Here is a 72,089-nt window from a genome sequence, read left to right on the forward strand (position 1 = left end):
AGTTACCAGGAATGGCTCGACATGGTCAAAGAAAGAAAATAGGGTAAGAACAAACCTAGGTCCAGAAAACGAAATCAACAGAAAACCTAAGTTTAGGACAAACTTGGACCAGGAATGGCAAAGGCAAAACACTAGCATCTGGGAAAAGACGTTATTAGATAGGGAGGCAGAGAGTATAGGTAGGATCAAAGCCAGAAAGTCCACAACTTTCTATATCAATAGCTTTGAGATGGCCAAATATGAAGGCTGGGGCTACAATGAGATCTTTATTTAATTAGTGGCCCAGGCTGATCCAAAGATACAGAGGTAGCTATACAAATTATACCTCACCATAGGTTCTTCCATAAAGAAAGGGAGTCTATTATAAGCCTGTAGAACTTCTCATGTAATATGACTACAGAAAGGGAAGAAGCAAAGACAAACTCCTCTAACCCAATGTCTTCACCCAAATGAAGACTTCCCAGAATGGATATGGTACCTATGGGCATAACTTCAAAGAGACAAATCATCTGGGGAAACATTATTTTAAAGAAAGTTGTAAAGTTTCTGTACTGCAGGACTTATCAGGGCTTTTAATAGTTGTTTAATAATAATTGTGGGCAATAACAATGCTCTTTGAATTTTGAAAAGTAGTTCACAATGGATTCCAAGCAGAGTATGTGGTATTTCCTACAGGTACTTCAATAAGGAATATATATTTTTTGGAATATTTTTATGGACTAGTGTTCCACAGCATATAATTTGTATACATTGCTCTAGCTAACCCGCTACATTGATTTAGGTAACTGTTCTGTATACAGCAAATGAAGTAACACTATTTTTGTTCCTTTTAACAAATTTTGTCATTACCTTCACCAGGCTGTAGGTCATTTAACCCTTTGTGTCATTGTTTCACTGTGAAATGCAGGTAGTTTCACAGTGACAGCAAAAGCAGGGCAGTGAGTGAATCGTGTCTTAAACAGAAAGCAGATGTACTTATCTACTTAGAGTTATTCTAGAGTATTTCTGTTTCCTGTTCACATTTATACCCAGGGAAGATTTCACTGGTCCAATGATAGAAACATGGTTAGAATGTGATAGAGATTCTTTTGACTTTATAGAATCAAAGAGGCTTTCTACTCATTAAAGTTCTCACAATAGCATTCTTTCTTAAGCCTGTTTTCAAATTTAGGATCCGGTGTGAATGAAGTTTGCTGACAGTCTATCATTTAGAGGTAGTTAAGCTGCATTACTGGATGTCAAGTTCAGTCTTCTCTTTGCTTCCATTTTGATTCTCCTCCTACAAAATTATTGCTTTGAATACAGGGAGCTGGCCTTTTCCTTCTTTCTTGTCCCAGTGCAGGAAGATGGAATTAATCCTGTTACATGAAATTACAACTATAAGTTCAAAGATCTTAATTCAAAATGTCCCTGTCTTGATTATGGGATAGTCTCTCAGTGGTTTCTTGTTGCATTTTTTTTTCATTTGTAAAATGGTACTAATGCCTCTTACCTACAATATGGACAAAATGAAAATAAATGAGCAAAATGTGTGCTTTAATTTAAAATTGCCTTTAACTATTCTGCCAAACCAATGGAAGCTTCGGATTGATGTTTTACCCAGGCCAATCATCAGTAAAAATAACAGGATGCTGTATAACGTGGTATGTAAGTGGAGCGGACCCAGGAGTCTGATTGACTGGGTCCATGCTGTGCCCTCGTGAGATTTTACACATGCCATTAACCTCTCTGTGCCTCAGTTTTCTTATTTATAAAATGAGGTTGTCATCATAATTCTTAACTCTCAAGGTTATCGTAAGGTGTAAAGATAATCTAGGTAATTATTGTTGCATGGATTAGTAATACTCATTAAGCACACTTAAGCACTCAATAATATTAGCGATTACCATTATCATTTTTCTTGATAAATTTCACCTATCTATTTGTTCTACTAGAAGTTTGTGAAATCAAAACATGTAGAAATAGGTAAGTAGCCCCTAGAGCATGAAAACATTTGTGCTGTTGTTAATACTAAACGGAGAACACAGATGTACAAGTGAAACACGGTGTCTGCTCTAACCTGAGTTTCTATTGACTCAATAAGTGAATTCATTAATTCAGCCTCTAATTTTGAATTCTATGTGAGCCTGTAGAATTTCATGTGACTATGCCCCACCATTTTTTTCTTTTCTTTTTTTCCATGATGGGCAACCAATCAGGACAAATGTAGTAGGTGTCAGAAATAATTCACCTAAATGCATGTAATCTATTTAGACAAATGTATGAGAAACATATCTCTTCTTTTTTTTCCACATGGAAGGACCATCATCAAGTCCTACTTCTTTCCAGCTGGAAGGGCTCACAAACTGCTAGCTTTGCAGGCTCAGCTTGACATCTCCACTTCCAGGCCAGCTAGTAGTCACTGAACATAAATGTAATGAGAGGAAAAGGTGGAGCACAGAGGAAGGGGCCTGTGTGCACAGTGAGAAGGAAGAGACAGGCAGAGGGAAGCAAAGAGAATAATGAGCCTTAATTCCTTTGGCATTGAAGTACCTGCTAAAGGCACAGGGCATGTGCAGCTGATGGCTCCCCTTCCAGAGGCAGGATGTGTCATTTCCCCTGCCCTGAATCCAAGCAGTCTCCAGCTACCCAATAAACTAGAAAGTCCCACCTGTACCTCTAGGACCCTGCAGGATTCTGCATATCGTGGGAGGTCAGAAGGCAAGATTTCATTCTGAAGCAGTCAACCGGGAAAGTTAAACATCTCTGATCATGTAAAAGGGGGAATTGATGTGCTTACTGCCTACCGCCTGAGCTGGTGTGCCTCAAGTGAACTACATGCGGAAGAAGAGACAAAGCCTTCGGTACATATAGAATTATAGACATAAAGATACAGAGACAGACATAAATATATTATCCATCTATCCATCTATCTCTATCTATCTATCTATCTATCTATCTATCTATCTATCTATCTATCTATCTATCATCTACCTATCTTAGTTTGCCTGTTGCCTGTTCATCCATCCATCCATCCATCCGTCCGTCCGTCCGTCCGTCCGTCCATCATTTCTCTTCCTCTTTCTTTGCACCACTGTGAAGCAAAGATCTTTTTAGTCTCAGGTTTAGCCAGCTCATCACAACCAGCTAGCTTGGCCTGCCCATCCACCCTGGACTCTCACTTCCTTTCCAGACAGCTTTGGATCTTTAAGAATGAGTGTGTTTTCTAGGCCTTGCTTTTCGCCTGTTCAGTGAGTGCCGGTGGAAGGGCTGGCATGACAACCCCTTGAGGCTGAGTCTTGTTGATTAGGGGATGGATTCTGAGCAAGCAGCTGTACTTGCACGCCCCGCTCAGTGACCCTTGCCAGTCTCCCTCACCCACGACCTGGAGGAACTGTCTCCTGGGGAAGCAAGGTCAGGCTCGGTGTCCATCAGGCTGTGCTTCTACGAGCTGTGTGATGGAGCATTTTCTGATGTTGACACCCATGCAGGGCGAGCTGGATGGAGGCTGATTTCTGGTTTCACATTGAGCTGTCATCCAAAAGGCCTGCTGCTTATCCTGCCTTCACAATCCTTCCAAGGCCCTGCTGACATTGTCAGCCTGCTTCTCTGGCCGCTGCCATAACTTAGAAACCGGGGGCACTTTTGTTCAGGCTAACGTCTGGAACATTTTCTGAACCAAAATATAGGTATATGAGTATTTCTTTTCTAATGTATAATTTTCCCGAAGTTTTCCTGTTGTAACATGCATTTCTTTCACTGCCCCTTGTACTCATTTTGAAGTTAAAATAAAACATAATAATTAAATGGACTGGAACACTTTAAATGATTTGATTGGCAGGCAAAATGACTGTGTTTAAGAAGCAACTGGGAAAACTTTACTTTCTCTTTATATTGTACTCATCCAGCTCAGTTTTGCAGGCTCAGTCATGTGGGTTTCTATAGTGGCAGATAGTCCAAATAATTCCACTCTAAGGCAAATAACATCATAAGACATGGTCATACCACTGACATTTGAAGCTAAAATGCAAGAGTTGGTGGTCTTTTGAGTACCTAGGTATTTTCCAAATATTGATTATTTTATGAGAATCTTTTGCCACAAATATATACTTTTTAACGTAGTGCTTTCTGAATTGATTTATCTAGTCAGAAGTTGTGCAAATATCAAATCCCCAAGTTATCTTGATGGGGCCAAAATAATACCATATTTGAAACTAGGATTATCCTTAAAAATCCATGCAATATAATGACTTTTAACAGCAAAGTATTAATATGAAAATAATGTCGGCCAGGTGCAGTGGCTCACACCTGTAATCCCAGCACTTTGGGAGGCCGAGGCGGGTGGATCACGAGGCCAGGAGTTCAAGACCAGCCTGGCCAACATAGCAAAACCCCGTCTTTACTAAAAATACAAAAATTAGCCAGGTGCAGTGGCATGTGCCTGTAGTCCTGGCTACCTGACAGGCTGAGGCAGGAGAATTGCTCAAACTTGGGAGGTGGAGGTTGCAGTGAGCCGAGATCATACCATTGCACTCCAGCTTGGGTGACAGGGAGACTCCATCTCAAAAAAAGAAGAAGAAAAAAAAGTCATACTAGTTTTTTGAGTGCAGAGTATATGTGGATTATTTAGTAGATCATTATCTTTATCAGGTAGAAAAATGCCATGTTTATAGGCTGAGTTCAGATCTAGTTGGGTCAGCTAAGAAAGGAAATCTAATAGCCATCTTTCCTTAGTTCCTTAAGTCTCTTCTCAGTCCCTGAGATCAATTACACCCTTGCCTTCATTCTGCCCCTGGCCAAATGATCAGGGATATTGGGCCTTTTCTGCCCAATTGTACCAGTGTCATCCTTCTTCAAGCTTCCCCTAAACTAGCCTAACCACCTTGCAGCAGGAAAGTCCTGGACTCCCCACCCCCAGGGTTTTTAATGAATCCCTGGGCTGTAAATCCCACAAAATAATTGTGATCTTTTATCCCTCTTTTTCCTGTCCTTTATTAGCTCCAGATCCAATCAGAACCTCTTTCAACCATTATTCAGACCTCTACAAGACAATATCCCTCTCACAATTGCTTGTCAATTACCCATTAAAATATGATGTTGACACCCATGCAGGGCGAGCTGGTTGGAGGCTGGTATAGATACACAAAGACTTTACATGCGTAGTCTGCTTACCACAAAAGCCTTACTGCAGAGATGGGGACTGGGATGTGTGTATGGTTTGACCCTCCCTGAAAAATGCCCCAGCCTGTTACTCATTGCAGGGATTAACATTTTGTGTGGTGTGAATCAGTTACATTGGTTTACTTACTAAAAGGTCTTTGACTTAAATAGCCATGTGTAAATATACTTTTTCACATGCACCTGAAACGTACAATTTCATGAGATAGATGATGCTGTTATAACTATCACCTTTTTCCAGATGATAAAACTGAAGCAGAGAGAATTAGTGACTTTTCCAAGATTATGTTGAAAGTGACTGCCTGAGTCAAAGCTAGAGTCCAAGAACAATTTATGCTTTCATTATGACTTTTGAAAAATTATAATCTAAAAGAGCAAAGTGGCTCAGCAATATCTCAATGCTATCTTTGCTACTTACTTTGGTAAGTAGAAGGCATACAAAAAGCAAATAATTCTTTGCTTCCCGGGTGTAGTAGCAAAACTGAACAATTGTAAATCCATTGCTGTACTGTAAATTCATAGTCTCATTTAGACCTCTCATTATAAGTAAAAGGAGTATTTCCCTCTAATTTGTGAATGCGGTAAGTTCAGAGAGGTTAAGAAGTCACCAAAGGTCACACAGCAAGCAAGTTGTGGATGAAGCTGGAATTTGCAGTTAGCCTATCTTTTGCTCTACTCTATTTATATTACTATGGAATATAAATACACAAAACTCTAAGTGTAGTTCAACAGGCTATGGGATGGACTAACCTCATCCATTAATTCTGCCCCAATATTAATTATGACACGTCTTTATCACTGATAGGCTGCCCCAAGGTGTAAAAAGAGACATTCATCACAAGGCACACTGGATGAAAAAGTAGATGTTCAAGCCTACTGAATAACACCCTTCTGAATAACACATCCAATATTAAGCTGTACAAATCAGAAAATATCATAGATTTGTTCTTTATATTCCACTTGTTTTATATATATATATATTGCAGTGGCAGGATCTCGCTTACTGCAAGCTCCACCTCAGAGGTTCACGCCATTCTCCTGCTTCAGCCTCCCGAGTAGCTGGGAGTACAGGCTCCCGCCACCACACCTGGTGAATTTTTTGTATTTTTAGTAGAGATGGGGTATCACCGTGTTAGCCAGGATGGTCTCTATCTCCTGACCTCGTGATCCGCCCACCTTGGCCTCCCAAAGTGCTGGGATTACGGGCGTTAGCCACCACTCCTGGCCCCATTTGTTATATTTTTAACATTTCTGCTCCTTTAAAATGTATTTATATGTTATTAATATAAAATTCAAAATGTCAAAACTGCCACCCATTCTGTCCTCAAGTTACTCAGTTTTCCTTTCTCGAGGGAACCAGTGCCACCGGGTTATTGTGTATTATTCCAGAGATATTATATGCATATGCAAGCAACAATATGTAAATATAGTGTGTCATTGCCCTGGTGCTTGCTTGGAGATCACTCCATAACAATGCATGAATGAGCTGCTGCATTCATTTTAGCAGCTGCTTTGTATTACACTGTTTCCTTCTACCTTGACTTATTGAACCAGATCTCTTTTGATAGGCATTTGTTTCAAGTAATTTGCTATATCATAATAGGTGGCAGTGAACATTCTTATACATACTTCTTTGCACACACGTCAGTGTGCATGATAAATTTCCAAAAGTGAAATTGCTGGGTTATAGACCATGTATTTTAAAATTGTAAATAGACGTTGCTAAAACTATCTACTCCCATCCTCAACATGAAGTGATGGTAAATGTTTTGACTTTGATCATCTAAAAGATGGAAAATGGTATTGTGATTTTAATTTTTATTTGTTTTAATATGAGGGACAGAAAATATTTTTAAAATGTGATGTATTCAAATATAAAATGTTGTTTTATATTTCTTTTTTCTGTTAATTCTGATTATATCCTTTATACATTTTTCTACAGCCTTGATGGCCGTTTTCTTATTGGTTTGTAGGAATATTTTCTGTATTAATGAAATCATTGCTTTGCCAAATACATCTCAAATACTTTTTCCGGTTTGTAGTTTGGCTTTCCTTTTGCTGTTTTGGTTGTGTAATCTTTAGATACATATCACTAATCCTCAGAAATTATGTTTTATTATTCTCATGTATGGGTGGGGAAACTGTAGATCAGAAAGGGTGAAAGTCTTTCTCAATATTGCCCAGGTAGCAAATGAGGGAAGAAGAGCACCGATCTGACTCAGAAGCCAACGTTCTTTCCATCATACCATATCGCCTCTCTAGAGGACAGTCTCCTCTTCACTATATCATGAGGCTGAGCAAATCCTCCAGGTCCGTATGTACTTAACTGGTGTGAATTGTGTGGTTTAGCAGCCCTCACTGATTAAATGAGTGGCACATTTCCATTTCATTTGCAGGACAGTGGCACATGTAAGTGCAGAGCCCCAGTATGTGTTCCCTTGGCCACTCTTCCACACGAGTTCCCATTTCCAGCTTTTGCACTGCTGGATTGTTTTCCCCTGTCCCCATCATCCTTGTCCCCGCTCTAAGTTCTTTTCCTCTGGAAATCTTCGCTAACTGCACCAAAAGAAACAAGTCTTTGTTCTTCCCCCACTATGGCACTAGTTCTACTATGCCTGGGGTGATGCCATTCTATCCCAACTAGCCTCCAGAGGTAGAGACTGTGTCATGGCCATCACTGTATCCCCATCACTTGGACCAAAGCCTGTCAGATGCTGGACACTCATTCCATCCTTGGAAAATGAATGAGTAGATGAATATATCACATGAAGACTAAGAGCTGGGTTTCAATCCAGCTCCCTCATTTACCAGGAAGGTGATCATGGTGTGTCCGGACTTGGTTTCTTCTTGTGGGTTCGTGGTCTCACTGACTTCAGGAATGAAGCCATGGACCTTCACGGTGAGTACTACAGCTCTTAGAGGTGGTGTGGACCCAAAGAGTGAGCAGCAGCAAGATTTATTGTGGAGAGTGAAAGAACAAAGCTTCCACAGCATGGTAAGGCAACTGACCAGCTTTTATTCCCTAATTTGTCCCCACCCATGTCCTGCTGATTGTCCATTTTACAGGGTGCTGATTGGTCCATTTTGCAGAGTGGTGATTGGTGCATTTTACAAACCTCTAGCTAGCCACAGAGCGCTGATTGGTGCATTTCACAATCCTAGCTACAGAGTGCTGATTGGTGCATTTTACAATCCTCTTGTAAGACAGAAAACTTCTCCAAGTCCCCACCCACCCCAGAAGTCCAGCTGGCTTCCCTTTCAATGGACCAAGTTACTTAAGTTGGCTAAACTTCACACTCTTCATTGGCAACATGATTTTTTTTGTTGTTGTTGTTTTGAGTTGGAGTCTCCCTGTCTTGCCCAGGTTAGAGTGCAGTGTGATCCCCGCTCACTGCAAACCCCGCCTTCTGGGTTCAAGCAATTCTCCCGCCTCAGCCTCCTGAGTAGCTGAGACTACAGGTGCATGCCACCATGCCTGCTACTTTTTGTATTTTTAGTAGAGATGGGGTTTAACCGTGTTGGCCAGGATGGTCTCGAACTCCTGACCTCATGATCCGCCTGCCTTGGCCTCCCAAATTCCCAAATTGCTGGGATTACAGGCGTGAGCCACCACGCTCGGCCAGCAACATGATTTTTAAAAATACACTACTTGCTTCATAGGCTGAACGTAGGGAATATATTAGACAATCTTTGCTAAATATCTGTGATTATACTGAGTTGAATGATTATTTTCTTAGCCTGAAAGATCTCAAGAATGAGAGTCAGAAGACCAAAGTTCTAAAGCTTTGCCCCAAATTGGCTTTAGGAATTCACTTCTCAGGACCTTCTTTGCAACGTGGAGACTGTTCAACTTGCTGGGGAAAATTCTCAAGTCAGTGAATTAGCTGCAGTGTGGCTTGACATACACTGAGCTCCGTCTGCTCTGTTTCACTGGTCGGTGGTTTCTAAATGACTGGAACACATAGTAGCCTGATACATAGTCCAAGTTCACTACATCGTAATAATATAAAATGATTTAAATATATAAGAATATATGTATGTATTATTGCTAACCCAATAAATTATTAAAACAATACTTTTAAAATAATATATATTATATCCTATTTATATCTATGATCTCCTAATACGCATGATGATACTATAATGTAGAGAGAATCTGCTTGTTAAATATGCAGATTTCCAGGCTCTCTTTGGGTTGTCATGATTTTGCTGATGTAGGGTATAGGCTCAGAAGTCTACGTTTTAAATCAGCACTCCACCTGCTTTTCTGGCTTAGTGCAGTTTGAGAACCACTGCTTTGGTTAGAGTGTTTCTCTATGCTTTTGATGCATGGATAATCTCCCCCCATCCCCATATTTTGGAAATCTAGAGAGAACATGATGCTTTTGACTATACAGGGCTTTCTGCATTCCTAGAAAACAGCTAGCAGGAAATTGCAACATTTTACGTGATCTATTGCCTCTGCAGACCTGGCATGAAAGGTGCACTTTATGGGATGGGGTGGGCAAACGTGGGAGAGTTCCTCTTCATCCGATCTGAACCGTCAGGACATGTCAAACGAAGCTAATATAAATGTCAGCGTGCAGCTTTTGGTTGTGAAATCTGAGTTCGTTGTAATGCAGTTCATTTTCCTTCTTCCAGCTCTGTGGATGCTATCAGCTGATGTGTCTGACAAGCATTTCCTATGCCAAAATAAAAGCCATCTCAGCAGTTCTCCTGAGTGAGTCTCCCTGCGTGTGTATGCACGTGTGCCTGTGAAACTCACGTCACATTCTCTTTATGGCTGCAATGAGCTAGTCTCCATGGGCCTCCCAAAACACCAAGCTGGAAGCCCCGGAGCTGTCTCCAGGAGCCATCACACCAGTTCATAATGACCACTAGAGTATGGAGTTATATAGACATCCAGGGGAGGAATTAATTATGGGGAACGTGAAGTCCCTCTAGGAATAGACTGAAGATTTAACACCTCCCAGGTGAATTCTGTGCCATTAGAGTGAGGAGGCAGCTCTGTTGGCTCAAGGTAACACAGAGCCTGTTCTACATAACAATGGCCCACAAGGTGCACCTGATTAAACTAGCTCTGCTCTGGGGATGCCCTTGTCAGCCATGGGTTACCTTTCACTGGAGAGGTGCCAGATTGCCAGGCAGGTCAACCGTTAGCTGAGTTTTTAAAATTCTCACTTGTTTCATTATTTCTTTTTTCTATGTTATGCTTTTCATATTACCTTGGTGGTTTCCCAGAAAAAAATAAACCTCTGAGCCCATCTCAACGGCAAATTACAATGATTCCCCATGCTTTTCACAGGACTCAGCATGTACACTTAACTTGGCTTGTCAAATTCCCATCTAAATATTTTCAAACAGTGACAACTAGGAGTGACTGAGGAGAACATCCTTTGAATCTGCCATATTGCTGTTATTTCTAACGCAGCTGCTTTCATCCAAACGGAAGGTTGATCCATTCTGTGGGAAGTTAGGGCAATTCCCCAAGGCTTCCTTGCAGTTCAGATCAACCTATTAATGTGCTTAATGATTCTAAGTCAGAAATGGTGTCATTGAAATATTTATTCTTATTCTGTGTCTTCTCACACCGATAGACACATGTAAATGACAGATTAGCAGAGGAAAAAAGGGAAAAGGAAGGAAGGGAGGGAGGGAGGGAGGAAGGAGAAGGGAAAGGAGGGAGGGAGGGAGGGAGGAAGGGAGGGAGGAAGGGAAGGATGAAGGAAGGAAGGGAGGGAGGAAGGAAAGGAGGGAGGGAAGAAGGAAGGAAGGGAGGGAAGAACACAGGCAGGCAAAAATGACATAAATCCTACAGTATGTAAATTTCAGTAGGGTTATTTATGAGACTTGCAAATGCTAAAAATTTACTTGAGTTGTTATCTGTTAATAAAACTAATAGAAATAATAACTTTAAAAAAGCCTCTTGTTGCCAACATGGCTAAATTAAAAGTCCTTGAAGCAAAACCTGGATAAGTTTGACAACAAACTTAACACCTTGTATGATTTTTGTGAAGGCAAAGGTAGTTCTCTATTTGAGAATTGTTGAGGAATTAATCACATATGGGGATGAACACACACATGCACACACAGACACATTTCCCTCCTTGCCTGACGTTTATTTCCTGCCTCCCTCCTACCAAAATGATCCTTCAGCACCTCCTCAAAATCAAATCCTGCTGATTGAAAGGTGATGACAGTCAGGTGGGTGCGGGAACCCCGTGCGTTATTGATGGTTCGTGTCAAGCTGCAGAGCAGCAGACAGAACAAAAAGGCCAAATCGCCCTGTTCCCAGACCTCCCACACCCATAGGTGCTGGGGAAGCACACTTCTTTCATTGTTCAATGTGCTTTTGAAAGTGCAGTGCATTCCAACAGGCAAGGGTAGGCACGTGAAGAATTCTTGTGACTCAATACTTGAGAGAGGGAGAAACACGAGACCTTTCTGTCTTTGGATGTTATGAAGAAGATGGGATTGGGGATGGTGGGTCATGTTTGTGTGTATGCTGTTTCAGGGCTGCAGCTTGGGAGAAATTATGGCTGTTTTACACCATCACCCTGAAGATCTACCTTAAGTTTCTGACCGCCCCTCCTATTCTACCCACTGGCCTCTCTTCCTGCTCTAAATCTACCAATTATTTTCTTTAAGTGTCAGCAGTACACCAGACACAAGGAGATATAACCTTCCCTCAAGTTGATGCTGTTAAACCATTACATACTTGAAACTGAAGTCGCAGTTGTCAATTGCAACTTCAGTCACTAATAACTACTTCAGAAGTGCGAGTGGTGTCTGGGCTCTTAATGCTGTGGCCCAGGGCTCCAGAAATGTCTTTACAGGTCATTTAGATCCATCCATCTGATCTGTAGCAAGATCAGTCAATCTTTCAGCCGAATGCTTCCCTCTCTCTTCCCCTTGCTGCCAGGTCCTTTATTTGTTCTCCCAGGGCCATATTGGGGGATGAGCTTAGGCAGCCATATCGACCACTTAGCTTGTAAAGACTTTGAGCTTAGGGCATCACCACATGCTTGGATCCTGAATTCTGTCACTTGCCTGTGAGGATTGTTTTTCTTTCTTTTTTCTCTTCTGCGTTTTCATTGGGCTGTTATTTAAAAAGCCTTTTAACCAGCCCTGCATGCATAACATAGCAAATAAAAAATGGACCCAGCTGTCAATTGACACAAAAACTGTAGGTGGTCTTGATTTGGGATGTTTATGGTCTTATTGGAACTGTGGTTTTACAGAGCCCCATCCTTTGTCTTGTTGATGTTAGCGGCTTTTAAAATTTGTTTTGAAAGTTTAAATAGGCTTTGTAGATGAGGTTAACCTTGATTTTTATTTTAGAGTGTAACTCATAATAATAATACCGCTTACAAGTTATTGCATATTGCTTTGCAATTGTTATATTGCTTAATGCACACACACACACATACACACACACACAAATATGTTCTATATGATGTCCATTTTACAGATGTAGTAGCAGAGTGCTTATGTAACTTTCCTGATATCACTCCGCTGGGATCGGAAAAAATGAGAATCTGAACCCTGTCCTAGACACAGAAACCCACACTCAATCATGACCCAGTATTTCTCCTCTGATAAGAAACAATCATCAATACTGTATGAACTGAAATGTTGTTACACTTATATATGAAATTGCTATGGCAAAGCTACTGCAACTCTGAGACACGGATAAGCCCCATCTTGAGAGTCCGTAAGCACCACTCTGCCATCCAATGCAAATGCAGATAATACATTAGAATCTTAGGATTAATTTTTAATATGATACGGTGCCTGCCAAAAAGTAAGTGGATTGGAGAAGCAGACAGGGACCAAGAGTATTGATAAAGAAAGGTGCCCTTATGTCTGTCTGTCTAATTTCTTCTTTCTGCCTTCTCACCTTCTTAAAAGTCTCCCTGCCTCGCTGCCCTCTATAGAATTGTTGTTATCAAAGGGCAAAGCTCTGATCGTATTTAGGGAAAATTCCTTTTCCTCTTAATGTAAGAGTAATGATGTCAGTGCCGGTACTCAGGCTCTGTTCCAAAGCAGGTAATTATGCTCTGCCTTCTTCAATTCCCTCTGCAGTTTCTGAGGAATCTATTTTTCCTCTCCTTCCTGTCCTAGACAGTTGTGCCACATTGCTGGGCTGCCGTTCAACATCTGCTTCCCCAAAGAAGTACGCTTTAAAAGTGAGTGAAATTATTTCTCTTTCATGACTGTTTTGCTGAAAGGAACCTGATGAATGGCAGGTGCTGGGGTGCTCCTTTGATTTGGGTCAGGGGACACCTTGCAGTTAGTCCAGGGTCACTTGAGTTCCTTGCCTGGAACAAAGTACACAAACGTCCCTTCAAAGAAAATGAGGCTTTATATTGGACAGGAGGATTGACTGGCCCCCCACCGGCATGGGTCGAGGCAGGCACTGACCTCCTCAGCTGATGGGCTTCTCCTAAATGCCTTTGAGATGACATCCTGTGCTTCTCTTGTAGAGAGTCCTCCCAAGCCCACTGGGGGCCAGGCCCAACTCCAGTCTTACTGACCTCAAACAGATCAGGCCTTGGGCCTCCTGACTCTGTTTCCAAGGTCTCACTCTCTCACATTTGATCTCTCCTTTCTTGGCAGAAGCACCCAAAGAAGAGAGGTTTATTTCCAATTCCTTTTCCATAATCACTTCTTACTATTCCTTTGGGACACAATCTTTGCGGAACGACAGCATACCCAGAATGCCCCTTAAACGTTCTCATTGAACCTTCTCATTCCAAGGGGCCCTGGCTGGGACCAGCCATCTCATATTTCCAATACTCATTTTCTTCCACATCCCCTTTCCAATTTCTCAGAATTTCTAGGTGGTATATGTTGATCTTGGTACATTCACTTTCACCTCACTGATATCAAAATTGCCAAATACTGCTGGCCCTAACCCTTTATTATATGTTTACTATTAAATAGTACAATTAAGCTCTGATAAAAAGCCTTGGATTAAAAGCAAATTTAATACAGGTTTTATGCAGGGAAATTCAATTCCTCATTCAGAAACAAGAGCCCAAGAGTAGGGGAAGAAAAGAAAGATCTTCTGTAATAGATGCAAATAGCAAGCTAACATGCAGTTCTTTAGTTTTATATACTAAGAAAAACGAAGTCCAGTTATACCATTTAAAAATTGTAACTTACTCCTCAAAATTTTGTATCAGCATGCGAGCAGGCTTGGCTAAGGAACAGGTATTCAGTAATAATTGCAATTTTAAAAATATTCTTTACAAATTTATTTTTCAGATATATTTTATGTCCAAAACAAGGCAAAACAAAAGCAAGTCACAGGAGGGCCTCTGTTGGCTAGGAGAGCAAACAATTTTGTCAATGGAATAATATTCTTCTGTACCAGTGATTTGGCCAATAGGTTTTCCGAAATCACCTCAGCTAGCTCAAAAGGGAAAACAATACCCTTAAAATATATTAATAACTGAAGATACCTCAGATGCAAGCTTTATCTCATTAGTTAACACGACTGAGTACATTGCCTTACTAATCCCAGTCCCTTCCCAGCAGAGAAGGTAGATTCACTTAGTTGGTTCAAGCTGCTATAACAGAAATACCATAAACTGGGTGACTTATAAACAACGGAAATTTATTTTTCAGTTCTAAAGGTTGAGAAGTACAAGGTCAAAGAACCTACAGATTCAGTGTTTGGTGTGGGCTCCTTTTCTGGTTCAGGGGTCATGTTCTCACTGTGTCCTCTTATGATGGCAGAGAGGTGATGAGTGACCTCCCAGGGACCCCTTTATTTTACTGGGTTTTTTTTTTTTTTTTTTTGAGATGGAATCTTGTCCTGTCACATAGGCTGGAGTGCAGTGGCATGATTTCAGCTCACTGCAACCTCCGCCTCCAAGGTTCAAGTGATTCTCCTACCTCAGCCTCCTGAGTGGCTGGGACTACAGGCATGCACCACCACACCTGGCTAATTTTTGCATTTTTAATAGAGACGGGGTTTTGCCATGTTGGTCAGGCTGATCTCGATCTCCTGACCTCAGGCAATCCACCTGCCTCGGCCTCCCAAAGTGCTGGGATTACAGGCGTGAGCCACCCCTCCTGGCCTGGAACCCCTTTTATAAGGGCACTAATCCCATCCTGAGCACCCCACCTTCATAACCTAACCACCTTCCAAAAGGTCTCACCTCCTAACACCATCACCTTGGGGGTTAGCTTTTCAACATATAAATGTTGTGCAGACACAGACATTCAGCCTATAGCAGAGGATATAGAGCAACTGCCAAAACAGGCAACACACCAGCCACTTTTGTGAACATGGAATCAAGAAAAAAAAAATCATCCCTGTAATTTAAGTCACAGCAGTTTTGACATAATGCTACTTAAAATTGGTTGATAAAAAGGGTGATGAGATAAATCTGTGCATTCTTTTCAAGCATGTGTTGAGAGACTGAAAGCTCTTCCCCTCAAAAACTTCGGCCATTTAATTCTTTAAAGTTGTTTTTACATGAATTAGAGGGTTTGGTAGATGCAATGTCAGTTACAGAACCACACTCTTGTCTCCATCTAATTTTGTCTTAGCAGCTCTTTTAAACTGCTAAATCTGGTTTTAAAGTATGATGATTTTGTTTTCTGATGGTGTTAAACAGCTGCTGCTTTTCTGATGAGAAGCCCATTTTCCATTTTATATCTGCAAGATGTTGGCTACATCAGGCCCAGTGAAGCAGGCAGCTGAGAAGCCTCTTGCTGCAAGAAGCAGTTAAAAAAAAAAAAGGGCAAAGGGCCTTTCTCCAGGCAGCTGTCTCTTAGGATGGGGAATGGAGAGGAGACCACAGCAAAACAAAGCTTCGCACATGTAGTCAGGGCCATGAACCAGCCTTTCACTAAGAAACAGTGTAGTAACTCCAGGGAGGATGAATCACCAGTAAACATCACAATACACATGAATTTTTGGTCCCTGAATAGAGAGGCAAAATAGTCAACTTAGAAAAAAATCCAGCTTGTCCTTGGGGAACACTAGTGTTTGTGCACCTATGCAGTTTTTTGAACTCCTACGAAGTCTCAGAATGACCCTTCCAGCATGGGTCTGCATGGTGTTAAAAATGAGGAACTCAGAGTTTCTGACTTCTGTTTAGAAACCAGGTGAGGCCACCCAGGCCTGCATGCCTGTGAGGCTGCAGCTGAGTGAGGCCAGGCTTCTGGGTGGGAACAGTTCTTCAGCTCACTGCTGTCCTGATGGGACTTGCCTCATTCCTAGACAGTCCAGGCAGGGCTTCCACAAGATCCTGGCTTTGTCACGCCGGAAGTAGGGGAACAAAGTTCACACAGGGCTCACCGGTGTGCACTGCCTCACCCCTGGCTTTCTGGAGACCCTCCACCTGGAGCTAAATAGCAGTGTCCATGGCACTGATAGGACTTCCATGGCACTGATAGGAGTTAAAGAGCGTTGTCCATGGCACTGATAGGACTTCTTTCAAGCAACCATGAAACAGTAAGAGTAGGGATTAAGAAAGAAGGGGAAATACGGAGAGGGCACTGTCAGGCCTCTGAGCCCAAGCTAAGCCATCATATCCCCTGTGACCTGCACGTACACATCCAGATGGCCGGTTCCTGCCTTAACTGATGACAGTCCACCACAAAAGAAGTGAAAATGGCCTGTTCCTGCCTTAACTGATGACATTATCTTGTGACATTCCTTCTCCTGGCTCATCCTGGCTCAAAAGCTCCCCTGCTGAGCACCTTGTGACCCCCACTCCTGCCCTCCAGAGAACAACCCCCCTTTGACTGTAATTTTCCTGTATCTACCCAAATCTTATAAAACGGCCCCACCCTTATCTCCCTTCGCTGACTCTGTTTTCGGACTCAGCCTGCCTGCACCCAGGTGAAATAAACAGCTTTATTGCTCACACAAAGCCTGTTTGGTGGTCTCTTCAAACAGACGCGAGTGAAATTTAGTGCTGTGACATGGATCGGGGGACCTCCCTTGGGAGATCAATCCCCTGTCCTCCTGCTCTTTGCTTCGTGAGAAAGGTCAACCTACGACCTCAGGTCCTCAGACCGACCAGCTCAAGGAACATCTCACCAATTTCAAATCCGGTAAGCAGCCTCTTTTCACACTCTTCTCCAACCTCCCTCACTATCCCTCAACCTCTTTCTCCTTTCAATCTTGGTGCCATACTTCAATCTCTCCCTTCTCTTAATTTCAATTCCTTTCATCTTCTGTTAGAGACAAAGGAGACACATTTTATCCATGGATCCAAAACTCTGGCGCCGGTCACGGAGTGGGAAGGCGGCCTTCCCTTGGTGTTTAATCATTGCAGGGACGCCTCTCTGATTATTCATCCACGTTTCAGAGGTCTCAGACCACGCAGGGACGCCTGCCTTGGTCCTTCACCCTTAGCGGCAAGTCCCGCTTTTCTGGGGGAGGGGCAAGTACCCCAACCCCTTCTCTCCATGTCTCTACCCCTTCTCCACTTTTCTGGGGGACGGGCAAGAACCCCTCAACTCCTTCTCCTTCACCCTCGGCGGCAAGTCCCGCTTTTCTAGAGGGCAAGAATCCCCAATCCCTTATTTCCGTGCCCCGACCTCTTATCTCTGCACCCCGATCCCTTATTTCCATGCTCCGACCTCATATCTCTGTGCCCCAATCCCTTATTTCCGTGCCTCAACCTCGTATCTCTGTGACCTGACCCCTTTCCCATTTTTCTGGAAGGTAAGAACCCCTGAACCATTTCCCTCTGTGTCTCTACTCTCCCTTTTCTTTAAACTTGCCTCCTTTACTGTAGGCAACCTTCCACCCTCCATTCCTCCTTCTTCTCCCTTAGCCTGTGTTCTTAGGAACATAAAACCTCTTCAACTCTCACCTGACTTAAAATGTAAATGCCTTATTTTCTTCTACAATGCTGCTTGACCCCAATAGAAACTCGACAGTGGTTCTAAATGGCCAGAAAATGGCACTTGCGATTTCTCCATCCTACAAGACCTAAATAATTTTTGTCAAAAAATAGGCAAATGGTCTGAGATGCCTGACGTCCAGGCATTCTTTTACACATCGGTCCTTCCCTAGTCTCTGTGCCCAGTGCAACTCTTCCCAAATATTCCTTCTTTCCCTCCCGCCTGTCCCCTCAGTCCCAACCCCAAGTGTCACTGAGTCTTTCTAATCTTCCTTTTCTACAGACCCATCTGACCTCTCCCCTCCTCCCCAGACTGCTCCTAGCCAGGCCAAACTAGGTCCCAATTCTTCCTCAGCCTCCGCTCCTCCACCCTATAATCTTTTTATCACCTCCCCTCCTCACACCGAGTCCAGTTTACAGTTTCATTCCGTGAGTAGCCCTCCCCCACTTGCCCAGCAATTTCCTCTTAAAAAGGTGGCTGAAGCTAAAGGCATAGTCAAGGTTAATGCTCCTTTTTCTTTATCAGACCTCTCCCAAATCAGTGAGCGTTTAGGCTCTTTCATCAAATATGAAAAACCCAGCCCAGTTCATAGCCGTTTGGCAGCAACCCTGAGACGCTTTACAGCCCTAGACCCTAAAATGTCAGAAGGCCGTCTTATTCTCAATATACATTTTGTTACCCAATCTGCTCCCGACATTAAATAAAACTCCAAAAATTAAATTCCAGCCCTCAAACCCCACAACAGGACTTAATTAACCTCGCCTTCAAGGTGTACAATAATAGAGTAGAGGCAGCCAAGTAGCAACATATTTCTGAGTTGCAATTCTTTGCCTCCACTGTGAGACAAACCCCAGCCACATCTCCAGCACACAAGAACTCCAAACACCTGAACCGCAGCTGCCAGGGGTTCCTCCAGAACCTCCTCCCCCAGGAGCTTGCTACAAGTGCTAGAAATCTGGCCACTGGGCCAAGGAATGCCCACAGCCCAGGATCCCTCCTAAGCCATGTCCCATCTGTGCAGGTCCCCACTGAAAATTGGACTGTTCAACTCACCTGGCAGCCACTCCCAGAGCCCCTGGAACTCTGGCCCAAGGCTCTCTGACTGACTCCTTCCCAGATCTTCTCAGCTTAGCAGCTGAAGACTGACACTGCCCGATCACCTTGGGTGCCTACAGGATCATCACAGATGCTCTAGATAACTCTCACAGTGGAGGGTAAGTCCATCCCCTTCTTAATCAATACATAGGCTACTCACTCCACATTACCTTCTTTTCAAGGGCCTGTTTCCCTTGCCTCCATAACTGTTGTGGGTATTGATGGCCAAGGTTCTAAACCTCTTAAAACTCCCCAACTCTGGTGCCAACTTAGACAATAGTCTTTTAAGCACTCCTTTTTAGTTATCCCCACCTGCCCAGTTCCCTTATTAGGCCGAGACACTTTAACTAAATTATCTGCTTCCCTGACTATTCCTGGGCTACAGCCACACCTCATTGCCGCCTTTTCCCCCAGTTCAGAGCCTCCTTCACATCCTCCCCTTGTATCTCCCCACCTTAACCCACAAGTATAAGACACCTCTACTCCCTCCTTAGCGACCAAACATGCACCCTTTAACATCCCATTAAAACCTAATCACTCTTACCCCGCTCAATGCCAATATCCCATCCCACAGCATGCTTTGAAAGGATTAAAGACCTTTATCACTGGCCTGTTATAGCATTGCCTTTTAAAGCCTATAAACTCTTCTTACCATTCCCCCATTTTACCTGTCCTAAAACCAGACAAGGCCTACAGCTTAGTTCAGAATCTGTGCCTTATGGACAAAATTGTTTTGCCTATCCACCCTGTGGTGCCAAACCCATATACTCTCCTATCCTCAATACCTCCCTCTACAACCCATTATTCTGTTCTGGATCTCAAACATGCTTTCTTTACTATTCCTTTGCACCCTTCATCCCAGCCTCTCTTTGCTTTCACTTAGATGACCCTGACGCCCATTAGGCTCAGCAAATTACCTGGGCTGTACTGCCACAAGGCTTCACAGACAGCCCCCATTACATCAGTCAAGCCCAAATTTCATCCTCATCTGTTACCTATCTCGGCATAATTCTCATAAAAACACATGTGCTCTCCCTGCTGATCGTGTCCGATTAATCTCCCAAACCTCAATCCCTTATAAAACAACAACTCCTTTCCTTCCTAGGCATGGTTAGTGCAGTCAGAATTCTTACACAAGAGCCAGGACAGCACCCTGTAGCCTTTCTGTCCAAACAACTTGACCTTACTGTTTTAGCCTAGCCATCATGTCTCTGTGCAGAGGCTGCTGCTGCCCTAATACTTTTAGAGGCCCTCAAAATCACAAACTATGCTCATCTCACTCTCAACAGTTCTCATAACTTCCAAACTCTATATTTTCTTCCTCATACCTGACACATATACTTTCTGCTCCCCGGCTCCTTCAGCTGTACTCACTCTTTAAGTCCCACAATTACCATTGTTCCTGGCCCGGACTTCAATCCGGCCTCCCACATTATTCCGGATACCACACCTGACCCCCATGACTGTATCTCTCTGATCCACCTGACATTCACCCCATTTCCCCATATTTCCTTCTTTCCTGTTCCTCACCCTGATCACACTTGGTTTATTGATGGCAGTTCCACCAGGCCTAATGGCCACACAGCAGCAAAGGCAGGCTATGCTATAGTACAAGCCACTAGCCCGCCTCTTAGAACCTCTCATTTCCTTTCCATTGTGGAAATCTATCCTCAAAGAAATAACTTCTCAGTGTTCCATCTGCTATTCTACTACTCCTCAGGGATTATTCAGGACCCCTCCCTTCCCTACACATCAAGCTCAGGGATTTGCCCCCACCCAGGACTGGCAAATTGGCTTTACTCAACATGCCCCAGGTCAGAAAACTAAAATACCTCTTAGTCTAGGTAGACACTTTCACTGGATAGGTAGAGGCCTTTCCTACAGGGTCTGAGAAGGCCACCAGTCATTTCTTCCCTTCTGTCAGACATAATTCCTCAGTTTAGCCTTCCCACCTCTATACAGTCTGATAACAGACCAGCCTTTATTAATCAAATCAGCTAAGCAGTTTTTCAGGCTCTTAGTATCCAGTGAAACTTTTATATCCCTTATGGTCCTCAGTCTTCAGGAAAGGTAGAACGGACTAAAGGTCTTTTAAAAACATACCTCACCAAGCTCAGCCACCAACTTAAAAAGGACTAGACAATACTTTTACCACTTTCCCTTCTCAGAAGTCAGACCTGTCCTCAGAATACTACAGGGTACAGCCCATTTGAGCTCCTGTATAGATGCTCCTTTTTATTAGGCCCCAGTCTCATTCCAGACACCAGACCAACTTAGACTGTGCCCCCAAAAAACTTGTCATCCCTACTATCTTCTATCTAGTCATACTCCTATTCACCGTTCTCAACTACTCATATATGCCCTGCTCTTGTTTACACTGCCGGTTTACACTGTTTCTCCAAGCCATCACAGCTGATATCTCCTGGTGCTATCCCCAAACTGCCACTCTTAACTCTTAAAGTAAATAATCTTTGCTGGCAGGACTATGCTGAATCTCCTTAGGCACTCTCTAATCAGATGTCCTAGGTCCTCCCAATTCTTAGACCTTTTATACCTGTTTTTCTCCTCTTATTCCATTTAGTTTTTCAATTCATACAAAACCGTATCCAGGCCATCACCAATCATTCTACACGACAAATGTTTCTTCTAACAACCCCGTAATATCACCCCTTACCACAAAATCTTCCTTCAGCTTAATCTCTCCCACTCTAGGTTCCCACGCCGCCCCTAATCCCACTCGAAGCAGCCCTGAGAAACATCGCACATTATCTCTCCATAACACCCCCAAAAATTTTCAGCGTCCCAACATTTTACCACTATTTCATTTTATTTTTCTTATTAATATAAGAATACAGGAATGTGAGGCCTCAGAGCCCAAGCTAAGCCATCATATCCCCTGTGACCTGCAGGTACACATCCAGATGGCCAGTTCCTGCCTTAACTGATGACATTCCACCACAAAAGAAGTGAAAATGGCCTGTTCTTGCCAAAACCGATGACATTGTCTTGTGACATTCCTTCTCCTGGCTCATCCTGGCTCAAAAGCTCCCCTACTGAGCACCTTGTGACCCCCACTCTGACCGCCAGAGAACCCCCCTTTGACTGTAATTTTCCTTTACCTACCCAAATCTTATAAAACGGCTCCACCCTTATCTCCCTTCGCTGACTCTTTTTGGACTCAGCCCACCTGTACCCAGGTGAAATAAACAGCTTTATTGCTCACACAAACCTGTTTGGTGGTCTCTTCACATGGACGCGAGTGAAATTCTCAATATACATTTTATTACCCAATCTGTTCCCGACATTAAATAAAACTCCAAAAATTAAATCCCGGCCCTCAAACCCCACAACAGGACTTAATTAACCTCGCCTTCAAGGTGTACAATAATAGAGTAGAGGCAGCCAAGTAGCAACATATTTCTAAGTTGCAATTCCTTGCCTCCACTGTGAGACAAACCCCAGCCACATCTCCAGCACACAAGAACTTCCAAATGCCTCAACCGCAGCGGCCAGGATTTCCTCCAGAACTGCCTCCCCAGGAGCTTGGTACAAGTGCCAGAATGTACCAGGCCAAGGAATGCCCGCAGCCCAGGATTCCTCCTAGGCCGTGTCCCATCTCTGCAGGACCCCACTGAAAATCAGACTGTTCAACTCACCTGGCAGCCACTCCCAGAGCCCCTGGAACTCTGGACCAAGGATCTCTGACTCCTTCCCAGATCTTCTTGGCTTAGCTGCTGAAGACTGACGCTGCCCGATCGCCTCAGAAGCCCTGTGGACCATCACAGACGCCGAGCTTTAGGTAATTCTCACAGTGGAGGGTAAGTCCGTCCCCTTCTTAATCAATATGGAGGCTACTCACTCCACATTACCTTCTTTTCAAGGGCCTGTTTCCCTTGCCTCCATAACTGTTGTGGGTATTGACGGCCAGGCTTCTAAACCTCTTAAATCTCCCCAACTCTGGTGCCAACTTAGACAATAGTCTTTTAAGCACTCCTTTTTAGTTATCCCCACCTGCCCAGCTCCCTTATTAGGCTGAGACACTTTAACTAAATTATCTGCTTCCCTGACTATTCCTGGACTACAGCTACATCTCATCGCCGTCCTTCTTCCCAATCCAAAGCCTCCTTTGCGTCCTCCTCTTGTATCCCCCCACCTTAACCCACAAGTATAGGATACCTCTACTCCCTCCTTAGCGACCAATCATGCACCCCTTAGCATCTCATTAAAACCTAATCACCCCTACCCCGCTCAATGCCAATATCCCATCCCACAGCATGCTTTAGAAGGATTAAAGCCTGTTATCACTCACCTGTTACAGCATGGCCTTTTAAAGCCTATAAACTCTCCTTACAATTCCCCCATTTTACCTGTCCTAGAACCAGACAAGGCTTACAGGTTAGTTCAGGATCTGTGCCTTATCAACCAGATTGTTTTGCCTATCCACCCAGTGGTGCCAAACCTATATACTCTCCTATCCTCAATACCTCCCTTCACAACCCATTATTCTGTTCTGGATCTCAAACATGCTTTCTTCACTATTCCTTTTCACCCTTCATCCCACCCTCTCTTTGATTTCACTTGGACTGACCCTGACACCCATCAAGCTCAGCAAATTACCTGGACTGTACTGCCGCAAGGCTTCACAGACAGCCCCCATTACATCAGTCAAGCCCAAATTTCTTCCTCATCTGTTACCTATCTCAGCATAATTCTCATAAAAACACACGTGCTCTCCCTGCCAATCATGTTCAGCTGATCTCTCAAACCCCAACACCTATAAAACAACAACTCCTTTCCTTCCTAGGCATGGTTGGATACTTTCGACTTTAGACACCTGGTTTTGCCACCCTAACAAAACCATTACATAAACTCACAAAAGGAAACCTTGCTGACCCCATAGATCCTAAATCCTTTCCCCACTCCTCTTTCCATTCCTTAAAGACAGCTTTAGAGACTGCCCCCATCCTAGCTCTCCCTGGCTCATCCCAACCCTTTTCATTATCCACAGCCGAAGTGCAGGGCTGTGCAGTCAGAATTCTTACACAAGAACCGGGACTGCGCCCTGTAGACTTTTTATCCAAACAACTTGACCTTACTGTTTTGCCTAGCCCTCAAGTCCGCTTGTGGTGGCCGCCACCACCCTAATTCTTTTAGAGGCCCTTAAAATCACAAACTATGCTCAACTCACTCTCTACAGTTCTCATAACTTCCAAAATCTATTTTCTTCCTCACACCTGACACATATACTTTCTGATCCCTGGCTCCTTCAGCTGTACTCACTCTTTGTTAAGTCTCCCACAATTACCATTGTTCCTGGCCCGGACTTCAATCCGGCCTCCCACATTATTCTGGATACCACACCTGACCCCCATGACTGTATCTCTCTGATCCACCTGACATTCACCCCATTTCCCCATATTTCCTTCTTTCCTGTTCCTCACCCTGATCACACTTGGTTTATTGATGGCAGTTCCACCAGGCCTAATGGCCACACACCAGCAAAGGCAGGGTATGCTATAGTATAAGCCACCAGCCCACCTCTTAGAACCTCTCATTTCTTTTCCATCGTGGAAATCTATCCTCAAAGAAATAACTTCTCAGTGTTCCATCTGCTATTCTACTACTTCTCAGGGATTATTCAGGCCCCCTCCCGTCCCTACACATCAAGCTCAGGGATTTGCCTCCTCCCAGGACTGGCAAATTAGCTTTACTCAACATGCCCGGAGTCAGGAAACTAAAATACCTCTTGGTCTAGGTAGACACTTTCACTGGATAGGTAGAGGCCTTTCCCAGAGGGTCTAAGAAGGCCACCACGGTCATTTCTTCCCTTCTGTCAGACATAATTCCTCAGTTTAGCCTTCCCACCTCTATACAGTCCGATAGCAGACCTGCTTTATTGGTCAAATAAGCCAAGCATTTTTTCAGGCTCTTGGTATTCAGTGAAACCTTTATATCCCTTACGGTCCTCAGTCATCAGGAAAGGCAGAACGGGCTAATGGTCTTTTAAAACCTCTCCAAGCTCAGCCACCAACTTAAAAAGGACTAGACAATACTTTTACCACTTTCCCTTCTCAAAATTCAGGCCTGTCCTCAGAATGCTACAGGGTACAGACCATTTAAGCTCCTGTATAGACGCTCTTTTTTATTAGGCCCCAGTCTCATTCCAGACACCAGACCAACTTGGACTGTGCCCCAAAAAACTTGTCATCCCTACTATCTTCTGTCTAGTCATACTCCTATTCACCGTTCTCAACTACTCATACATGCCCTGCTCTTGTTTACACTGCCGGTTTACACTGTTTCTCTAAGCCATCACAGCTGATATCTCCTGGTGCTATCCCCAAACTGCCACTCTTAACTCTTAAAGTAAATAAATAATCTTTGCTGAAAAGGCTATGCTGAACCTCCTTAGGCACTCTCTAATTATATGTCCTAGGTCCTCCCAATTCTTAGTCCTTTAATACCTGTTTTTCTCCTCTTATTCCGTTTTTCAATTCGTACAAAACCGTATCCAGGCCATCACCAATAATTCCAAATGACGAACGTTTCTTCTAACAACCCCACAACATCACCCCTTACCACAAAATCTTCCTTCAGCTTAATCTCTCCCACTGTAGATTCCCACGCCGCCCCTAATCCTGCTCAAAGCAGCCCTGAGAAACATCGCCCATTTTCTCTCCATAACACCCCCAAAAATTTTTGCCGTCCCAACATTTTACCACTGTTTCATTTTATTTTTCTTATTAATATAAGAAGACAGGAATGTCAGGCCTCTGAGCCCAAGCTAAGCCATCATATCCCCTGTGACCTGCAGTACACATCCAGATGACCAGTTCCTGCCTTAACTGATGACATTCCACCACAAAAGAAGTGAAAAGGCCTGTTCCTGCCTTAACTGATGACATTATCTTGTGAAATTCCTTCTCCTGGCTCATCCTGGCTCAAAAGCTCCCCTGCTGAGCACCTTGTGACCCCCCCCCACACCTGCCCGCCAGAGAACAAACCCCCTTTGACTGTAATTTTCCTTTACCTACCCAAATCTTATAAAACGGCCCCACCGGTATCTCCCTTCACTGACTCTCTTTTCAGACTCAGCCTGCCTGCACCCAGGTGATTAAAAGCTTTCTTGCTCACACAAAGCCTGTTTGGTGGTCTCTTCACAGGGATACGAGTGAAAGGCACATTGATAGTTTAGCATTACGGCCATTCCAGTTGTTAAAATACTGGATTATTTCCACTTCAGCTCACAAATAGTTGCTGCTTCAAGCTCTGGGAATCCCTGCCCCACCTCCACTTATACCAGCATCAGTTCAGATTGGGTGCTGCCTGTGCCCTGCTATTATAAAATATTCTTCATATCCTCCATGAGGAAAAGCTAATAAAATCACCTATGACCTGGAGCATTGACTGGGTTTGGTTGATTCTCCCTGCTTCCTCTCTCCTACCCTTGAGAGTCTCTTGTCACCTACTTCTCACCATGTGCCTTCCTGGGACATCTTCCTTCCCAGAAGTTTCAGGCAGTTGAACAGCAGTGGGCTAAACCATTATGGAGATCTTAAACCGCTAGATTATTACAAGCTCAAATTGATTACCTTGGAGCTTGAAAATTTAGGAATGAACTAACATAGCACTTGAACGTGGCTAGAAAACATTGAGTTCAATAGATATAGATTTATGTTTGCTGTTTTTATGCTGTTATTACTGCTTTGTTCCTTCAGTTCCAATATCATTCATTGTATCCAAAGTAGTACAGGCCCCAGCTATTCCTTTTCTTATCTTCTTTTAGTCTGTTAAAAAAATATTGTTTGCCATTTTATAAAAGAAATCTAAGAAGCTTTCCTTTCTGCTAACTAATTTTAAATGTATTTTCCTGGTGACAAAACAATGCTTTAAAATGATCTGACAAAAATTAGCTATTGTGACTCAAAATGTATACGTACTTTCTCGAATACATGTTAGCATCTTTGTCGTGTTCTTTTAATTATCACGTAGTTGGTTCAGATCCCACTTTCCACCCAGCAGTTGCCATTTTAGTCATTGTTTAATTGAGGATATAGGTGTGCAGTGGCACAAACAAGGGTCTGGATTTGCAATCAATAGGCTCTAGATTAATTTTTGTCATTAATTAAGCTGGGTGACCTAAGAAAAGTCACTTTATTTGTGCCTAAAGGTGGTCATCAATGACTTAACAGGATTTGGCTAAATGATAATCTTATCTTCCTGCCAGCTCTAAGGGTCTAGGATTTATTGGTGTTATTTTCCTTTTCTATTATAATAGTAGCAACGATTAGCATGTAGAGAGTGTCTTTTATACGTCATCTCACTTAGACCTTACAGTCACTCTAACAGGTAGGCAAAATGAAAAAATGAACCCCACCAGCTTATAGCCTGCAAAGATAAACAATTAGAAAATTCTTGAATTACCCTTTTGAATTACCCACTCCAATTTCAAAAATTAAACATTGGTTTATGGAAGTCATTCTTCCTGACTCTATCACAGGTGTTAGCATCTGAATGTGTTGGCTGAGCTTGGCATCCTGGTGTGAAATTATAGTTATGCTGCTAGTTGTTAAACATATGTGTTTATGTGTAAACATAAATATGTACATAAACACAGTGGGAGGTAGCAGGGGGTGTAGTCAAGCGGGGGATGAACAGGAGAAAGAGCAGAATTACTCATTAGCCTCCAGATAAAAGGAAGAAAAGAACCTAGCATTTATTAACTGCCCAATGTGTGCAGTTCATGTTATCTTAATCAATCTTCACATCAATCCTATAGGAAGTATGTATTAACTTTCCCATTCTACAGACGCAGAAACCTAAACTCAGAGCAGTTAGCTGGAAGGCTCAACTTCTCATATGTTACACAGCCTAGCATGTCTTTCCATGGCATCCTTAAAGTGATTCATTCATTTATAAACACATTTTTTTTGGGCACTTAGTACATGTCAGGCTCCGTGCTAGGCAATGAACAAAAGCCCACACCAAAAAGTTCTCTGCCCTCCTAGGTCTACAAATTCAACATTCTTGAAACTTACAGCCTCTATGGAGGTGGAGAGGGATCAAAGGTTAGAGAAGAGAAGGGGTCAGAGGTGTGCTGGTAAGTGTTCAACAACTAGCTCTTGCAGATGGGGGGAGCCTTGATGTGTAGCACTTCACAATTTCTGTGTCTAAATACACCCAACATTGCCTGTTTCAATGTCCACCATGACACCCTGAGTACAGGAAAGAGAGGCAGACAGCTTCCTATGCCAGGCAAGCCAGCTCCAGCATATGGTATGGTGAGACAGAACATACAATCATAGAAGAGCCCTTTAATGACTAAGGTGAGGATACCTGACTCTCTCTCTCCCAGTGCACAATATCTAACATTTATAGAGGGTTTTATGTTTAACAATGCATTTTCTCCACACATTACTTATTGTTATCCTTACAAGAACTCCATGAAAAAGGCATTTTGAGGATGGAGTAACTAAGCTTACTGAGGATAAATACCTTTTCCAATATCTTACAGTTTGTAAGGGGCAGGACCAAACTTCAAAGACGATGCCCTTCACTATAATACACAGGCTCAAAAACCCAAGATAGGTTACAAGTGCCTACTTTGAAAGCCTAAGCTAATTCATATGAATGGAGCATGATAATGAGATTAGCTCGATATTCTTCTAGTTATTGTTATTTGCCACACACAGTCAATAAATACGCCCCTAAGACCAATGCATGTCCTTAGTTATCTGCCATAGTACAAGAGTATGAGAGAGGCTAAATAAACATGATGGGACAAACCCAGCAGCAATATCCACTGAAGACTTCAACATATGAGCCAATACTGTCACTTTCACATTCCGAAGCTAGCACTAATCTTTACCTAAGTGGTGGTCTTCTTTAGGGATAAATCATTCCCCGTGGGTAGATGATGGGTTGATGGGTGCAGCAAACTACCATAACACGTGTATACCTGTGTAACAAACCTACATGTTCTCCGCATGTATCCCAGAACTTAAGGTATAATAAAGAAATGTTTTTAAAGGGAAATTGAAAAAAAAATGCCACTAAAGCAACTTACTGTAAGGATGGAAGCCAATGAACTATCAACTTCTCATGCACCCAAAGCAAACTGATGACAGTTCTGTTGCCAGTAGTTAAAACAAAGCATTTTGTAAAATTAGCTTGCCTATACAGGCTTTTCATCAGGTCTTATTGACTGTCTTATTTGAGAAGGACTGAATATGGAATACAAGTAGTGTGATACTTGGGATCACAGGTAAGAGAAAAGAGCAGCTTGTTCTCAGGCTATATAACAAGGTGCAGCTAGGTGTAATTGATCAATTCAGGATGGTCAGCATTTCCTAGATACTCACTGCTTGCTGAGCAGTCTGCAAAAACTTCTTCAATAAAGGCCTAGAAAACTGAATGTATTGGTCACATAGCAGCAATTTAATTGATGGTAATCTTGTTATTATTTTCATTCAATGCCCCTAAAAAGGGGCAGAGGGCACATTGATGAAATTTTATCAGATTGGAATCAAGGATAAAAAAAACTTAAGTGTGTCCAGGGACTTTCACTGAAGTTTGTTTTTGTTTTGGGATTGTTTTTTTATTTTTATTTTTGGTCTTAACTGATCTGAAGTCTTGGAATCCCCCCATTTTATGTCAACAAATGTGCCATGCCCCAAGAGCTGGGTTAGAAGGACCTGTGGTTCAGGCACAGGCTCAGGCACCCTCACTTTGCAAATCTAAAAATATATAAGGAAAACATAGTATATTGAGATGTTTGAAATTAAAGAAAGATGAAATATGAGTTCAAATAATTTCTCTTTTGAAAAGGAAAATAAATACTAGGTTCTTTACAATTCCTTGCTTTCCCATCATGTTTTTTATTTTCCACATCATTTTCTATATATTAATCCACCTGGTTGTCACAGCATCTTTGTGAAGTCGGTAGGGCAGATAGGTATTAATATTTTTCATTTCACAGATAATAAAACTAAGACTTGGCAAAATATGGGTTTAACAACTGATATGGTTTGGCTGTGTCCCCACCCAAATCTTATCTTGAGTTGTAGCTCCCATAATTCCTATGTGTCATGGAAGGAACCGAGTGGGAGGTAATGGAATCATGGGGATGGGTCTTTCCCCTGCTGTTCTCATGATCATAAGTCTCATGAGAACTGATGATTTTATAAAGGAGAGTTCCACTATACAAGCCCCCTTGCCTGCCACCATGTAAGACGTGGCTTTGCTCCTCCTTGCCTTCCACCGTGATTGTGAGGCCTCCCCAGCCATGTGGAACTGTGAGTCAGTTAAACCTCTTTCCTTTATGAACACCCAGTATCAGGTATGTCTTTATTGGCAACATGAGAACAGACTAATACAACAGCTGTTTCATGAGTTTGATTCTATAGCATTGTTTACATTTTAAGATTATCTTTGCATATTTTCTTCAGGAAGATAAATCTGTTAAATAGATATTCTATTGAGTAGTCATTACTTTATACAATGCTTACCATACCTTGGCAAATATGTTAGTAGTAGAAATATATTTTTGCATTAAAATAGTAGCCATAATATATTACATGTTTACTTATCTGTTATTTTCCAAAGAATCTGATATATCCAGATTTCTTCCCTCATCTCTTACACTTTCAAAAATTGAAACACTTCCACAGCAGCAATGGAAGACTAGTAGTAGTTCCCAGTATACCTTTGACATTACAGAAACATATTCTTGTTTAGCGAAAGAATAAAGATGGGGTAAAACTACATAGATACCATCATTAAATAAATTTTAGAATACTTTCTTGCCTCCTGTTATGTATTTGAGTTAATATGAGCATTTGTCAATTGTACCATATTTTTAAATGAAGTTGGTATCTTGTTTCCTGCATGGGAGCCGAATTGCTAGGTCAACAGGCCCTTAAATGTCATGAATTGCAATATATACAGCAGATGACACTTGTCAAAGGCTCAGTGATCAATTCAGATACAAATCTGACTTGAGGACTGAGAGAAACCAAATCAAATCGATGTAAGAGATAAAGTCCAGGTTTGGCACAGTGGCATAGTCAGCAGCCCTTCTCATGGGATAACGCAGCAGGGCCTCCCCTGAGATTGACAGTCCCAGGTCTTGTCAGTTCTCCCGCAGCCTGCAGTTGGATCGCTCTGTCTTCCTACCACGGTGTTCACTGGGCTAGCGATTAGGCAGCTGGGCAGGGAAAAACAAACAGCAACAATAACAACAAAAATATGATACAGCCAATACACCCTGCCTTCTTTACATTTCCGCAACTTTTGCCTTATGATGCCATTTTTTCATACAAGGAGATGTCAAAAATTAAGGCGATTTTCACAGAAAAAAAAGTAATTTAACTGGGAATACCTCCATGTAATTAAAACAAAAAGTGTCTATAAGGATGGTGAGTGTGAAGGTCTGGAAATGACTCAAGGCCATGTCAGTGGAGACCAAGCAGTTTGTAACCGACAGAAGCAAGTCTCAGGCCTCTCTACAGGGAAACTGATCCAGATGCAGATGCAGGGAAGCAACTGTGCTGAGCCCCCAGTCACTGAGGTAGGTGACATCTTCAGTCATGAAAGGGGAGTTTGTTAAAATAGTGTCAGCTCCTGGAACACAAGAGTCACATTTTCTATTGATAGTAATTATCTTTAGGGGGCATTTACTAGTTGCCACACACTTAATAAGACCTTTACATTCATTATTTGAAAGAATACTCACATGAGCTCTCTCAGATAGGTGATGTCATTATTTTCATCTTGTCGATGGAGAAACTGAGGCCTCAGGTCACATAGCCAGGAAAGCTAAGATGAGAACGCAGCTTTGTGTGACTCCGCACTTTTAACCACGGCATAACTTTTTTTTTTTTGAGACGGAGTCTCACCTTGTCACCCAGGCAGTGGCAAAATCTCAGCTCACGACAACCTCTGCCCCCCTGGTTCAAGCGATCCTCCCACCTCAGCCTCCTGATTAGCTAGGATTATAGGCGTGCCACCATGGCCAGCTAATTTTTGTATTTTTAGTAGAGACAGGGTTTCACCATGTTGGCCAAGCTGGCCTTGAACTCCTGACCTCCAGTGATCCATCCGCCTCAGCCTCCTGAAGTGCTGAGATTACATGTGTGAGCCACTGTGCCCAGACTTTAACCATGGCATAACTTTTATCCATCTCTATATCCTCCACAGCACTTGAGGCAGTAGTAGTTAAAGGATTGGATTGGGTGGAAATAAATCAAATGTAAAAGTTTAGACTGTCACCAGAACCTAACAAGGTTCTCAGCAGGAAGGACTTCTGAAGCATTTTGTATTTTTGTTCCAAGCATTTGAGAATTAGAGAATAATTTTCCTGTTGCATCCATTCATTCACTGATGAATTCAACAAAATGTATTTGGTGCCTACCTGGCGTTAGATTCGGTGGTGAATGAGACAGTCGATGTATTGTTTTCATATAGTTTAATAGCTGCGAGGATGACGCAGACAGTACTAAGTGTAGAAGGTTTAAGCAGAGTTACAAAATAGAGAAGGTCTCAGGGAGATGATTTAGGTAGGATTTTCAAGGACGGCCTCTTTGAGGTGACACCTGAGGTGTGACCAAAAAAACAAAAAGAACCAGACTTAAGAAGAGCAGGAAAAGCTTTCCAAATGGAAAAATAAAAATATAAAAATAAAAAATAAAAAATAAAACAGCAAGTGCAAAGGCCCTGAAGCAGAAATGACCTGGGTGTGAGCAAACACTGGAAAAGAGGTAGAGTGGCTTGCATGTCCCAAGTGATGAAGGACATAATACGAAAGAATCATAGCAGAAGCAAGACCAAGTCAGGTGGGACCAAATGGGTCAGGAGCATTAGGTTTGCTGAGTATTCTAAGGGTGCTGGAAAACCTTTGAGAGATTTTAAACAAGAAAGTGACAGGATCTGGATTGTAAGCTACAGACAGAAATGTGATCACGGTATGAAAGAACATAGATGGACATAAAGAAATAACTGGCCGAGGATGGTGGCTCATGCTTATAATCCCAGCACTTTGAGAGGCTGACGCAGGTGGATCACCTGAGGTCAAGAGTTCGAGACCAGCCTGGGCAACATAGCAAAACCCCATCTCTACTAAAAATACAAAAATTAGCTGGGCATGGGGGCATGGGGGCATGTTCCTGTAATCTGAACTGCTTGGGAGGCTGAGGCAGCAGAACTCCTTGAATCTGGGAGGCGGAGGATGCAGTGAGCTGAGATTGTACCACTGCACTCCAGCCTGGGTGACAGAGCAAGAATCTGTCAAAAGAAAGAAAGAAAGAGAGACAGGAGAGGGGAGGGGAGGGGAGGGGAAGAAAGAAAGTAAGAAAGAAAGAAAAAGAAAGAAAGAAAGAGAGAGAGAAAGAGAGGAAGGAAGGAAGGAAGGAAGGAAGGAAGAAAGAAAGAAAGAAAGAAAGAAAGAAAGAAAGAAAGAAAGAAAGAAAGAAAGAAAGAAAGAAAGAAAGAAAGAAAGAAAGGAAAGAAAGAAAGAGAAAGAAAGAAAGAAAACTGACTAACTCACTAAAGGAAGCCAGGGCCCAGCTCTAGGGATCCACCAAAATGTAGAGATTAGCAGAGAAAGTGAGACCAGCAAAGAAGACTCGGAAATATTGGCCAGGGAAGAAAGGACACCCAAGACGGAGCTGCAAGTGACTGTCTAGGAGAGGACCCTGGAGAAGGCAAGAAATAATCAGCTTTGGAAATGGGGAGGCACAGTCCCTGAAGGAATGTTCTAGAGTGTCTCAGCAGTGCAGAGTGTATTTTACCAAGAAGAAGGTAATCAGTCAACTTGATGTCCAAGAAAATTCCATGAAAAAGGAGGCATCAAAATTGTACTGGAAAGTAATTTTATCACTCTTCAGGCTCCTTTGAGTTGATCATCTGAATTTTCATTGGACTTATGATTTATTATTCAGTTCCTGCATAAACAAATTGTACTTTTTAAAAATCTCTGTGGTTGTTATACATCATCTTTTGGTTCACTGGGAAGGATTATTAATCTATTATGAATCAGCTTCCAAGCATTCCTAAATAAGTCTTCTCTTTCCTTCATCTACATATTTTGTCTGCACAGAGACCATCTAAAGAGACTGCGTAAATGATATTCACATAGTCTAGAAGTTGGGCCACTCAATGTGTGGTTGTGCATAGAAAGACATGGCATCATAGCTCTCTAAAGGGTCACCGGGAAGGGCCCGTGCAGGGGGGGAGTTCAGGTTTAGGTTGCCTCTTGGAAAACTCAACAACAATACCAAGGAAAGTGGATGCAGTGATAATGGGACGAGGGTGGAAGGAGAGGAGGGGGTTCTTGGATGACAGGTTGCTGAATCCGGAACCCTGACACTTGTGAAGTACTCTGTCAGGAACATTAAGTATCCAAAAGTGATAAAGCTTCAATTTGCTAGTCCATTAGACTAATTACTGCAATAATTAAGTAACTACTTGATTAGAACTAATGGGTACCTAATTATCCAGGAGAAAAGTATCAGGTGGCAATTAATAGACTGGAGTTAATGTCTTAGCACTGTCTTTGTATGAATTCATAAGCAAGGTAAATAAAACAAACAATAACTTATTAATATTTATTGGTGGCACGGTGTTTTTCAGCTTGTTTCATTTATACAGAACCAATTAGTGGAGAGACCATTAGAGTGGCAGGAAAGAAAGGGACTGAAGCCGACTTAGCTTTTTAAAGGTACAGGATCTCATTAGCAATAACGACTAACATTTAACTGGAATCAACCTGTGATTTTAGCTTTGTTGCCGTAAATCTATTGAAAGGGGATCACAGAGGTGAAAAATCAATAGTCATGATAAAATCAGTGAGAAATTGGCTAATATATTGAAGTCAAGGGCCTTATTAAAGATTTTTCTTGGTCCACTGGAAACCTCTCATCTATTTCTCCCACTGGTATTTTTAAATGGCTGGGGTGAGAGAGGGACAGGAAGAAACGTAACTTAGGCGAAAAGAAACTTTTCTGATGAACACATATCACACAGAAGCCCTGGATTTCTTCCAGCATAAAAGGTTCTCTCTCTAGGCCAGTTATTTTTAAGCATTGACTAAGACCTGCTGCTAATATTAGAAAATATTTGTTCCAAAAATGTGATGTTAGAACAAGACTTCCATCTGTAGTTATGTTGCTCTGTGGTGATAGTCCTGCCTTGTACAAAACCACTTTGCTAGAAAGCATCAGGCAGAGTTTGAAAGGCAACACTCAAGTTTAGAGGAGAAAACAGGTCAGCTATTTATTTATTTATTCTTTAATTCAGGAAAACACATGCTACAAGGTTGTAAGGCTTCTGGGCAAACATAAGAACAAGAACTGAACGGCAGATCAGGAGAGGGAAAAACTGCCCTCCAAATGAACAACGTTCTGAATCCAACATTTCCGCTGTGTAAAGAAAATAATAGCTGTATGCTTAGAATTTTCTTTGCTTAGTTCAATGGTCTTTTTGAAGACAACGATTTTTAAAAATTGAGGAGAGGTTTGGACTTGTGTTAAATTTATTAACATTTTAAAAGTAATGTAATTAACCCTACAGTATAGGAAAACCCCATCTACTTTTATTTTATTTCCTTGGCGAGTATAAATAATTGAAGTGTGTTTTAATCATATTTTTTGGGGAAAAGCAATCACCTTGTATTAGAGTACATACAGTGACAAATGGTGATAAATCTAAAATTTATAGAAAGGGAGCATTTGCATAAACTGCAGAATCCAAACACATAGAACATTAAGAGTAACAATTGTTGAAAAGGGCATGAAAAATTCAACTTTGGTTTCACGATAGGGGCCCGGATTTCTAACATGATTAAGATAATACATCACTTGGCCCTCTCTTATTAAAGGCATAATTGTTGTTAGAACCAGAAGTGGCATTAAAGCTAATCTAGTTTTATATATGTACAAATATGAAGAGAAGTGCACTTGCAGACGGTTGCTTTTGGAGATCCATAGGCATTTTATTAACGTTTGAATAATAACCGCCTAGAGGGCCTGTTATAAATTAAAGGGACGGATTGAGATATAAATTTTTATGAGGACTAGTTATACATTTCCATTATGTGTTTAAAAATGAAGGAATTACTGTGAGCGCTGCAGTACTCACATTTATTTGAGGTGATTTGGACGGGAGGGACGGTGGATGAGAGCTGTAGCGTGGCGGCAGTAAGAAAGATGTATCTGTCCCTTTGAACAGATACATCATATGTCATGCATGAACTCTGTTCTACCAGAGTCGCTCCTCCACTGCCAAATCTGCATGATTATTTCTATGACAATAGCGAGTGATGATATAGCGTGAGTTTCATGCCACTTAAAGGGTTTCCTATGGTTCAATCCTGGAAGACTTGGCTATTATCTCTCTGCTAATGGAATAACAGAAGACAGTGATCACTGGAAAGCAATTCTAGTTCCTCTCTTTGCTCCTGGCATACTTTCTAGGGTTTGATAACTGGCCCAAATGCATTTGGGGAAGCAGATCCCACTGAATGATAATCATCCTTCTTTCTTCGTGTCTTCTGATCAGTTCTAACGTTGTCCTCGGTTTGACAGATATAATGGGTCTATGAATTTTCAATGCTTATAAACTACAACCCCAGTGGATTCAGGAAGACCTGTGCAGACATGCTTATGTGGCTACATGCACACACAGGCACATATGCCCATACACAGATACACATACACACACACACACACACACACAATCATGCACACATGCATGCAGACTTATAGATCTAACCCAAACCCTAAGAATATCAATACATGTTAGAAAGCACTGCATTCTCTGTCACTTATAGCTCCACACAAGTTTTGAAATCAGGCAAGTCCAAAGTTACATCCCAGCCAGAATGCTCACAAGTTGGTGATGTGAGCAAGCTATTTAACTGGTAGCTCTCAGTTCCCATATTTGTATAAGGAAAAGCTTATAAAGCCATTTGGAAGATTAAATGTCATTTAATGCAAGATTCCTGGTACACAATACAATCTTGCTAAACTTGTATTCCTGTGTTAAGTAAGGGCTGCTGTAGCAAAGTAACACAGACTGGGTGATTTAAACAACAGAAATTTACTGTCTCAGAGTCCTGGAGGCCAGAAGTCAGAGATCAAGGCGTTCACAGGATTGGTTCCTTCTGAAGCCTATGAGGAAAGGATCTGTCCCAGCCCTTTCTCGTTGGCTAATCAATGGCCATCTTCTCCTGATGTCTTCACATCATCTTCCTTCTGGGGAAGAGTCACACTCTGGGTTCTTAGCCTCTCTTCTTACAGGGACACCAGTCAATACTAGATTAAGGCCCACCTACTGACCTCATTTTCACCAGATTATCTTTTTAAAGACTCTATCTCTAAACAGTCTGAGCTACTAGGGGTTAGGACTTCAACATATGAATTGAGTTGGGGGTTACAATTTAACATCTAACAAAATGTTTGATGAATGAATAAATAAAAGAATATCATCAAAGATCTTGTGAGGATAAAAAGTGTTTATTCTCAAGTTATCACATCCCCATCTCTAGCCCAATTTGGCAATCTGGGTAAGACACTCAAACTTTCCATATTGCTTGTGGTCATCCACTTACTCTGATAAAATGACAAGAATATTTGTGATTTTTTTTTCTTATTGCAAATTGACATGAACCAATCCCAGGTGTGCTAGGTGATTACAGGCCACTGCATCCAGGTGGTGGGCAATCCAGTACCCTCAGCCACCACATGCTTCCAGCAAATCTGTGGGAGCCCCTTGTGAAAATGATCATTGCTTGAATGATTATAATGATGACCAAAGAGATGCAGCATGTAGAAGAAAATCAGAGCTCTTGTTGTGCTGGTTTTAAAATAGACTGAACTATCCACATACATCTTTTCCAAACCCAGAAAACTTCCTAATGGTAGGGTTATTTGAATTTAAATTCCAGAACATCAGCTCTTCACCAACATGCTGCTATTTACCAATTTTAGAAATAATGTTAAAAGACTACATAAGGTCTTCCTTCCCCATCTTCGTGAATGGTCAATAAAAACCCAAAAGGCAGAGGGGTATCCTCTGAGTCTGCCTGCCTTCTCCCTTCCCAGTTGGCTAATAGGGGGACTTCAGACACGCTTTTTTTTTTCTACTTTATTCTCTTAATCTCCAAATGGTCCTTGTGAAGAAACAATATGTGATGTCCTCACACAGGGTGGAACTTGCAATTATTATTTTAGTATTGTTTTCATATTTAGAGCTGAGAAGGAGCAGGGCCTCAGAGTCCAGCAGGTACTCAAATAGCGTCATTTTCTTCAACATCATTTCATTATAATGTTCACGAGAAAAAAACTCCATTCCTGCTGGGGCCACAGTCTGTGTGGAGTTTGCACGTTCTCCCCATGTGTGCCTGGGGGTTCTGCAAGTACTTCAGTTTCCTCCCACATCCCAAAGCTGTGCACGTTAGGTTATCTGGCGTGTCTACATGGCACCAATGTGAGTGAGTATGGTTGTGTGTGCATGTGCTCTGTGATGGGATAACGTCCTGGCCAGGCCTGGTTCTCACCTTGCACCCTGAACCTGCCCAGATGAGCTCCAGCCACTCACAACCTGAACTGCCACAAGTTGGAGAATTATCTGGTTTTTCACTTTCCTAAAGTATGAATAGCTCACATTTACTTCAATGTTGAATATTAGAAGTGTTTGGGGTCTTTATGTAGAAGTTTGATGATGTTTTTGTGACCAGAAATAAGCCATAGGTACTCAACTCTTGTTTATGTCAATTAGCCTATGGGAATGCTGGTTTCCTTATATGTTATTTCATTTAAAGTCACTGTTTCAAGGAACATAGCCACGATATTAAGTGAGGACTTATTGTAACTGATGCCCTTGAACCTACCTTTCTAGTTTATCTCAAACTTCTGGTTTTAAGTTAGAGGTAAACTGAGTGGCAGGCACCATGGGAAAGTTACGAAGTAGAATGAAAACTCAGAGCCTTAGAACTGTGCCTTTGAAAGCACCAGTGACGGTGTTTCCTCAAAGATGGGCTGAGAGGAGGAGCATGAGTGAGTCAAACCTGCCTCCCTTTAGCCCTACCTAGCCCTGCACCTGGTGCCTGTAGTTCTTGGGCAGTAGGTGCTGGTCCCAAAGAGGAAAGCAGCATGAATTTCTCAGCACGGCATAACAACTAGGAAAAGGAGGAGGAACTGTCTGTGCAGAGCCCATCACTTCTGAAACATTGATGCTTACTCACCCTTCCTACACAGACAAGGTTGTGCCATGGAATAACCAAGGGCAGGAGAGTCAGTGGTTGGCTGATGTGTAATGATTGACTGTCCTACAGTTGTAAGTAGGAGAAACACTCATTCACCAGGCACCTGACACAGGTGGCTTTAGGGTGGTCTCAGAAACCAAGGGCTCTGCTGCCACAGATAGGAGAGAAGGCACCAGAGTATTTCATCTGCCAGTTTGTATGTAGAAATGCCTGAAGCCCAGAAGAGGGGGAGATGAGAGTTTGAATAGGGTGACTGAGCATGGAGGGTAATTCAGTACATTTAACCTAAATGGTGTCTGCTAGAATTTGCATGAATACATGTGTGTGTGTGTGTGTGTGAGTGTGTGCATGCATTCGTGCATGCGTGGGTGTGCATGTACCATGCATATACACCCATCTATACACACATTCATATTTTGGCTTGGGTGGTATCCCTAGGCTCACTGAGATTTATTTCTTTTAGTCTGGAAAGAATACTAGAAGAGGTCTTGTCATTTCCTCATCCCCCTCATATTTCTGAGATTTTCTAGATGTCAAAAGGGGAAAAAATGAAATATAATATGATGAGAAAAGAAATGATACAATGCTCAGATTTTGTTTTTTCTTAAAAGAGCTTGATTTCACTCTGGCTTGGGTGAAAGTTCAGTTTGGTTCTTATTTTATCCACACCATTTGCCCATCCCTCATGAGATGCTCAGCTCCCTAAGTCCCTCTGTCATTCTGTTTGTGTTCAATTCTATCTTCCTCATTCCTATAGAATGCAGTTGTATTATGAAGTGGCCTGGACCTGGCCCAGTATTTTAAACATGACCTGCCTCATATCTTGCACCCTGGAAGAACAAATCCTTTTGGTTCTTTCTTGTTCAATACTTACAAATTCATTGCCCAATTTTGAGCGTTGTTATTTTGTCCTTGCTGCAGTAGTGACCAAAGCTGATTTTCTGGAAGTTGGATTTCTTTCGTCCCATAGCTACTTTTCTCCCGCTTTCAGCTCAGTTACCCGGTTATTTTAATCATGAAACTAAGGCGATGAAGGGACTCCATAGTGAGGTTAGGAAGAGGTTACAGCAAAAACGCATATGAAATAAAAGATTAATTTTCCTACGGTTTTCTTTATATTCAATGAATAGCCAAAAAATTTTATAGAAAATCTAACGGCACTATTATTAGCCTAAAAATGACACTTAAAAATACCCCAAATTTGGGAATCAGGCATCCTTTTATCTATGAAAATAATACAAAGAAAGAAATATATTTGAGATGTTTTTTTCCATCATGATGATGTAAGTGTGTATCCAAACTCTGCCCCACTTACCTTTATAAATGAGGTCATGGACTGATGTGTATCTGAGATAAGAGTGCACCTGTAACCATTTGGAGAATTTCTGTAACCTTGACCTCACTGATCCTCTTCAATTAACTGACCCAGCCCGGAATACCCATGGGGAAAAGAGGTGAAGAATCAGATACTCATTCCATTTTTTAAAAAGTCCTGCTGTTGAATCAAAGAATTTAATCTACCACCACCACTTCCTGTTACCCACACTAGCTCTTAATCTACCATCAGGAAGTGAACAGGGCCCTGGGGGAAAGAACCTAACTCACTATTTCTTAGATGCCTCCATGGAAGCTCAAAAGCATTTTTCCCCTGAATAGATCATTTAATCTCCTTTTACCACAGCCTCCTTTCTTGAAAGATGGAGGTCATAATACTAGCATATTTCAAAGGCTTATTGGAAAAAACTATCTGGATAGCCATTATCAAGCATTTTGTAAATATGAAGTGCTGTATATGGGCTAATAATTCTTGAAATGATACAATTTTATGCAGTTATCAAGTACTATCGCTAGAGCCTTTCAATTTCTCTGGGTATTTATCTTTTCTTCCTCTTCTACCTACTTTTACATTAAGATATAGAGAAATACAATTCCTTTCCTTTCCTCACGACTAAGATTTGAGACAGCCTTTAGTGAAGGAGAGAAAGCTCTTAGAAACATTATCTGTGGATCCAAATGCAAAAGTTTTCAACTAGAGAATCATCACCAACAGATGAATCTGAATATCTTCTAGAGAAATAGGGTACTAAAGTGAGAAGTTAAATTTTTTAAAGATCCAGAAATATATTTTTTAGAAAATAAAAACATCTCCTTAGGAGGGACTGTTGTTACCAGCAACTATGGCAAAAGTATAAATACTAATCATTTGTTGAGGACCTAGTATACGCTAGGTGCAATACATAGAATTTTTATTCTTGGCAACAACATTGAAGACTTGAAATTTTCATTTCATAAATGAAGGACCTTCCCAAATTTTTACAGCAAAGGGACGAGAATATCAAACTTTCTGAATTCAAAGCCTGGGCTCTGTTTCATAGGGCATACCACCTTTCTATTATCTATTGACCACTCAGTAATCCAGGCTAACTAACATGACCCAAATTATCTACATAGTGATCAGGTTTCTACTTTGTACTCTGGGGACATGTGTCATCTCATTGACTTGTTAGACCCCTCTTCAGATAGCCATCCAGTACATGACAACATATAAAATTGAAAGTAGAAATTCCTACTTAAAATTTTTCAAAAGTATGACCCCTAGGCCTCCTCAATGTTAATAATTTTTGGCTGTGTGAAATGTCTTTTGGCAGATAACCAACAAGAGATGACTCTAAATGGGAGCATATGATTGAGAAATTGATGTAGCTCTTCTTATTGTGATCATTACAGGCAGAAATAGAAATCACTTTGCTAAATAGGACTATAACATTTCATACCTGGGATAGGTTTGGCTGAGGGCCCTAGTATGACTGATAAGCTAAAAGAACTATTTATTTGGGGATATTATGATCTGTAAAAGCATTGTAAACCTTTCTACCTGTTAGAGCTAATGTGAAATCATTGCATGGAAAAAAGAGATGTTGAGCTATTAGGATAGATAAAGCTATTTTAAAATTTTAGTTTTGAACATATGTAATCAGAACAAATACACATATGCATATAAATGTAATGACAGTTCTATAAAATCATCTCCACAATTCAAATATCTTGATTATTCCAACATATTTTAATTTGCACTAAATTTTTAGTTATTTGAAGGTTTAGAGAATATATATCTATGACCCAATGAAAACCTCAGCTGTTATCTTTGTGTTAAACACATCTAATATACAGTATCCGGAATAATTATCATGCCACTGGAGGAACTTATTTATTAGTAAGAATTTGTTTTTTCATTTCTAAAACATTAAATAATTTTTCAAATTTGTTCCTATTTTTTCAACATTAAGTAAATATCACCCATGGTCCTATGAAGTGGTAGCTGATCGTGGATGCCTGCTATGGAAATCCCAGATTTTCGATTTCATAGGGTCCCTAATGGCATTAATCAAGGCAGCGCAACTTACTTAAAAGGAACAGATGATTAATCTTGACAATAGAAATGTAAACAGAACTCTAATTCATGAATTGGCGATTACCCACCCCCTCCCCCCCATACACACACAATCCACCACTGGGATATTAGCCCTTTGTTTGAGATTTACCCTGTGCCACATACATATTATAAGAACAAAAGAGAGTTCTTTATATTTAAAAATATCCATTCAGCTCAGCTTACAGAACAGGGGAAAAATTGCTATATTTATCAAGGTTGATTTTGTTTTCCAAGTCTCTAATTCGAAACTGAAGAATGCAAGACTACATACATCAGGTGTTTCCAGCAAAATAGCAGCAGCAGCAGCAAATCATAGACATTTGTCATTCCTTAGAGCTGTCTGACAGTTCTGACAATTCATTAGGCTGAGCTGAAAAGAGGTTTAGAAAGCAAAGAAGGGATCACAGGTAGGAGAGTGTCTTTTGCATGATCCAGTAATGGCTGATTTGTATCATTTTGGGTGATGGATACACTGTTCAGATTAAACCCAGCAGGGTTTTCTCCCCTCTCCCTTTCCTTGATTTCCCCCTGCCCCCAGTTTCCTTCCTTCTAGAAGCCCCCAGGACATTGAGTATAGGTTATACCTTCAGTAGTAGTTCATCCTCAAAGGTAGGTTCATATATATATCGAGGAAGTGCTTTCTTCCAAAGGAAGCTGCTTCAGAGACAGAGGGAGTCACTGAGAAGTAACAAAACCATTCCTTGCTTCCCTGTTTTTACCTGTCATATGAGATTTCATCCCATTCATGCTCATCAAAGTATCTATGTGCCCTACATCCAAGTCACTAACACGTGAGCTCTAACACATCAGCAGCTGACTTTGTCCCAGCCCATCATAATGGCTGCACAATTCTTCATACATGGGTATAAAGGGTTCTCGGCTACCAGTTGTCTGCTCATCCTTGGGATAGGACTGGGGATTCATTTCAGGCATTGTCTTTTGAAACCTCTTGCAATGCCCAGGTTAGGAAACTTTTCATTATTAATTTAGATAAAGAGCAATTGTAGTGAATAAACCATAAAAGGCTCTAATTTGCTCCTGTTTCTTTAACTGTAAGTAAATATCACCAATGGTTCTTTGAAGTGGTAGCTGATCCTGGAAGCCTGCTATGGAAATTCAAGATTTTCAATTTTTTAGGGTCCCTAATGGCATTAATCAAGGCAGCACAACTTACTAAGAAAGAACAGATGATTAATCTTGACAATAGTAATGTAAACATAACTCCCTATACTTGGGGTGCACATAACAGTATATCAAAAAGTATTTCTGGACTTTTGCTACTAATAACTGCAATGTGGGTTACCCAACTCAAGAAGGTGAATTTAATGAAGCAAAATCAGTACTACTTAGGGTCAACTTTGTGTGCAATGGTTTGGGAGAGAAAAAGACAGTAGAGATATAGGCTGTATCTTTAAGGTTTACACTTAAACCAAGACTTAAAGCTAATCAAAAATTTAAAACTCTCCAGACTATGCATGAGACTACATTCCTTTACTTAGTTGCTTACTTTTCAAACATTTCTTAACAATTTCTAAGCATCCAGGAATTTCCCAGGAACTAGAGATTATCCTTAAAGAGAATTGAGACAGCATAGAGACAATTCATCAAATAGTGAAACTCATAATTGACTAAAAATTGTACATTGTGATTAGTGCCATGAAAATAATCAAACAATAGAAAATAATAAAAAAAAAAGTAGAGTTGCTGGCTTGGGTAGAGTCAGAAGGGAAGTCCTGCCTGAAGAGGTAACATTTGAAATGAAAATGAGAATGCGTGCCACGACACCCACGAGGGAGAGTGAATTTCCCATTCATGTATTCTAGGGGGAAAAAATGTGCAAATATGGCTTGAATTAGGTGAGAGGGAAGACTGGAGAAGGTCCCGGACTGCAGGGATTTTTGCCTTGTTCACAGCTGTATCCTCTGTGCCTAAAAAAGTGTATGGCACCTAGGATATCCTCCATGAAGATTTATTACCTATATAATGAATGGAGACCAGAGTGTTGCAGGATGGAGCTTGGGAGGTAAATGGAAGCCAGATCAAATAGGGCACTGTGAGTAGGAAGAGTTGTAAGGAGCTTCTCTTTTGTTCTAAATAGAAAAGGCTTAAACAGAGGAGTGACAGGATTTAATTTATATTTTTAAAAGCCAACTGACTCACAGAATGGACCTTGTTAGGGTGCCCTGCCAGCCACTGTGAGTGTTGACTGTCAGGGGCTCCTAGTGCCCCCCTCCACAGAATTTCCCTCAGTAGCTGGAGGGAAGTTTTGCAGCCCTTCCTGGAGTACTCCATAGACAATGATAGAGTAATAACAGCACAAAATCCTGGCCTCTTTCCCTTAAGGGGTGCAAATCTGCAGTGGAATTTGTGCTTCTGAGATCCCAGAGGATTAGAGCAAGGCAAGACTTTACCTGAGACTACATTCCCATTGTTTTGTTTTGTTTTTGCTTTCTTCATCCTGCTTCACTCCTTGCAGTTTTTATTTTCTTACAAACCTGGTAGTTTTTGTTTGTTTGTCTAAAAAGCACTCCCTCCATCAGCCACATGTGTCCAAATACCTTCCTCAGGCTCTGCATCCAAGGAGCCTAACCTAAGATGGCTCATATAGGGAAAACAAAGCACAGGGGAAAGAACGATCCCAGGGCCATCCTCTCTGCAGATTCTATTTAGAGCCAGGTAAGAATTCAAGAAGGTGCTAATGGACTTCAGGATAAAGAAACTGTCAGCACAGGGTAGACTTAATAAGGGGTGAGTTTTATGACTAGAAATAAAACAGAAAAAATTTTGACTGACAACAAACAACATGCAACTGGAATTTAAAAATATATATATTTGGTCATTCTTTCGCCTGAAGTAACCATTTTGGAAAGAGGAGGAGAAAGGGAGAGGGAAAGGGCAAAAGAGAAGAGGGTGGTAAAGGTGTGTATGTGTCTATGTCTGGAGGGTAGAAGCTATTAGCAAATAATATGGCACTTACTGGGTCATGGTTACAGGAAAATCCTCTTCAAAAATGGGTTTCCCAAGCATACAATGGGAAACAATTCTTTTTTTTTTTTTTGAGATGGAGTCTCGCTCTGTCACCCAGGCTGGAGTGCAGTGGCATGATCTTGGCTCACTGCAACCTCCACCTCCCGGGTTCAAGCGATTCTCCTGCCTCAGCCTCCTGAGTAGCAGGGATTACAGGTGCACGCCACCATGCCAGGCTAATTTTTGTATTTTTAGTAGAGGCAGGGTTTCACCATGATGGTCAGGATAGTCTCGAACTCCTAACCTCGTGATCCACCTACCTCAGCCTCCCAAAGTGCTAGGATTACAGGCGTGAGCCACTGTGCCCTGCCGGAAACAATTCTTATGAATATTTGCTTTGGCTCTGAATACAGAAGGAAATAAATTCTAACCAAATAACTAGGAACATGGCCCTTAAGTCAATGTTACTGTGAGAACAGATGGCAAGACTGAGTAGGATACCAACGACATGAACATGTCATCTTGTTATCAATGTAATTGAAGTCATTCTGTCATGAATGATAGTTCATCAGATATTCTGCCAGTGTGTCACAGCATTATATGTAATGAGAGGCCTCCTAAAACCCAAAGGGAAATGCATTCATTTTTTATGACTTTACTTTTTGTTTCTTGAATTCTCTTGGTACTAGTGTAAAATGTGTGCAATTTTATTAAATATATAAGAAACCAGTAAACTTAGAACTTAAAATACCAATATGTATTTGCTCAAGACATTTTTATGTGCAAAATTTGATTCATATTATTGCCCTTTTTATCCTCACTGATATGTTATCCTATGTCCCATCAAATGTTTGTTCCTTGAGTAATCTAAAAAACAAAAATTTCATGGTACATAAATTTTATTGGTGGGGATGAAGCTGGTAAAAAAGTAAAGATGAAGTATTCCTTAATTTAAATGTGAAAGCTTTGCTATTTTCTGCTTCCAGCTATGATGGTGTGGCTTGAGGCAGACCATCACCCCCATTAAGAACAACTAGTACAACTATATGAAATTCCAAAAATATTCTGTTTGAAGGAATCAGAGTACTTCCAAGAAAGCTAGTACTTGATGGGCCAACATTTTGGAGAAATGCAAAACTTACTATCATGAGGGCAATGTTACTGTACATTTCAATTTTTCTTCAAGAAATTTGTTGGCTTGTAAACTTCCAAGAGAAGATGCTAAGAAACCAGGTAGCTGGCCACTGCCAAAAGGCAAACAGCAGAGCTTGCAACACCCTAATGAAGCTGAAGACAAAAAGTAAAGTTTAGTCTTGCCAGGGCAGCAGAGACTTAAAGGTCTATGATCCCAAAAGAAAGGAAGTTGTAGGTAAGTGAATTTAATATTCCGTGTCAGTTTTCTTCATGAAGAATTTGCTGATTCTAAAGATACACAAGCCAAGATGCCAAAAAGCGAGAGAAAAAGTGGATGAAAAGCTCAACAGAACTTTCTCAATAATGGGAGGACAAATATTGACATCTAGGACCCACCAAGAAAAAAGAAGCCCTAAATGATAACCTCAGGCTCTCAATCAGAACATCTGAGAGCTATGCCCAAGAATTAGAGGTGAACCAGAGGTAGACTAAGTCTTCAAAAGTCTTAAATGCTCACTCAAAACTGCTCAATTTCTTATTGGAATAAGAAGGTGTGCTCTTCTAGTAGCTGCCTACCAGAAAATAAGATGGATTCTTACTAGAAAAAGACAATAGCATCCACAGTTTCTATAATTTTTGTGTACACAAGCCTGAAATTCAATAAATATTTTCCAGATATACCAAGAAATAGGACCAAGAATAAACACTGATGATAGAGGCATAGGTGATCTCGATATTGGAGTTATCAAATATAACTCCATAATAGTAAAGTCTATCAACTGTAGACTTTAACTAAAACTAATATGCTTAATAAGATAGACAATGAATTGGATACATATTGTAAAGAATTAGAATCTATTTTAAAAATGAATGAAAATTCTGGACCTGAAAAAATAGACTTTTTTTGAACTTAAGAACTAAATAGATGGGTTTAACAGCAAATTGAACACAATTGAAAAAAGAATCAGTCATTACATTAGTAGAACATATTCACACAGAGGCATGAAGCATAAATGGAATGGAAAATGAAGGGAAGGAGGGAGAAATATAAAAACATACTAGACTTAGTAAAAAGGTATAACCTACTTGTCATTTAAGTTTCAAAAAAAGAAGAGAAAGCAAATGGGGAAGAAGCCATATCTGATCAAATCATTGCCAAGAATTTTCCCAAAGTGGGGTAAGACATTAAGCCACAAATCTAAGAAGTGCAGAGATTGCAAGGCTTTGGAGAATCATGCCTCAGGAGCAGAAATGCCAAGAGCAAACAAAGTCTTAACAAAATTCCAATCCATTCTCAACCCAACTTAGGGTCTGATTCAATTAAGAGAATTAAACCTTCACCATCTCTGACTAGAAGAGAAAAATAGTAAGCTTTCTGTAATGTGTATTTTCCAGAAAAGAGCTAGGGCTAAAAAATTAATGATCTAAGTATCCACCTAAAAAATTACAAATTAAAAAGTAAATTGTACCAAAATAAGTAAAAAGTAAAAAAATAAATAAATAAAAAGATAAAAAGTGAAATTTATAAGTGAAAACAATATCACAATGTCAAATGTTAGTTATTTGAGAAGATTAATATAATGAACTATTGGAAAGACTAAGAACAAAAAAGAGAATGTACTATTTATTAATATCAGAAAAGAAAAGCTAGAAAACACTGCAGATCCTACAGACATAATCCAGATAAGAAAAGGATATTATATCCAACTTTATGCCAATTAAGAATTTAGATAAAATATAAAAATTAATAGTCAAACACAACCTCAAACTAACACAGATGAAGAAAAGAACTGAATAATTCTATATATATATATATATATATATATATAATCTATTTTAAAATTATAATTTAAAAACTTCTCCCGCAGAATTCCAGGCTCAGATGGTTTCCCTAGTGAATTCTTTTAAAGCCCTGAGTTATAAATAACATCAATCTTACATAAATTCTTAAGAGAAAAGGGAGCATTTATCAATTTGTTTTATTAGGCCACAATAATTTTGATACCAAAACATGATAAGCATTGTAAGATAAAAATAATCATAGGTGTATCCCTCTAAACACAGACACAAAATTCTAAATGAAATATTATCAAATTGAATCCATCCATATTTTAGAAAAAGATGATCACAGCATGTTGACTTTTTTCCAGAATGCAGGATTATTTTAAGGAGTCAATCAATGATCAATGTAACTCTCCAAATTAACATAAGAGGAAAATATGAGCATCTCAAATTTGATAAAATTCTATTCCCTTTCATGATTAAAGCTTCCAATTAGGCATAAGAATTTGGATTAGAAGAGAGCTTGGGAAATCTAAAAAAGAGTATCCATAGAGTCTATAGCAAATTTCAAATTTAACAGTGAAATATTGAAAGCTATACCTCTTAAACTCTGAGATTACAACAAGGTTCCCTGCTATAAATATTTCTATTCAACATTATTCTGGAGATACTAGACAGTGCAATAAGGCAAGAATACAAGAGATAAAGATCTATAATATAAAAAATAAAGCTGTCATTATGTACATAGATAATAGATTATAGGTACATAGAAAATTCACAGTATCTACAAAAAATAAAACTATTAAGTCAATTTAGCAATGCTCTAGACACATGGCCAATATGCAAAGATCATTTGTATTCCCATATATTAGGAAAATAATTTGAAAATTAAATTAAAGAACTAATATTATTTATAACAATAGCAACAAAATACAAAACACTCAGAAATAAATGTAACAAAAGATGTGTGAGACTTCTAAAAACTATTAAAAAAATTGAGAGAAATTTAAATGTTCTAAAAATGATACAGTAATATACCAAGATAACAGATGGAAGCTTCTATACTATAAAGCAGTTAATTCTTTTCAAATTGATTTATAGATTCAATGTCATCCCAACTGAAACCATAAAAGGTTCTTTATAGAAACTAACAAGGTTTCTTTCACAAATGTATATGCTATTTCAAAATACTGAGAATTTTACAAACAATAAAGTTGGAGGATTTAAACTATTACATATCATGATATTATAAATTTTTGGTAGTTAAGAAAATATTACATTTTTGCACACATGAATGAATAGACCAATGGAACAAAACAAAGAGACCAGAAGCAGACAAATGCATACATGGTGACTTGATTTATGATGAAGATGACACTTCAGCATGGTGGGAAGAAAGATGCTTTTTTTTTCATCAAATGATTTGGGATTGAATAGATATTCTTACAGAAAAATGAACTTAATCTCTGTCTCACACCAAATATAAATAAATTGAAGATTAAAAAGTGAGCAGTAAAATAATAAAGCTTCTAGAAGATAATATGGTAGAATTTTATCACAGCTTTGGGGTAGGCAAAGGTTTATTAAACAGAACACAAAAAGTACTAAATATAAAGAACACAATTGAAAACTGGATGGCAGCAATCAAATCAAAAAATGCAAAAGAAATCCAAGTGGCAGATAAATATAAAAGAGGATGCACAGCTCATTAGTCACATAAGTTTATTAAAACCACATTGAGATACCACTGTGCCTTCATCAAGATGGCTAGATTAAAAAAATTAACCATACCAAATGCTGGCAAGGTTGCAGAATTAGAACTCTTATGCACTGAGGGGGAATTTGTGGAACTATCTTGGCAAACTGTTAAACACGACTAAAGCTGAATATATTCGTGCCCTGTGCCTCATGATTCCACTGAAAGCATATTTCCAACAGGTATGTACTAATGTGTACTAAGAAACCCATACAAGAAGGATAATAACAACACTATTTGCAGTTGAAATGAGACAAACCAACCCAAGAACCCATCAACTGGAGATCATATAAATAAATTGTGGCCTAACTAATCCATGGAATACTATACAGCGGTGAGAATGAACCACCACTAAACATAACATCATGGGTACATTTCACAAACATAATGTTGAGTGAAAGAAATCAGACACAGAGGACAAACAGTAGTATTCCACATACACAAAGTTCAAAGCAGACAAAACGAACGGATAACCACAGAAGTGAGGCTGTGACTGGAGGTAGGCATGAGAGGGACTCTGCTGGTTTTTAATTGGTGTGGTAGTTACAAAAGTGTGTTAACTCTGAAAATTATCCAACTTTAGTGATCTGTCCACTTTGCTGTCTATATTTTTATAATTCATTAAAGAGTTACTTTAAAAATTGAGGGCTTTTAAAAATGGAAACAAGTTTTAGACTTACATCACTGTTTTTGGAGCAATTTCTCACAGATGGGGAAACTGTCATGTTCTAGCTATCCAGGATTTTTTCTTTCCCTGTGAAATGTGAAAATTTTAAACAAGAACAAAAAAATTCAGTTTTGCCTAAGGCAAATAAATGAAAATCCTTGGGGTAGAGTTGCTGAAAGTAAAGTGTATATTTTCTCCATGTGAATCACAATGAAAAGACAGAATGTATATCTTCTTAAAATTGGCTAAAATTCTAATTTCACTAACTTTATGACGTGACAATGCCGTGACATCACTACTTATGCCAGTGCAATATCAGACAGGTTTAGAGAAAAAAAAAAAAGACTAGTCTTTTTTAACTTATTTATTCCATCCTATTCCTAAATAAACACATACACACACACATCTTACATAGAGCCTCTTTTCCTTGCCTATAAGATACAAATTCTTAATTATTTACATTTTTACATTTTTTAAATGGACATGCATGTATATTTGGAGCTGTAAAGTTTTTGTGAGTTATATAACCCCAACTCAGCAAATATTGATCAGCCTCTTTAAAAGATATAGCATTAATGAATTCTAATAAACTGACGATAAGCTAATTTAATACCTCCATCTCAGTCCACATATGTATAGATAGAAGCAAACATATGCATATTACAGACATGCTTCAGTAAAACTGGGCAGTTTATCTTGAATAATTCATTGTTTGTGGAACTGGTAATTGGAATTAAATTTAAGCTCCATCTTTGCAGCACTGAACAGTATTTGAAAATAGAAAACTGAACACATCAATCTGTTGTTTCCTCTCCAGAATGTCATCAGGCATATCCACTGGCAAGCTGCATAAGCAATAGTGTCACAGCATAGGACAACCAAAACACTGACAGGTACTTCCAGGCACAGCACTGATGAGGTCAAATACCCCTAAACCTGCCTTGTTTGCTGATCTTTTAATCAGATTCAACTTGACTGTGGCCATAGCACAAGGCTTTCTGACAGTATGTGACAGCATATGACAGCAAAATATTTTGATTTTTCACCATTTGATGATATTTCAGATCTCTTGCAGCCCTTTGTAAACTAGCACAGTGTTTTATGGAAAATGGTACAGGCAGTTAATTGCCTTGGATGCTTGCATGGTCTCTTTTGGATTTCAACTGAATCCTAAGTTAGTGACTGCATCCTACATTTCAAGAGTAATAGGCCTTGTAGACCATCAGTGACCCTTAGTACCTTGCTTAAGAATAGAGGGGAAAAACAACACAACAACAATCGTGAACTCACAAGCCTAGCACCTAAAGTTGACTGAGGCTCCGGGGAAATGTGAATGTCCTTTCACCTTTTAAGCTTCTTCCCAACAATTGCAAAAGGGACTTCTTGGATACAAAAAAAAAAAACAAAAACAAAAACAAACAAACAAAAAAACAACAAAAAATCCTATGATCAAACATATCAACCTTTTTTTTAGACTCTTTTTATAAATTCTTTTCTTTCTAACCTCTGCATCAATGCTTGGGGGAATTCAGCTAACAATGACTCAGGGAGAAAAAGACAGAAAAAATCCACTGGAAAACTATTTTTAATAAGTTCATTATAAACCCTTAGGCATTTCAAGCCACGCTTTTCCTATCAGATATTTACAAGATTTGAAACCTAAAGAAAACAAAATTAAAATTGCATTAAACTTTCATTATCATTGAAATTATTTTCTAATTTAAATTCATATCTTTTTGATGTTGATATTTTTAATTGTTCTAAAATAAACCAGATACAGCCTCTGTGGCTTCCCATTGAGCTTGAAATAATGTCCAAAAGTCCACCTTCAATGTCCTATTGTTCTTCTCTTCCTGCTCACTCTGGTCAAGCTACACTGGCTTCTTTTGCCTTGAGCACACCAAGCTCTTTACTGCTGAAGGACTCTGCACTTGTCCTTCCCTCTATCTTGAAAGCCTACTCCTAGCCCTTATCTGGGCAGAACTTGCCTCTCTGCATGCACTCTGCCCTTCCTAACCACCCTGATTGATGTTCCTCAACCCCATCCCAACCCCTGTCAGGCACTCTCACAATGCCATTTCATTTTCTAATGCGATTCTTCCTTATATATACCTGCTTTTCCTAGTAGGATATCATAAACACCTTGGCACTGAGGACCTTTCTGCCTTCTTTACCTCATATCCCTGGCACCTAGAACACTGTATAGGCATAGTCAATATTCACCAAATAAAGACCCAAGAATTTATTTAATAATATTTTAAGACAAAATGGAGTAAATGCAATCTGTATTGATCCAGACTAAAATGATCATCAGCTATAGTTGCAATTTTGAGGTAAACAGCTTTAGTGGTGGTTTTAGGTGACCATAACCATGGAGATTGTGGCTGAATTCATAGTGCTTTTTTTTTCCAGTTAGATGTCTGATGCATCAGAAGACAGTTATAAGATCTCACTTCATTCAGATACCAATATAAGGCCACTTTCAAGTGTAGAATAGACAATAGTGATAACTTAGAACTTTGGGCAATGAACTTACCTCACTAAGAATTCAGGACGGTTGGAAGAAGGCAGAATATAATTTTCCAGTACAGAAATGGACTACTTAAGTTGATCACCATGACTCCTGTGAAGACGCTTGAATGGACCTGGGTGTCATGGCCTCCGTTGTGTTTTTCACATTTCATGTGGTCTCCTAATTAGCCTCTGTCCTGCCTCCCTGGATGCAAGAAGCTTTTTCAAAAGTACTTTCTCTAAAGCTCCACACAAAATAGAATTACTGAAATAGAAGCAGTAGAATGGAAAATGGCCTCTGTGACCTGATATTTGGAATGCTCAGGACACCAGGCTGAAGAAGACGACAATGGTAAATAAGTGCAAATCACCAAGAGTAGGGGTGTGATAGGTGAGGACTGATTCAAGAGCTACTGTTTCAGAGACAGAAAAGAAAATTTCCCTCCCTTCCTCTTTCTTCCTTCCCTCCCTCCTTTCTTTTCCTTTCCCTTTCCTTCCTTTCTTCATTCCTTCCTTCCTTCCTTCCTTCCTGCCTTCCTGCCTTTCTGCCTTCCTGCCTTTCTACCTTCCTTCTCCTTTGCCTTCTTCCTCTTCTTCCTTTCTTAAATGCTGACTTGCTGGGGAACTATACATAAATAATTTGCATCTCACCCTGCTTGCTCTCCTCTGCACTATGACAAGAGTAGTGCTAGTCAGATAAACAAAAACAAAACAGAGAAACCAAAACACACACACACACACACACATACACACACACACACACACAGACACACATGAGATAACTTAGGGTTAATTTAGCATGAAATGCTTCTTACCATGTGTTAGTCCAATCAGACTTTGCTATCCAGAAATACCTGAGACTGGGTAATTTATAAAGAAAAGAGGTTTAATTGGCTCTTGGTCCTGCAGGCTGTACAGGAAGCATAGTGGCTTCTGCTTTGAGGGAGGCCTCAAGAAGCTTCTAATCACGGCTAGAAGCAAAGGGGAAGTGAGGTGTTTCACATGGTGGGAACAGGAGCCAGAGAGAGGAGGCGGGAGGTGTTGCACACTTTTAAACAACCAGATCTTGTGAGAACTCACTCAATATCACAAGAATAGCACCAAGTGAAGGGTGCTAAGCACTGATGAGAAATCCACCTGCCATGATCCAATCACCTCCTGTTAGGCCCCACCTCCAACATTGGGAACTACAATTCAACATGAGATTCAGGCGGGGACACATATCCAAACTGTATCACACCACTCAAGTGTCATGAGTTATGAACATTAAAAAAATTGTACAAAACAGTTAAGTTGTTTCCTAAAGCCTCACCTATAGAAGGTTTAAAGGTCTTTTTTCTTTCTATCAATGGTGAAATACGTTTCTGGAACTGGCGCCATTGTTGAGAAGCCATGGAGCCATCTTGCCTAAATCAGATCATGGTTCTGCTAATTCTTGGTTGTATGACCTTGGCTAGTAACCAAAACTCTCAGTGCTTTGATTTCTTATTTCGTGAAGTGGGAATCATAGCGTTCAACTAATGTAGCAGATGTGATTGAAGCATTTAATGCAACCATAAGTAAAGCTCTTAGAACAGAGCTGGCATGTTGGAAATTTTCAATAAATATTACCTATTGTTATTCTTCTTCAGATAAGTCAAAATCATAAGCGGTGCTTGATCTCATTCTCAATCCACACCATCATGGGTAATTACAAGGTTAACATGATTGGTGTAGATTTATAACATAATTAATTGCCCACAATGTAGTAGAAAGGGCATCATTTTACAGTCAGACTGACGCAATTCAAATCTCTGCTTAAGTATTTAATATTTAATGTAGTTTTATGAACTTGTGAAAGTTGTTTTTTCACGTCTCAATTTTATCTATAAAGCAGAGATAAAGTTGTTTACTTTGTGCTGTGCACATTTGAAATAATGTGTGTACAGTACCCAGCCCAGTTTCTGGCATCTAGGAAAACACAATATTGAAGTTAGTTATTATTCTCTAGATGGCAATTATCTGAACAGAATTGTACTTCCTCTTTAAGTGTCTACTTAAGCAAAATGAGGTAAATAATTTACACTTTAGAAAGATAGTGCCCTGGTAGTTCTATAAATGATTCTTCATGACAATGTAAATCTTATCATAATCTATTGATTGTGTAAATTTTTCTGAAGGTATTACTTCTTACATATCATGTATTTCCTGAGCACCAGTGTGTGCTGGTACTCCAGTTAATTTGTATTGGCATAGATAAGCATAATATCTCATTCTGCCCTTCGTCAGTATTTAATGAGCATCATGCATGTATGTGTATGTGCGTTGCAGACAATAAATATATAGAAACATGAGAGCTTACAATCTTTTTGTAGAAATAAGGCATAAGCAGCTAACAAGTTAAATAAAAACTGTTGTGAACTATATTAGTTCAAAATAACAGCAAAGGAGCACCCCCAAGTTCAGGGCAGGAGAAGTAAAGAGCAGAGATGGGAAGGAATGAGAATTCAAATGGAGGGCATCCTCTGAGTGAGCTGGAGAGAACTTAGTTGGAGGACAGTGAGCTGAGCTCTAGGCACAGGCCCTGGTTGGGGGACGATTGTGTAGGGAAAACACAGTAGATGGAGGAAATGGTGTCAACCAAGGCAAGAGCTGAGTAAACCCTAAGTGTGGTCCCAGAGCAATAGATATCCTGAGTTAGTGGATGACCAGGAAGGTAAATGGAACGTGGAGCCATTTGGGAAAAGGCTGTGAATCTTGGATTAAGAAGTTTGACTTTCTGCTCAACAGGTAGTAAAGTCACTCAAAATTTTGGACGGAGAGTCAAATGGATTAAATAGGGCATGGATTAGATAAGTCTGGCTTCAGCAAAAAGATTAGACTTGAAGCAGGAGCAGTTAGAATTCAGAAGGCATTTAAGATGTCATTTTAGTAGTCTAGAGATATCATTAGACAAGGAAAGTTGAAAAAAAAAAGTCAAGGTTAAAACCATCTTAGAGAACAATAACCAATAGCCAGTAATTAGGAATTTGTTAGATAACAGAGGACTTGGAGGAAAAAAAAATGCAAGGAATAAACAGGACTGGTGACAGGGAAACATGGAGAAAAACACTAACCTTACCATGGGAACAGGACCGTGGAAATGCTGGCTGTCTTTGAAGGAAAGACCATCGTTTACTGGAGCACTCGCTTCTTTCTCCACATGTCGTGTTTGCACATCCAGTCATTCCAGCTCTTAAAGAAGTAGAATTTTACCTTCCTTATGATGAACCCTCAACAATTGTTACTTGTACAGTGTAGGCTCTTAATTTGTTTTTTTTTGATGGATTGGAAGAAGGAAGAAAGAGGAGAGGAAAAAGTTGTGTCAAGAAAGATGGGCTGATTTAACGTGAAAGTCACAAAAAACAGGCTTAAGAATTGAGATTTCAGATGTTAATTAGAAGGGAAGTGGTGATGTTAAGGAATCTTACATCAATGGTAGAGGTATGAGTGAGTCTGTAAGGTAATCAGAGAAAAGAACAAGCTACAGCAGATATTGATGACTCATTCTGGTAGTGAAAACAATAGAAAAATAGACTAGCAATTAGAAAAGCTCATAGACGAAAATTGCAGTTTTCTTTTTATTTCTAGTAAAAAGGAAATATGGATGTAATTAATAGCAGAAATCTGGAGAGAGGAGGATACTTAAGAAATTATAAAGGGACAATTTCATACCACAGATCGTTTTAGAAAAGAAGAGAACCACCAATTTCTCTAAGACAGAAAATAATTCAAAGATCTTTCTCTCTGATAGATTCAGAAAGAAAGAGAGCTGTTTGGTGGTTAAAAAAAGAAGAGATGTATTCATATAAAGTCTAATACATTCAGTGAAGAATTATGTGGTGATTGTGGTTCATAGGTACTTATTAAAGTGTTATGGATTAGCATAAGTAGAAGTTATTAATTGATTGAGGTACATTACTTGGAAACAGTGCCAACTCATGTCTTTGAAGCTCAGGCTGAAACACGCAGCCCGGGTTCTGAAGAGCTGTCCTGTGCATTACCAATTGGCTATTGCCCAATAAAACATTGTAAAACCAATAGCTGTCATAACCCTCCATCATAATTTCAATCAAAAATCATGGTAGCTTTTGGGAGTGAAAACAATGTAAGCTGGATTAGTAGTAGTAGTGATCAGTCAGACACATTTAACATGGTTTTGGTTAACTGGTAGTGTTAATAAACAAGTCTGTAGTCCTTAGTCACTTGGCAAAATACAGTTTGACAAAGATATTCATCTTCTATTGATTCTGAATATAAGTTTCATGCAAATATAGTGACCTGGGTAGTAAGAAGTCATCATATGCGGGGAAGCTGGGCAGAGAGGGAAGTTGGTTGTTTCTCTCTGACCAAGCACAAGGAGGTGGCTATGGAAGTGAGGATCGGGAAGGTACAATAAGGCCAGAGTTAAACTTCAACTCAATCAAGACAAAGAACAGTGGGAAGGTGCCATTTGTCCACATGGGCAAAAAGACCATTATCTTGGAATCAGGATCTCAGATGGGAAGCTGACATAAAGCTTAGGGCTCTATGCAAAAAGCTTGTGGGCTAGAAATCAGACTCCTAAAGCACTGACTCATAATTGCAGGCAGCAAGAGCACTGCAAGGCACCTCTATAGCAGACCTAAGACTTGAGCAACGATAATGCCAACAAAAATAGTACCTTAGATGAGCACAGTGCTTCATGCTTATAAACGCCTGTCATATACACTATATCATTCCATACTCTTATAACAAAGCCAGAGAGTTAGATGACTCATATCCACAAAGTGAATTTGGCAGATAAAATCAGGACCTGGGGCTTCCATTTTATTCATTCATTAATCCACTTACTCAATCAATTTAATTTTGCTCAACCTTATACCTAAGGGCTTGGTAACCCTGGGGCACCTGTATCTGAGTGCTGGCTGAGTTCCCAGGTAAGAAGCAAATAGGTACACTTGGGAAGTGGGAGCAGGGGACATTAGGTGTCAAGGACTAAGGCAATTCCTGGTATGCTTGTGTTTCCACCTCATTTATGTAGGCTTATATCTTTTTAAACTTATGAGCAGTTTTTAAGATTTGGTAAATCCTACAGCTGGATAATAAACTCGAGCATATAAATTTATGATTTGGATACTTTTAGCTTTATGAATGTATTAGTGTAGGTTAGAAATTCATGTGGAAAAAAAAAAACTACCAGATGAATTCTCCTCTACCCCTTTCTATAAAACCATGTAAAATGGAAAGAACTGTCCACTAATTTCCTGTAAGTTACATAAAATTGTCTGTTGTTGTTATAATTCTGTAGGCATCACACTACCCTAGTAAAATGATGTATGGAGCAATCGTCTGGTAGGGGCTGATGGGATGTAAATGAAACTAATTAAGGAAATGTCAAACATAATTAATAAAACAGGTTTAAGTTGCAAAAGCCCTGTCAGTGGAATGAATGGGGAAGAGCACCGCTTGCCCATTGTTGGGTGCACTCTCTCCCCTCTTGCCTCTGCTCTCCAGGCTTTATTTAGCACTGTTCAATTAGATCCTGGAAAGCTACTTGAAGCTCACTTTTCTACCTCACCTTCTCTTAGCTTGATCCCACAGAGAGGGAGGAATATAAATTTGCCTGTCGGCTTGCAGCTTGGAAAAAATTAATTGCCAACTCCTCGTCTTTTCCAAGTACTACAGGACATTAACATAACCAATTTGCTTGAACTCCTCACTGACTGCCTAATAGAGCATCTGACCAGCTGATAAAACCAGGGTGTTGCTGATGCTACCTTGTTATTATTAGCATTTGCATAATATCCAAATATTACAGTGGCATGATCCAAGGGCTCCATTTATTATTGATAAGAACAAAAAAGCGGGGGGGTGGGAGTCATTGAAAATAACAAAGCGGGTGAGTGACCTATAATTGTGGCAAGCAAATTAAGGTATGCGGTAGAGTCAGTTACATTTGCCTAGGAGTAATGATGCCCAAGACCTTTTTCTTCCCCGGGGACTGGAAAAATAATGGATTCCCTTGCAGCTGCAGATGGGGTAGGAGAATGCTGTCATCAGGACATGTTTACATAAGTTAGGCCGAGCGTGTGGCTGTGAGCCCTGCCTGTAGTGTTTGAGTCAGCTCCAATCATTTCAGCCACTGAAGCATAAGTCACTCAGAAACCCACTGGTTTCCGGGAGGGGTGGGTCACAGGAGCAGGAGCCAGGGAGAAGATCCTTGTTTGAAAGTCAACAACTGCATTTGCAAGGAGCGTTTCAAGCCCCTTCAGTTCGCAGACAAGGGTGATAACCTTGAAAATCAGAGGCCAATCAGCTTTTAAGTGAAAAGATAAAGATGAAATGTGGTTTCTGTTAACTTACAGACCTCCTGGCATCCTCACTCTGGGGTATTTCAATTCAGTTCATGTATGCACGCACACACACAGGCACACACACAGACAGAGCTGTGCAGGTATTTAATGTTGTTTAACAAATGTTAATTGAGCATCTACACTTACTGCACCTAGTACCGGGACAAAGAAGAATAAGATGTAGTTCACATTCTCAAGAATCTTAAAAAGTCAATTTTGAATTCAAATGAATTAAAACAAACACGTAGAGATTTTATTGGTAAGCAAATTTCTCTCCACAAAAGCCATTTATGACAGACACATTGAGGCTTGATATGTATCCGCTATATTCAGAAGTCTAATTTCAAAAAATAACATTAATTAAGCAAACACTGGTAATAGCACGAAAGGTATGTGTTTGCTTTCAGTGAAATGTTAATAGTCATTATTTGTTCTACTTAGTAAAGAAATCACAGGAGCCTATCATGTTATGCCAGAGAAGCAAGCAGGTGCTCGAATGCTAAGTGGGTCAGGCCAAGTGGACACAGACTCAGCTTGCAGAGGAGGCCATTGGCCACATTTAAGATGGTAATGGATCATAACATGATGAATTTCAAAAATCTATGGTGATTGGGAGGAGGAGAAGAATATCAACAAGTGTTATTTATGTGGCACATAAACAGATAAACACGTTGATTATATTGTTCTTTCAACACATTTATGCTTAAAATTTTCTAATATTAAAAGTCTGGAGGAAGAACTATTCTGATCTATGTAAGGTAATTAATTATGTAATTTGGCAATAATCACATCATGGACTAGTTAGGTAAGGTCCATTTTTATTTCATCTGATGAATCTGAAAGACCTAGATTTTGGGGCTAAGAATTAGGACAAGTGTCATTCCCCAAACTTTTTCTCTCTCTTTCTAAAAGATTATCTTCATTAAACATTGAAAAGATTTTTAAAATGGTACACAACATAAGGAATAATTATATGCCCAACTCAGTGCAGGAAATAGAAAACTAGGAAATTGCCATTACCTTGGAGTCCCTTATGTGTCTTTAGTCAATTGCACCCATTCGCAGGCCTTTCAGGGGTAATCACAATTCTGAATTCTGAACTTTGTCTTTCCCCTGCCGTTTAATTTTCACATATATGTTTGTGACCTTGACAATGTAGTGTTTGCTTCGGGTATTTTGAACTTAGTATTAATGAGAATCATACATGCAATTTGTTGTTGTTGAGTTTTGTTTTGTTTTTGCTTAAAATTATAATATTAGACTATTCCATATTGTTCCACATATAGAATATACATGTAACTCATTTATTATAAGTGTTATATTCCATTGTATGATATAATATTCCATTGTATGACTGTAACACATAATATTTATCTACTCCTTTTTTGATAGACATTGGTGTTATTTTCAGCTTATATATATTTTTTTCAGCATGTGTGTGTGTATATATATACATATATATGTATATATACACATGGTTCTTCTATTCCTCTTTCATACATTCACATGGTTCAAACATACACATGGTTCTTCTATTCCTCTTTCAGGTACATATACCAAAGGCACATATATATATATATATATATATATATATATATACACACACACACACACATATATATGTATATATGTGTGTGTGTGTATATATATGTGTGTGTATATATGTGTGTATATATATATGTGTGTATATATATGTGTATATATATATGTGTGTATATATATGTGTATATATATATGTGTGTATATATGTATGTATATATATGTGTGTATATATATGTGTGTGTATATATATATGTGTGTATATATATATATGTGTGTGTATATATATGTGTGTGTGTATATATATGTGTGTGTATATATATATATATATGCCTTTGGTATATGTACCTGAAAGAGGAATAGAAGAACCATGTGTATGCAAGTGTGACTTTATTTTATAATGCCAAATTATTTTCCAAAGGTTGTGTATCAGTGTACAAACTCAAAGTTTTTATTTGGTCCTACTAATGTACATTCTAGCTAACATTTGCTCTTATCAGACATTTAAATTATCACTAATCTAATCTTAAAATGATCTCCTTATGATTCTAATTTGCATTGCCTTATTTACCCATGAAGTTGGACACTGTTTCATGGGTGTATTGACCATTCAAACATTACCTGTTTTGTGAAATGGCATTCATCTACTAGGCTGTGATTTACTTGTCAATTTCAAGGAATTAAATGTGTGTGTGTGTGTGTGTGTGTGTGTGTAAGTTCTGGCTTGTGTTTTCACTCTTTTTTATATCTTTTGATGAATCTGTTTTTAATTTTAATCATATCAAATTGATAATCTCTCATTTTACAATTTGCATTTTCAGGGTAATGTTTAAGAAACCTTAATTTACTTGGAAACATAAAAATTTGCCATTTTTATTCAGGCACAATGGCTCATGCCTGTAATATCAGCACTTTGGGAGGATGAGGCAGGTGGATCATTTGCATGTGCTCGGGAGTTTGAGACCAGCCTGGGAAACATGGCAAAACCCCATCTCTACAAAAAATAAAAAAAATCCTTTTATTTTTCTTTTAAAATTTATATCCCTTTGCTCTTTACTTATGGAAAATGCAGAATTAATTTTTTCTAATATGTTTTATTTTATTTGTATAATCAACTTTTCTTTGAGCATTTATTGAAAAGTCCATCTTTACCTGACTAATTTGCCATGACATTTCTGTTACCCATTTTACATATATATCTATATCCATATGCAATAGAATGAATTTTGGCCTCTGTCTTACACCATGAACAAAAATTAACTCAAAATGAATTAAAGACCATTAAATGTAAAACTCTTAGAAAAACACAGGTATAAATTTTCTTGACTTTGAATTAGTAAAAAATGTATTAGATGTAGCTAAAATACAAGCAGAGAAAAAATAGATACATTGGGCTTCAAAAAATTTTTGTGTTAAAAGACACTATTTAAAAAGTGAAAAGACAACTCACAGAATGAGAGAAAATATTTCCAAATAATATATCTGATAAAGGACTTGTTTTCAGAATATTTTAAAAACTCTTACAATTCACAATAAAAAAACAATCCAGACAATCCAAATAAAAAATGAGCAAGGGATCTAAATACACATTACTCCAAAGATGTACAAATAGTCAATAAGTGCATGAAAATATGTTCAACATCATGAGCCATTAGACAAATGCAAATCTAAACCACAATAAGATACTACTTTGCACCTATTAAAATGGCTGTAACCAAAAAACAGATCATAGCAAGTGTTTGTAAGAATGTGGAGAAACTGGAAAGCGTGTATATTGCTTGTGGGAATGTAAAATGGCCCAGCCATTGCAGAAAGCAATTTGGTGGTTGCTCAAGAAGTTAAACATAGAGCTACCATGTGATCCATTAATTCCATTGCTAGATGTATACACAAGAAAATTTAAAAAATAACCATACACATGAATGTGAATAGTAGCATTTATTCATAATAGCCACATAGTAGAAACAACCCAAGTGTCAGTCCACTAATTAAAGGATTAACAAAATATGATATACTCTTACAATAAAATATTATTCAGCCATAAAAAAGAATGAAATACTAATATACTCTACAATGTGGAGAACCTTGAAAACACATAATAAGAGAAAGAAGTCAGAGAAAAAAGACCACATATTGTACGTGTCCATTTAATTTAAAATGTCAAGAATAGGCAAATCCATAAACACAGAAAGTAGATGAGAGTTTACAAGAACTGGACAAAGGAGGAATGGATAGCAACTGCTAATTAATGAGAGATCCTGTGTGATGGCTTGAAATCATTCTGGAGTTGGTGATGATTGCACAAATATGTGAATAAACTAAAAGCCACTAAATTGTACACTTTACAAAATGGTGAATTGTATGGTATGTGAATCATATTTTGATTTTTTAAAAAGAGAAGAAAATAATTTTTGATTACTGGTACAGTAGTTCCCCTCTCCTTGCTCTTATTTCCGAGGATTTCTGGGCTGTTGGTGGACTTCTGATCTTCTGTTTAATATTCAGTTTGTTTTATATTCAGTTTGTTATTAAATATTCAGTTTCTTTTATATTCAGTTTGTTAAGTTCCAAGTAAAATATTATTGAGCATTTAAGTAGAATTCCTTTGAGTCTATTGATCAGTGTGAATGGAATAGGTATCCCCATGATAATAAGTTCTCTAGCCCATTAACATATATCACTTGATTTATTTACAGCATCTTTAATGCCTTTCAATAAAATGTTTTAACTTTATCAATAAAGATCTTACAAATATGTATTAGATATTTCCTTAGTACTCTGTATTTCTCAGGTTAATGTAGATCAAATCTTTTATACCTGTGTGCTGCCAGAATATAAAAATGCAATTGAGTTTTGTGTGCTGATTTAGTAGGCAAGCTTGTTAAAAATACTTTTTGATTCTGAAAAATTATCTGCAGGTTATGAATAATTACAAGTTTTTTGATGGTAAATAATGAAAACTTTTGGCTGAATTATTCATGCTTTTAATTTCATTTTTCTTGCCTTATTACACAAGCTAGGAATTCTAGAACAATGGTGATTATAAGCAGTAATCAACTAAGCAGACATCACTGAATTGTATTTTTATAGGAAATAATTTCAATATTTCGCCAATTATTATAATATTTGTTATAGGTTTTACAACATACATTAGTAACTCCTAAATTTATAGTTCTAATTTGTAGTCCTAATTTGTAGTTCACTAAAAGCTTTTTTTTTTAAAGAAAGGCGTGAAATTGTATAAAATAATTTTCTTCCATCTATTAACATAGTTACTTTTTTTCTTCTCTAATCTCTAAATGCATTAACATGTATACTTTGATTTCCTACATTAAATTCAACTTGATCATAATAATGATAGTATGTTTGGTGGTTAGAGATGATCTTTAGCTTGATCTGAATTTGAGCTGTAGCCCTCTCTGTTATATTTAGCAAGTTATTTATATTTTTATGTTTCAGATTTTTTATCTTTGAAAATGGAGATAACAGTATCTACCTCATAGGTTTGTTGGGAGGAATACATAATTAATATATTTAAGGCACTTTCAGCAATGCCTAACACATAGGAAGCACTACAGAAGTGTTATCTGCTATTACTATTATCATTATTTTGAGACAGAAAATAATAACATATAACAAATGCATGAATGTAACAAACTGCATTCATTTAAAGGTGAGTTTTAGGCCGGGCGTGGTGGCTCACACTTGTAATCCCAGCACTTTGGGAGGCCGAGGTGGGTGGATCACTTGAGGTCAGGAGTTCAAGACCAGCAAGGCCAACATGGTGAAATCCCAACTCTACTAAAAATACAAAAATTAGCTGGGTGTGGTGGTGCACACCTGTGATCCCAGCTACTTGGGAGGCTGATGCAGGATAATCCCTTGAACCCATGACGTGGAGGTTGCAGTGAGCCAAGATCGCACCATGGCACTCCAGCCTTGTTGACAGAGTGAGACTCTGTCTCACAAAAAAAAAAAAAAAAAAAAAAAGACTTTTGTTACATACACTGACATCATCTCCAAAAGATTTCTTCTGATTTTTAAATTGTTAGAACAATTTCCTTAGAGATCATTTAGGTTTTATGTTTCTCTTAGAGTGATGTTATATTTTTCTAGGAATATTTACGTTGCATCTATGCTCTCCAATTTATCCATATAAACTTGTTCATAATAACTTCTTATATTCAAATGTCTGCAACAAAGAGATGTGATTTTTCTGATAGCAGTCCTTTGCAACTCATTAAGACTTGTTTTACAGTCTAATACGTATTTAATTTCCACAGGTGTTCAGTATTTCCATGAGAGGACAGCATATTCTACAGTCATTGGGTATAGTATTTTCATATATGCCCATTGGATGAAGTTTTTTTATTTGTGCTGTTTAAATTGTTTTTATACATAGCAGTTTTTTAAACATCAAATCTCCCAATAAAAAGATGAATGAGTTTATTATTCCCTATGGTACATGGAACATATGTTATAGAATCATTTCTTTGGGGCAATGTCAATATTTGTCAATATCTGAATACTCTGATTTTAATAAAGTTTTTAACCTGATATTTTGTTTGGTTTTTCTCTGATACTAATATAGCTATGCAAACTTTTTTTTTTTCTTTTTTTGAGTCAGAGTCTCGCTCTGTCGCCCAGGCTGGAGTGCAGTGGTGTGATCTTGGCTCACTGTAACCTCCACCTCCTGGGTTCAAGTGATTCTCCTGCCTCAGCCTCCCGAGTAGCTGGGATTACAGGTGCCCACCACCATACCCAGCTAATTTTTGTATTTTTAGTAGAGACGGGGTTTCGCCATGTTGGCAAGGATGGTTTCGAACTCCTGACCTCAGGTTGACCTCCCAAAGTGCTGGGATTACAAGCATGAGCTGGGGTGCCTGGCCTAGCTATACAAAGTTTATTTTCATTATTTTACTTCTATCCTTCTGGATTCTGATATTTAAATGTTTCTCATATTAATGGCATAAAGTTTGGATTTTTAATAAGTCTGACAGTCTTTATATTTTAACTGAAGCACAATCCATTTGCAATTATTTTGAGTGTTGCTATATTTAGATTTATTTCTACTTTTTAATTTGGAACCCTATCCTTATCCTTCCCTTGCTTTGTATCTTTTCTTTCATTTCTTGTCTTCTTTTACATTGATTTAATATTTTTTTCATTTTCTCTATCAGATAAAAAGTTATACACAAAATGTCAATTCATTATTGGTTATCTTAGAAGTTTTATCATACATACTTAACTTACCAAGGTGTAAATTCATCAGTATATGTATTCAAACACCTTAAAACACTTTCCCTTAGATCACTTTCCTCTTAATTTTTATATTGTCCTTTAATATATTTTAATCTTGTCTCTCAACTCCACGAATGATATATCAATATATTTATTTTATACACCTAACATTTATTTAAACTATAATATGTGTATTATAGGCATTTTCTATGCTCATCATTTGTTTTATATTTCACAATTTCCATCTGACTTTTTTTATCTGAAGAAATTCATTTTTTAGCATATTCTCTTGGATTTCTGCCTTTCATTTGGGCTGTTACGAAGTTAGTTGCCAGCTTTATCGTTGCTCTTTTGAAAGTAATCTCTCTTTTCTTTGTGAATGCATTTAAGATTTTTATTTTATCTTTTATGTTCAGCAGTTTCACTATGATGTGTCCAACTTGCATTTTATTTTTCAACTATCTTACTTTGACTTCCTGAATCTGTGAATTGGTATCTTTTAGCAGTTCTGGAAAATTAACATCTTTTTCTTCAGATATTGCCCCTCTCATTGATTCTCTCTTTTCCTTACTGCATTCAAATTATATCGGTTAGATCCTTTTAACTTTTCCTCTGTTTTTAAATGTCTTTCTCATATCTCCCCTTCTCTATCTCTCTGGACTGTATTCTGGGTGCTTTCTCCAACTTTTTCTTCTTTTTAATAATTCTCTCTTTATCTGTGTCTTATTTGGTATTAAACTGTCCTGTCCAATATTAAGAGTAAATTCTCTCTTTAGCTTTGTCTTATCTAATATTTAGTGGATATTCAACCCATTCAATTTTAATTTCACTTTCTATATTTTTCACTTGATAAATAATATTTGGTTTGTTTTCAGATATTCTTATTTATCTTATCATATAACCCCCTTTTTCATGTTTTTAACCTTTTATTTCTTTAAACATATTATGCATATTTATTTTATAGTTTGTGGTTAACACTTCCAAGAAATAAAGACTTTTGAAGTCTAATTCTACTCTTTAGCTCATGGTGCCAATGTTTTCTTGTGTTGTATGTGTATGCGTGTGTATGTGTGTGTGTTTTTTACTGCAAACTCATATTTTTTGAAACAGTATCAGTAGAAATTTTTTGAAGCCTGGTTTGACAGTGAAGCCTTCTAGAAAGAGGTTTTATTGGTTTTGCTTTATTTTGTTTTGGTTTGGTTTGATTTGGTTTGGCTTTGTTTCTGCAAGTTGCCTAAGGAAACCACACAGTCAGAAACAACATTAAAATAAATTATCAGCTTGAGATTATTTTTGGATAATTGGATATCACAAATTCATGCTTTAAGTCCACAGGAGGATCAGCTTATAAGTACAAATTCTGTGGTGGAATATATTTTCTGCTTCAGTGCTAAGATTTGAAAAGTGATTTTCCTTACTAACTACTGAGTGAGGAATATTTATATAAAATAATATTTCTTATTTATCTTAACAGTGAAGTGTAGGCCCACGGAGTCCCAGCTAGTATGTGAGTGTCTCATCAGACTCTCCCTCCTTGGTTGGACTCTAAGATTTGACTCTTGATTGCCAGACCCAATGAGTCCCTACAGTTTCAAATTCAAATTTGCCTTGTTTTGCACAAGCTTTCAAAGCTGAAGGCCAGAATAGTACTTTACTGTTTTCAACTTCAGTGAGATTGTAGCTTCTAAATATCCCTTATTTTCTTTTCAGTTTATAAAATTATGTTGCTGAAACACCAGGGGTTTGGTCTAGATCCTAAAGCTCACTGCACAGAAAGCCAATCACTGAGGCAGCAAGTATTGCCAAGGAAGAAGGCTTTAATCAGGTGCTGCAACCTAGGAATTGGGAGCTCACTCTCAAATACATCTCCTTGACTGACTAAAATGAGGGGTTTATATAGCAGGGAAGAAATATGACAATGTGTAAGAAAACAAGAACTAGGAAGGGGCAAGGAGGCATCTAGTGTGTGATCTGGTGAGCTTCAATTGTTTGATACTTTTTTTGAAAGGCTTAAAGTTCTTTTCTTGAGGAAGGAACTCACATAAAACAAATACAAATTTCAAGCTTTAACAGCAGAATCTTTTCTATGTTTATCCAAAAGAACAGTCTATGGGAGTATTGGGCCAGTTTCAATTATTTAAGAACACTTAATAAACGTGGGTTTCTGTATAATATTTTATATATATTTAACATGTAAAATATAACAAAGCAGTGTCTTTTATGTATTAATATTACATAACAAAACAACACAGATGATGTTATAATTTAAAAATCCAGTAACTGTCTGCAATATTACAAGAAGTCTCTTTCAAATGTTTTTATTTCAATCCTCCACGAAATTTTTTTTCTTTTCTTTTCTTTTTTTTGAGACAGAGTCTCACTCTGTAGCCTGGGCTAGAGTGCACTGGTGTGATCTCAGCTTACTACAACCTCTGCCTCCCAGGTTCAAGTGATTCTCTTGCCTCAGCCTCCTGAGTAGCTGGGATTACAGGCACCCGCCACTACACCCAGCTAATTTTTTGTATTTTTAGTAGAGACAGGGTTTCACCATATTGGCCAGGCTGATCTCAAACTCCTGACCTCATGATTCACTTGCCTTGACCTCCCAAAGTGCTGGGATTACAGGCATGAGCCACTATACCCAGCCTCCTCCATGAATTTCTAAAATTGAAGAAGAGAAGCTTCAATAACTACTCTAAGTAGCACTTCTCAATGCCAGGTAATTCTAAACTAGTCAAATATTTTTATAAAGTAGAATACATAAATAAGGTAATATTTGTAATGGTCTAGCACAGCACCTGACAAAACACGAACTGATAGCTATCATCATCATCATTGTCATCTACATTTCAGTGCCTTCTCTCCTGATGTCTCAGCTTATTTTGTAAGTTCAAAAAAATATTCTGCATGTTATGTTTTCAATATCCAACATTCATCTGAGAAGCACTTAGAGAGATGTATTTTTTACTTTTCTGTTAAACGAGAGGGTGCATAATACTTGTGGTAACTCTGTTGAGGAAAACCATGTCTCTAATGGGGATTGAGGGACTTTGAGTTAACACTAACTATGTTCTATGTTTTGCTGTCAACATGTACTATTCTCCAGCAGAGTTGTATGGAGCAGAATTGCAGTTTAATAAGAGGCTTATTTGCAGGTGCACATCCCACCTATTGAATAGCAGCTTTAGTTTTATAATAGTCTGACTGGAGTCCTGTGGAGGTCTAGTCTTCTGTTAGCAGCTCTCTTTAATGGAAATGAATTGCATCCATTGTGACCCTCTTACTGCACATTACCATGTTAATATAAGCCTGATAAGAGACTTAACTTCATCACTTGCAGAAGCTTGTTTAGTTTCTTGAGCCAGTGTATAGATTGTATCATTCGAGAGCTTACTTCATTTTCTAGTACATACATATTGAGGTGGTGCCGAAAGGAATCTTCAAGTTAACTTTTTATCTTGTGTTTGACCTGAAAGAAGCCATGAAAAAATTTTAACGTGTAACTCATCCCTTTTTGTTTTTCCCCCTCTGCCTCTTCTCACATGTATTACAAAATGTGAAATATTTGTACAAGGAGAAATTCGTTTCCACTAAATATTTACTTTGGCTATAATCGAAATTGCTTAAACAAAGGCAGTCATGCATATTGGGGGATCATTTAGCAAATTAAAAGGATTTTTAACTGTTAGGTAATATCTCAGCTTATGAAATTATATCAATTATTGAATAGTTGATATTAAGCCTTGTCAATTTATGACCATATAAATGTTTATTTGCTTAAAATTAAGCAATATAGACACTGTTGACTATTATATGGAGAAACTCCATTTTTTCTTACTTTCTCTTAAATGGAAGAATCTTTCAATATACCTACTGTATTAGTCCTTCTAAGTTTCTGTAAAAAAATACCTGAAGCTGGGTAATTCATTAAGAAAAGAGGTTTATTTTGGCTTATGGTTCAACAGACTTCTTCTAACTTCTGCTTCTGGTGAGTCCTCTGGAACCTTATGATCATGGCAGAAGGCCAAGAGGGAGACAGGAGTAGCACGTGATGAGAGAGGGAGCAAGAGAGAGAGAAAGAAGTGCCACATTCTTTTAAACAACAAGATCTCACGTGAACTCAGACCAAGAACTCATTTGTTACTGCAAGGACACCAAGCCATTCATGAGGGATCTCTGTCTATGACCCAACGCTTCCTACCAGGCCCCACCTCCAACATTGGGGATTACATTTCAACATGAGATTTGGAGGCGACAAACATCCAAACTATATCAACTATACAAAGTGTTCTCCTTTCAGAAAAAAAAATGGTCCTTAAAATTATACTGAGGCTTTTCTAATAATGATGGTCTGACCTTATCCTATATTTGTAATCATTTATTATTCATTTCTAGTATCAAGATGTCATGGCCAATTAGAGAGCTGAATTAGAAACACACCTGTTTTAAATAAGTGGTAAATATCAGTCAACTAATATAAGAATTGATGCTAAGGAGGATGTCCATTAAAAATGGTGAATTTGGGGGCGTTTCAAGTGCTGTTCAGTTTTGTAAATATCCATCTCTAATCCTTTGTAATCTTTATGGGGCAAACTATCAAAAGAATTATATGAAAATTCAAGGGCTTTGACTATGACTGACTATTTCAAAGATCTTATCTACTTTCAGCATAATTTACCTACACACATAATACTTTAATGTTGGGATCCCCCAAAACTGGTGAAATAGATGCTTGAATAGACAGGTTGGTGTAGCAGGTAAGTAGATTTGCAGAGGGAAGCCGACATTGACAGAATACCCACCCACTACGTTCTTGTCTTTCTATCAGATATTTGATATGTCTCATCATAAGATGTTCTCAGAAATCCTACTCTCTGCCTCTCTTCATTGGTCTATCTGTCTGACAATTTTTCTAACAGTCTGTTAATCTACCTGCATTTATGCCCATTTTGCATGAGCTAAAGCTCAGAGAGGTTGAACCTTACTGTGAATCACCAGTGAGTAAAAGAACCAAAATTTAAAGGCTTTTTTTCATACTGTAAAGATAAGCTCTTTCTACCTGCAGCATATTGTCTCTTCCTCTTAACTATAATATTATCTTTTTCTAAGGATAAAAAACCGTCACGTTTTAGGAATAAAAATGGAAAATATCATCAGTATAGGGGAAAACTGAATTCAGAGCGATATGTGGGAATAGCCTTGAGCAAACCTAAAATGTATTCCAAGCCTATCTCTTGTGCCTTCTGTCTTTTTCTCAGGCTCTTCTCCTACGTCCTTCTCTGGTCTTCAGTGTCTTTTTTATTCCATCTCTTCTTGTC

At 39.2% G+C, this 72,089-nt stretch overlaps 1 long non-coding RNA gene across 1 annotated transcript; it reads right to left on the reverse strand.

Moving 5' to 3' along the window:
• Nucleotides 1–30,707: 30,707 nt before the first annotated feature.
• Nucleotides 30,708–57,096, reverse strand: LOC105370988 (uncharacterized). The gene is made up of 3 exons (XR_932644.3): nucleotides 56,734–57,096; nucleotides 31,862–31,944; nucleotides 30,708–31,333 (listed from the first exon to the last, which is right to left on the reverse strand). It is a non-coding gene; the product is annotated as an uncharacterized LOC105370988 (long non-coding RNA).
• Between the last annotated feature and the right edge of the window lie 14,993 nt (nucleotides 57,097–72,089).

This window comes from Homo sapiens, chromosome 15 (genome assembly GCF_000001405.40).
Source record: "Homo sapiens chromosome 15, GRCh38.p14 Primary Assembly".
Classification (NCBI taxonomy): Eukaryota; Metazoa; Chordata; class Mammalia; order Primates; family Hominidae; genus Homo; species Homo sapiens.